The sequence below is a fragment of the Carettochelys insculpta genome, chromosome 27 (assembly GCF_033958435.1).
Source record: "Carettochelys insculpta isolate YL-2023 chromosome 27, ASM3395843v1, whole genome shotgun sequence".
Classification (NCBI taxonomy): Eukaryota; Metazoa; Chordata; order Testudines; family Carettochelyidae; genus Carettochelys; species Carettochelys insculpta.
The window spans coordinates 8,519,176-8,590,452 of record NC_134163.1 but is presented as its reverse complement, the minus strand read 5'-3'; the positions used below and the strand labels follow the sequence as shown (position 1 = coordinate 8,590,452).

Genomic DNA, 71,277 nt, shown 5'->3' with positions numbered 1-71,277 from the left:
GGAGGCCGTCCGTCTCGGGGACTTCTGCATCCAGCATGGCATTCACCTGGAGGTCCACCGCTGCCCAGGAAGTGGGGGGGGGTCGCTTAACTGAGGCTGCTTGCTTGCCACGAGTGGGGTCTCCACCCTCAAGTCACTGCCATGCTCCTGCGGAAATGGGTCACTCCCCACGTGCGCCTCTTCACCACAGCCCGGAACACGAATTTCCACAGCTTCTACTCCAGACTACATGCACGTGCAGGCTCCCCGGCAGACCCCCTGTCTCACCCTGTGGCCATGTGGCCTGTTTAAAGCATTTCCCCTCATTGCCAAGGTCCTTGTGAAGGTCAAGCAGGAGGCGATGACAGAGTCATCTTAATCACACCAGCGTGGCCCCACCGGCACAGGGACACCACTCTGGTGAGCCTTGCGGTGCTTCCTTCTTGGTGTTTGATGCTTCACCCAAACCTGCTCTCTCAGGAGCACCACTGCCTTCTCCAGACAGACCTTTCATTGCGCCACCTCCTGACACGGTTGCCCCACAGCTGACTGTGGAACAGTAGTTGCGCTCTGCAGCAGCTCAGCAGGTTCTTTTGGGCAGTCGCAAGCCGTCGACCAGGCAAACGTAAGTGGCCTAGCTTCTTGGTGTGGGCCCTTCCTCGCCCTCTCAGCCATCCTTGGTCATCGCCATTTGAAGCCAGCGCTTGCATCCATCAGAGTGCAGCCGACAGGGGTCGCCATTGTCCCTCAGCCAATGCATGACCAGTCCATAGTTTCACATGACAGAATGGTCTTGAGGTCCTGGGAGGTCTTGAGTAGCTGGTCCCACACATACAGCTTCCCATTCTTCAATGGGACCTTAATCAGGTCCTCTCCAGACTTACCGGCCTGCCCTTTGAGCCCATGGCCACAAGCGCCCTTCTGCACCTGTCTGGCGAGGGGGGTGGCCTTCCTGGGGGTAATTACGTCAGCTAGGCAGGTTGCTGAGCTGTGCGCCTTGATGTCAGAGCCCCCTTATACCATCATCTCTAAAGACAAAGTCCAGCTGTGACCACACCCACACATGGCTCCCCTCCCTGCCCAAGGCGGCCTCAGATTTCCACATGGATCAAGACATTTTCTTTTCCGTCAGCTCCCTGAAACCTCATGTGACTAATGAGAAGTGGCAGCTGCACGCGCTGGGTGTTTGCAGGGCCTTGGTGCTTTTACAAAGCCATTCCTATGTCGCCCCAGCTCTTTGTCATGGATGGAGAGTGGACGAAGGGGCTCCTACCAGATGCAGCATAGAGCTCCAACTGGCTAACCAATTTGGTCCTGCTCACAGATCTTCCCTGCTTCTCAGGGCCTATTTGATCACGGCACAAGCCTCCTCTGCAGCCTTCCTCGCCCATGGTCCTAGCCTGGAACTCCTCCTTAGTGCGCACTTTTGATACACATTATGCCCTGACACAAGGCCAAGAGGATGTGGCTTGCAGCGGCGTGCCTGTGAACTTCTGCTTCCAGAGAGAACTGCTCACAGTTGCCTGCTTTGCAGGGACAGGAGCCGGCACTTGAAGAAGAAAAGACAGTTACAAGTTTCTGTAACTGGTGGTCTCTGAGATGTGGTGCCCCAGGTCTTCTTTCCCCAGGAGGGTGGTGAGGCGCTGGAATGCGTTACTGAGAGAGGTGGTGGAATCTCCATCCCTGGAGGTTTTTAAGCCCCAGCTTGACAAAGTCCTGGCTGGGATGATTTAGTTGGGGTTGATCCTGCTTTGGGCAGGGGGTTGGACTAGATAACGCCTGAGGTTGCTCCCAGCCCTAGGAATCTAGCATTCCACGCCTCACCCTCCTCTCTCTCTCTTGGAGTTTTTCCAACAAGAAGGACCAGGCAGCCTGTGTGCGCTGCTCCACAGCCCCCTGAATCTGGTCCCCACAGGTATTGCTGAGGGAAAATCTTCTGGCTTCAGTGCTCACACCTCTGCAGAACGGACACGAGCAACACATCTTGCCGAGCACAAGGTCTGGAAGCAGCTCACTGGCTTCTTGCTGGAAAACATGAACATGAGAGAGACCTCAGAGCTCCCTGGATAAGCAGGTCATTTGTAACCACCAAGAGGGGGACTTGAACCTGGGACCGTGGGAGCTCAGTGCAGGATGCGCTACAGGTTGAGTGAAAAGCAGGCTGGCTCTTAGTTAAGGCAGTAAGTGGTGTGGGTACCACCACCTGGGACAGGGCCCGCTCCCACTAGGCGTGTGGGTGACGTGTTCACAGCCTCCTACTGAGAACTGCCCCTGTGCGCCTGCAGCACCGTCTGCTGGAAGCGTCTTCCCCAACACTGCTCCCCCACCAGCCCCGCTCGGGGCGGCTGAGACCGGAGAAGCTCTGATCTCGTCACCCAGAGCCTCTGCCCTGTGACAGGCAGGAGGAATCGACCGCCACAGCCCCACATGGCTCACCAGCCCAGTTCCAGCTCTCCCCCCTCAGCTTGCGCAGGGAGCGATGGACAGGGCTGGCTGGGTGCTAGCCAGGGACTCCGGCAGGCTCCATTCAAGGCCAGCGCTGCTACAGCCTGTGTTGTGACCTGGAGCAAGCAACAAAGGCCCTGAAGCTCCCCTGGGCCTGCTGGCCCACTTCACAGGGGGCCGTAAGGCGGCAGACGGTGCTGAGCCCCTGCGGGAGATGCCGGCTGGGGCCCCTGGCCAGGAAGCGGGGTGACGTCTTCTCCGTCTGCGGCAAGGTGCTTCCGACTGGAGCGACGGGCGGTAGAATGGTGGAGGTGGTTATCGAGGGGCGATTGTCGTTCCCCACGTTAGCATAGGCCCTAGTGCATGGCTGGAGGGGTGGTGCCGCGCTCCCAAATGCCACCCCCGCTCCCCCCACATGCAGGGCTGGCCCAGGCTCCCCCCCCCACCTCCAAACCACCTGGCATCACTGCGGGCCCAAGCCCTGGCTGCCCAGCACTGACTGCCCGAGCCCCAGCCTGGGACCTCTCGCCCCCCAGATGTGCTGTCAGCGGCGTTCCCTGCTGCTCGGCAAACTGGGCATTAGCTCAGTTTGCTTTTGGCTGGGACGGCCAGACGGGGGCTTCGGAACGGCGGCTGAAGTGGGACAGGGGGGCGCCCTGCAGGCTAGCAGCTTAGGCTGGGCCAGCGCTGAGCCTTACCCCAGGCAGCTGCACCGTGCCCGAGAGCGCCTCCTGCTGGGCAAGGGGGCTGATGGCGCTTAGCCAGCGTTGCCTCCACTGACGCCTGCTGGGATGAACTGGCTCTAGGGCAGTCCCGGCCCCGGCCCCCCAGGCCAGCTGTTTGCTTTTACTCCCACCCTGCTGTGCAGTGCCTCCTGCTGGTGGGAGGAGGAATAACCTGTTAGCTGCCAGGCACCCTGCGGCAGCAGCGGCTGGCCCTTGCGGGATGGGCGTGGGGGATGTGGAGGGGGTGGGGGCTGCCTCACCCCGGCCCCTTGATTATTTACTGGGTGCCACAATATGGCCCCTCTTGCTTATTGTCTTACAGGAGCTTTCCCGGCTCTGAGTGCACTAAGCCGCTTGCCGGTTCTCGCAAGCCGTGCGATTTGCTGCTGCTGCTGCCTGGCTAGGAACGCGGCGGCTGCCTGTAATCCTCCTTTGGCTCAGCTTACTGCCTGAGCGGCGGCTAATGCTCCCTGCGCAGCCCGTTAAGGAGCTGGGCCGGACCCGCTGCTTAGCCGGGGCCAGGCTGTCACCCACCGGGCCTGCGGCAGCAGCTGGCACTGTCTTAACAAGCACATGGGGCTCAGCTGCGGGCTAGCACCGGGGGCAGCAGCCCCTTCACGAGAGGGGCCCGGCTGGGCCTGCGAGAAGGCCCGCGGGCCAGAAAGCCGCGGCTGGACGGAGAGGCCTCGTCCCCATTTGGCTGATGCGTGTGACGGGGCAGCGACCTGGCCATGAGCAAAAAGGAACCTGCTGCCGTGGGCCAGCCCGGCCCCGAGGCCTGATTCTCATCCCGCTGCTCTGAGCCTTGGGGCCTGCGCCTCCCCCAGGCTGGGGCAGAGCCCAGCAGCCCTGGTGCCCCCCCCAAGACAACACACGTGGCTGGCTCAGCCGTGGCCAGAACACAGTCAGCCACAGTACGCGCTCAGGCTGCCGGCTCCCTTGGGCTCGCACGGTGCCTTGGGGAGCACCAGGCCAGCTGGGTTTGTCGGCCACCGAGTGGCAGGAAAGGCCACGTTAGCACTGGGGCGGCCGGCTGGGGCGCACACTGACTGCTCGGTGCTAAGCACCGCCCCCAAGGGTGAGCGCTGCCGGAGCGGGGCCGGTCCCTGGCACTGCCAGGGCTCACGCGAACCACTCCCCCCCCCTGGGATCCGTGTGCCCTGAAGTGCTGGGTTGGCCCATCACAGCCCATCCTGCAGGAAGTTCTGGAATTAGCTGGCCCACGGCCGGGTGAGAACCTTAGCACAGAGGTCAGTGCTAATGTGCCCTTCGGGTCCTGCCCCCTCTCCCTGCCCCCAAGTCCCGTGCTGCTCCTGGCAGGGGTCAGACCAGTCACTGCCCCACCCCCAGCCTGCTGGGTCTTGAGTTCAGCTCCCCACCCCCCCACAGCCCAGGCATGCCAGCTGCAGTGTAGTAGTGGGGTGCGTAGCCCTGGAGTGGGGGCGAGGGGGGGGCAGTGCGCAGGAGCCTGGCTCAGCTCTGCAGCGTAAACCTGGGAGGGGGAGGGGCGGTGTCACACCAGCCCTGGTTAGCTGCAGGACCCACATCCCAGCAGTTGCAGCTGATCAGGTTTGGTGGTTGGGGGGGGGGGGGGCTGCAGGGCAAGCATGGCTGGGGACAGGCATTAAACACTGCCAAATGCCCGTCCTGCAGGTGGGGAGCCCAGGTGCTGCAGGGCCGTTGGCGCTGCTGCCAGTCCAGCTGCTGGGGCTTTCGCACTGTGCCCATCAGCCCCCAGCACAGGACTCCTGGGGCTGGACCTGGCACAGCTGAGAGCCCTTCATCCCGGTCCACCCTTCGCCAGCCCCAAGGCTATTTCAGAGCAGCAATGCGGGGGTGGGGGGGGACAGGCCCCTGGCTAGCTAAACCAGGTTGCCTGCAGGCTGGCTGTTGGCCTGAGGCCCTCCCCAAAAGCCAGCACCGCTGTGGGCATAAAGGTCCCCCAAAGCATGTTCCCAACCAAGCAGTTTTGCCTGGCTGTTCAAGGTCAGCAGCCACCCTTCCCAGAGCTGGCTGCATTTAGCAGGCATGAGAAGGCTCTGGCCACTTGTTTGCACCCCTGACCGGAAGGTGAGGGCTGGCTGACGGCAGGCAGGGTGCAGGGGGTTTGCGGCAGTACAGACCCAGCCAGTCCTGGGAGGGCGGTTGGGGGGGGGGGGGCCTGCACAGCTGTGTCATGCTTACATAACACTCGATGCAAATAACCAGGCACGAGGGCCCTGTGCAACCCAGGGGATTGGGTAACACTTTGGCCTGCTTGCCAAGTCCCGGCCCTTTGCCCAGCTCAGCTGGTCCCCTCCCACTGGGTGAGGCCTTGCCTGGGGCGGGCCTGTTGCCACACCCAGCACTCTGCCAATCCCGCCTCCGTGGGCGCAGGTGCAGTGAGTTCCCAAGGCTGCCGGGGGCCCCTTGGGCCACCCTTAAGTCACTCTCGTAGTCTGTGTCACAATGCCCCCCCCCCCCCACCCAACTGGCGGCACACAGCGCTGGAGAGGACACCCCCCCCCCCCCCGCCCCCGCCCCCGCCCCCGCCCCCAGCCGAAAATGCAGCCTCGGTGGCTGTGGGGCTGTGCGGAGCCAATGCAGCACCCTGCTCACTGAGTGCCGCTGCCTGGCAGCAGACAAGTCGGGCCTGGCCAAGGGTGAGCACACTGCTATTTAGGAGTGTGTGTGTGTGTGTGTGTGTGTGTGCGTGTGTGGAGTGGGGGGGAATCTTTGCTGCAGTCGACCCACCCACCCCCCCGAAAGTCTTGGGCAGTGGGGTTCACTGAGCCTGTACAGCACCTTTTCATCCCACACACGAAGGGAGTGACCCTCCCCTAGCCCTCCTGGTCAGGGCGGTGGTGTCACTGGCTTCATTGTACAGCTGGGGAAACTGAGGCAGAGATCGGCCCAGCGACTTGGCCAAGGGCCGGCAGCAAGTCAGCAGCAGAGCTAGGCATACAACCTGGCTCCCTTTTGGCACAGCCCATGTGGGGCCATAGTGAGCACAGCCTCTGGCGGATCAATGTGGTGGTTGATTTTTCACTGCAGTCAATGGCAGGGGGTCATGGACTGGCTTGGCTGTGCAGGGACAGCACTCAGTGTGTGCCAGGCCTGAGCCCTGGCACCGCCAGGCCTGGCAGGTCAGAGCAGCCGGCAAGGCTGGACGTGGACACTGCTGGCCCTGGCTGTTTCTAGCCCCGGCTCCTCCGGGTTTGCTGCATTAGTTATGAAAATTGAAAAATTGCTTGCGCCCTGGCACCTCTTTCAGTACAAATTCTCCTGCTGTGCATTGGCTCCTGGCCTGGGCTGGGCATGATGCAGCGGGATGACCCAGCCGACGCACTGTGAGCCTGGGTAAGATGGACAAGAAGAGCCAGGCTGTGGGTTTGGTGCCTGCCCAGGAGTCGGGAACACCAGGTTCGAGGCTCTTTGCTACCGACTCCCTGAGTGACCCTGGGTGGGTCACTTAGCCCCACACCCATCAAGGTATGCAGGCACCATTGGAACCAAGGGGAGTTAGCTGCCTAAAGAGGTTGGAGGAGCTAGGCCAGAGGCTGTGCGCGCCTTGGTCCTGGCCCCTGGGGTAACAGCTCTGCCTGCCCCATGAGGGGAAGAGAGAAGCATTATAGCATGGTAGAAACTCAGCTACAGCAGGCCTGGGTGCGCTGCAGCGTGGAGAGACACCCCAGAAGTGGGGAGGCCCCTCGCTCTCACAGCCCCTGTGCTGCAGCAGCAGCCACATGAGCACGGAGGTCAGCGTCTCTGGCCCGACAAGCGGGGCTGGGATAAGGAATGGGACAGAAACACCCAGAGGAGCCCCTGCCCTGAGTGACTCCACCTAAAGGGGGCGGGGCGGGGGGTGGTGGGAATCCCACGCTGGGCTTAGCACGCAGCACTCCTGCAGCCAGTCCAGGGCCCCACAACAGGGTCAGGCAGCCTCCGCTGTCACCAGAGAGGCCACGCAGCCTTAGAGGCATGAGGCGCCGGAGCTTTCAAGGGAGCTCTGGCTCCCCAGGGGGAGCACAGGCGCTCTGCTCCACTACCACTGCCTGGGCTCCGTCACTGGCCCCAGCCTGGCTGCCTCAGTTTCCCCTGGGGACAATGCTACCGAGCTGCCTGCTGGAAGGTTTGGGGTTTTGAGTGGGAAGATGCTTTCTCGAACTGCCAGGCCTCAGGGAGCCCAGCAGGCTGGAGGCAGAAACCTTTAACCCCCCACAACACACACTGCAGCCAAAGAGCCTCCCGGCCACTCTCCTTTTCCAAGCCAGCATACGAGCCGGGGCAGCGACTGGAAAAATCAGTGATCCAAATGTTTCCGGCATGAATGTTACACACATTCAGAATGGGGAGAGACTGTCTAGGAATGAGTACAGCAGAAAGGGATCTAGGGGTTATAGTGGACCACAAGCTAAATATGAGTGAACAGTGTGATGCTGTTGCAAAAAAAGCAAACACGATTCTGGGATGCATTAACAGGTGTGTTGTGAACGAGACACGAGAAGTCATTCTCCCGCTCTGCTTCGCGCTGGTTAGGCCTCAGCTGGAGTATTTTGTCCAGTTCTGGGCACCGCAGTTCAGGAAAGATGTGGAGAAATGAGAAAGGGTCCAGAAAAGAGCGACAAGAATGATTAAAGGTCTAGAGAATGTGACCTGTGAAGAAAGGTTGAAAGAATTGGGCTTGTTTAGTTTGGAAAATAGAAGATTGAGGGGAGACATGATCGCAGTTTTTAGGTATTTAAAAGGGTGTCATAAGGAGGAGGGAGAAAACTTGTTCTTGGCCTCTGAGCATAGAACAAGAGGCAATGGACTTAAACTGCAGCAAGGGAGGTTTAGGTTGGACATTAGGAAAAAGTTCCTAACTGTCAGGGTGGTGAAACAGTGGAATAAATTGCCAAGGGAGGTTGTGGAATCTCCATCGCTGGAGATATTTAAGAACAGGTTAGATAGATGTCTATCAGGGATGGTTTAGACAGTACTTGGTCCTGCCATTGGGGCAGGGGGCTGGACTCGATGGCCTCTCGAGGTCCCTTCCAGTCCTAGTGTTCTATGAAGGCAGTTGCAGGCCCAGGGGTTTGTCCTTCAGGGCTGAGACAGGCCCCCCGCTGCCCCTGACCACAGTGGGGTGCTCGTGCCAGAGACCAAGGGTTGGCCTTGCCATGTGACTAGCTTACCAAGTGGTTTCAGCCTCGTTGGGACTGGAGCCCAGCTCCACAGTTGCTCATGCACCTGTAACCAGCCACAGAGACTCAAACCTGTGCCCTTGGGGGCTCAGTGCAGGAGCCTAGACAGGGTGAGCAGAAAACAAGCTGCCGCTCAGCTAAGGCTGCAGAGCAGACACATCCCCTCGCTGGGTAAGCGGTGTAGGTGCCACGCCATGGGCCAGTGCCCCCCACCCAGGTGTGGGGGCCACACACACAGGCCAGGCTGTTCCTTCAAGTGCTTGGGAGTAGCAGAAAGGGGGTTAGAGTCACAGCTGGCAGCAAGGCTTAAACGGGGCATTTGAGGTGGCAAGCGGCAAGGCTTTGATTTTACCAGCTGGAGAAGCTCCACCCAAGACCTGGGAACCTCCCTGGGAGGGGCCAGAAGGGGAAATTCCACCTCCGCCGTGGCCAAGGCTGGTGCACAAAGCAGCGATGTGCCTGGTCTGGCTGCCCGGGGAGAGCCCCTTTTGTGCCTCTGCCCCCTTGACTGCACCTGCAACTGCTGCGCTCCCCCCTCCCCCACGCCGGGTGGTGCCAAAGGATGGCCTGGGCCCAATTCTGCATCCCCTGGGCCAGGTGAGAGCCATCCCTGCTGGCTTGCTTGGGAAGGCCTGGGTGAGCCATAGGGCTGCAGAGCAAATTATTCAACCACCACATGGTGAGGTGGGGGAGGGCACGCAGGGCTGAGCCCCAAACTCATTTCCCACAGGAGGTAATGAGGGAATTGGTGATGCTCAGCATTAGCCGTGACTACTACCCCCCGTGCCCTGAAGCCAGGTCCCTCCTGCTGGGGAGCCGGTGGGGTGGGGTGGGGGGTTGACCGCTGTGTGCTAAGCCCCCTCTGGCCTCAGAATGACAAGACCAAAACCAGAGGCCACCCAATGAAATTAACGAGCGGGGGAGTTTCAAACCACCGAAAGGAAGCTTTGCTTCACAGTCGGCCTGGGGAACTCCTGGCCAGGGGAGGCTGCGAAGAGCAGAACTTTAACTGGGTTTAAAAAAAGAGCTAGATAAATTCCTGGGGGTTAGGTCTATCCGTGGCCGTTAGGCAGGGTGAGTAGGAATGATGCGCCGAGCCTCTGGGCGGCAGAGGCTGGAATGGATGACAGGAGAGGGACCAAACAAAGACTCCCTGTCCTGTTTGCTCCTTGGGGGCATCTGGCATTGGCCACAGGGTACTGGGCTAGATGGACCTTTAGTCTGATCCTGTCTGGCCGTTCTTACGCTCTTAGCCCCAGGGCAGGGAAGCTCAGGTGACCCGTGTGAAAATGAGGACTTTTTTTGGGGTGGGGGTGGGGGTGTGTGTGTGTGTGTAAAGGAGAGGCTGGTGGAGTTACAGCTCCAAGACAAAGCCCCTAAAGGCGGGAGAATCCCACTGTTCTCAGGCTGTCTAGTCCCCCTATGCAGAGCCCAGGAGCAGGGCCACGGTGAGGGGACTCCAGCATTACCTGCCCGCTCAACACAAATCCATCCCATCTCTTGCTGCTGTAGCCTGGTGCAGCCAGGAATGCCCTGGCCCCCATGTTAGTCTGACCCCTCCACGCCCTGTGCAGGGAAACGTTCCCTCTGCTAGAGGTTCCGCACTTAGGCCAGGGCCCAACAAGGGCAGAGACAAGGGACTTGAGCTAGGAAATCACGTGCCCTTATTCAGAGCAGGGGCCCAAGGCAGTAGCTACCCCCTGCGCTTGCTGGGAAAAGCAGACGAGGCCTTTTCGTGAGTGCAGTAGGAAAGCTGCTCAGCAAAGCCTTAGTGGTAAGATGTTCATTAGCCCCCGCTGCAGCCCTGGGGCCTGCCCCACGGCACATTTACATTTGACCCTGGGTTTGAGATGCGGCTTTCCAGCAGCCTCCGTTCAAAGGGCACGGTCAATGTTAAAAGATTAGTTTGTGTCATAAGCTTCCTATTTTTCAAGGCCGCTATAAGATTTTGGAGGCTTAGCTCCTGGGATTAAGACAGCCAAGTCATCTTTCTTAGCAAGGCTGCTAATGCCACTTAGTGGCTGGGATCTGCGATTTTCATTAAGGGCATCAGGAACAATTAGCAGCGGAAAATTAGGGCAGGGTCTTTCTTAAATAAAAATGGAAGCTTATTCAATCAGTCAAATGAATTGCCAATCAAAGCATTGCAACACCCTCCCCCCAGGCAAGATGGAGATTTTAAGCCCCCATGTGTGTAAGCAGCTTCAGGAGGGTGAGGGACCCACATGTGCACGCTCCCAGCAGGGAGTGGCCATGCCTAGGGGATTTATCACCCTGCTAAAGCAAAGGGAAGAAAGCACAGACTTTCACACGGACGCTTGGAAAGGCCTTTAATACAAGGCAGCATAAAGGGGTAGATCCCCATGTAAGCAATTTCATTCCCCCATGGCCCGGCAGAGACACAGGTGACTGCCTCTACCTGAAGCCAGCCCGGAAGGACAATGGAGACGCCCCACCCCAGTCAAGCATTGGCTTAGCTCCACAGGCTGCCCACACGCCTGGAGAGGGGAGCAGTGCAGACCAACTGCCACCTGTAGCGTGAATGCCCAAGCCTGTGAGCAGCTGAGGTTTGCTTCCACCCCCCAACACAGCACTTCACAGCCAGCTCCAAGTGAGCCAGAGCCGCCGGTGCTGGGGAGCTGGGCATGGAAGGCTCCAGGCATCCCTGTACCAAGGGCCTGGCCCCCTATAGCCCCAGGCATGTCCAGGGCCAGCAACTCCTAGCCCAGACAGAACAAGCCTTGGCGGGGAGAACTTGCAGAGCGTGCGCTGCAGAAGAGGCCTCACGGAGGGCGAGGGGCTTTCACATGTGTCCCTGGAGCCATACAGAGATGGCCCAGAGCCCTGTAGACGGCTGACAGTCTGAGCTCCTGTCTGTTTGCTGCTCTAACAGGAGTGGGGCGACAAGGAGGGCCAGGGCCCCTTCAGTCCTGCGACAGCCTCTTGTCCTTTGAGATGACACCAGCAAGGAACAACAGAGTCAGAGGGAGTCGGGCTGCTTGGGTCTGGAGTCACTCCCTCCCTTCAAAGAGGCCAGAGCACCACGTGCCAGGGCCCCACAGGCAGACCCTGTGCAGCCTTCCAGCAGCAGCTCCTCCAAGGCTGCGACCCAGGCCAGGCAGAGGACAGCTGGCCGAAGAGCTCCACCCTGGGACAATGCACAAGGTGCCTGGGAGGCTGGTGAGGTGGAGACTACAGGTAGGAGTGAGCCTGTGGGGGGCGATGGAAGGGGGCTGCATGCCACGGCCAGCTGAGCTGCTTCTCCGGCAGGCCTTTGGGGGTGCCTGGAGGAAGAGCAGTGTGGCGCTGGGAGGCCGGTGGGCAGAGCGGGAGAAGGGGGAAGCCAGGCTGGCACTGCGGAGTGGGTCCAGGGCCAGCGGGGCGAGCGTAGGGCGGGCAGCACAGGCAGTGGCGAGCTGGGCAGCAGCTGAGTCCGTAGAAGGCATAGGGGTGGTAATAGCTCAGGTTCACCGCCAGCCTGGAACAGACAAGGGGAGGCTGGTCAGACAACGCCACCGGCCCTTGGCTTAGGGCAGCTCACGGTTCACCTCAATGGAGGGAGGGTGTCACCAACGTCCACCCCTCACCTGCATAGGGCACCTGTGGTTTGGAGCCCAGGGGCTCAAAGGGAGACTCAGCTGAGTTCTTCACTGCAGCTTCCACCAGGGGGGCACAAGAGTTCACAGACACGTCCCTCGTGCGAGCCAGTCTGCCCCCCACCTGCCCAGTTTCGGTTCACCCGAGTGCCTCGCTGGTACGCGGGCAGACACCAGTCCTCTCCCAGCAGCTGGGCATTTGTCCAGAGGGAACCACGCCTTCACACAGAGCTGCCCAGTTGACCCCAGGAGTTCTAGCTCCCCCGAACCAGCCTGCTGCCCAGAGAAGAGCAGGAGCTCCAGAAACCAAGGTGGCTCCCTTCACGTCATTGCTGAGACCTTCTGTGGGTGGTCTCATGCACCTGGAGATGGTTGGTAAACATGAGTGTCCTGTAGCCCCTCGTGTGCTGGGCCAGGCCAAGGGGTGAACATCAGCAGCAGACACCTCACTTCCCCTTATCCCACCTCAGCCTCAGCCATCACCTGCCAAGGCTGAGAAGAGGTGACAGGTTCTGTCCTTTGGGGAGTAGAAGATGATTTCAGATCCAGGGTGGGGACAAGGGCTCCTGCCAGGCCAGGCTCCAGTGAAAGGACAAGTGCAGCATTTTGAGGCCAGCCAGGTCAGATTCAGGTCAGCATGAAGGGATAATGGTCTTAGCCTGGAAGGGGGAGAACCTCCTGCTGGCTCAGGGGAGAGGTTAACAGAGTCCATTCGAGAGGAGGTTACTCTACAGCTGGCTTAGGGATAACCGAGGATTTGAGCACCTGGTGCCACTAACCTGGACCCCCCGCTTGGAGCCACCTCTCACCTGCGGATGCGCCTGCGGGCTCGGCGCCGGTGGTAGTCACCCTTGGAGAAGTCTGCTAGGTTGGCCGGGTGGATGGCCCAGAAGTGCCCTTTGCCGTTGTCGCTGCGCCCAGCCTTGACGAAGCATTCGTTCAGGGACAAGTTATGTCGGACGCTGTTGCGCCAGCTCTTCTCCTGCAAAGCCAACGAGTGAGGAGATGGAGGGGGGTGTTGAGATCGGGAGTGGGGCAGAAACGCAGGCAAGCAAACTTCCATGGCCAACGCCAACGGTGCACCACAGTGGCAGCCCGTTCCCTAGATCCCAGACCTCCACTGGCTCCCTCCACCCTCCTGTCATGGGCCCCAAGCTTTACAGGTGGGTAAACTAAGCTAGTGGAGCCCTGCAAAGGCCTTAAAAAATAAAGCCACTGACCCTGGGCTTCAGCCTTCCACTTTCAGCACAGTGCTGAGGGATGAAGGAAACTCTTCCCTCTCCAGCTATTCCACCCACTTTCGAAGTATCCAGTCTGCTCTGGTTTTGCCGGCAGACGTCCTGGTGGCGCAAGCGCCCGAGGAGCACAACTGTATTGGAGCCGTCTTTGCTCCCAACTGTTCTTTCAACACTGGAGTTGAGGACGCGTGGCATGGCCAGAGTTTTAACGGCTGAGAGCCAGCCCCTTTCCCCTCTGGCACCTGCTGCAGCTCACGGCCTCGCAGCTCTCATGTTGCTTTTGCTAAATCCCTGCCCTGCTCCCGCCCTCAGAGATTCGGCCAGGGACGAGCGGCCCTCCGGCTGTCAGGTGAACAAGCAGATTTTTTTCTAACATGTAGAAATTAAAAACAAACAAACCAAAAAACCAGAACAATGGGGGGCAGGGAAGGTTGATGCACAATATTTTCTGCTTCCTTTGCAGGCTGCTTAAGGGAGTCCTGCAGCAAGTCAGTGGCAGGGTGAGATAGCCCAAACCATGGTTCCTTGTGCCCTACTCCGCCCCCTAAGTAATACCGTCTCAGGAACCTGCAGCTTCTCCCCGCTGCACAGAATCCCTGCCACGGACTCTGGCCATTAGTTTCAGAGCCCTCCCTGCATTCACTTGGATGCTCCAGGGATGGGGACACTGGCCTAGTACAGTGACTGCAGATGGTTTTCAAAGGCAGGTCTGACTGGCAAAGCCCCAAGCCAATGGCACTCAAGGCTCTGAAGTCTCCATGCACCTGTACCTCTAAATGCTGCTTTCTCCTGCCAGGCTGAAGCAGGGTCCTTGCATCCCACCTTGCCTGCTCAGCAGCCCACGCAGTAGAAGTTCAGCATTTTCCATCTGACTGTTGCCTGACCTTCCCTGTCCCTTAAACCCAGGGCAGCTGCAAAGCAAGAGGGAGCGTTGCTCTTACTCTCCCTCTCTCACGCGTAGCAGATCGCAAAAAGCAAATCTGGAAATCAGGAAGAGGTGACCAACTAGCAGCTAAGAGGATACAGCACCCTTGAAAGCTGAACCAGCTTTGGGTGTGGGGGGCAAATGAGAACATGCAGCTCTTCCTCCCAGAGGAGGTTTTTCCTGCCACCCATTGTCTCTGGAGCGCTAACTTCAGAGGCCGGGCGAGCTCGTTTCTATTCCTCACTGGAGAGAGAGAGAGAGAGAGAGAGAGAGAGAGAGAGAAGTTTGTACTGGACAATGGAATCCACCACCCCCCTGGCTCCCCAAAGGCCCAGTGAAAAAGCCCAAAGCCAAGCCTTGAGATTCAGCCTCAACTGCACAAGGGCCAGTGCCGAGAAAATCAGAGAAGGCTGGTGAGTGTTACGAACCCCCGAAGGAGCATCTGGGGCTAGAGAGGTCTGGAGAGCCTGAAGTCCAAGGTGTGAATGACCTGGGGACTGCTGCGCCCGCTCAAGCCCCCACAGCAGCCCAGCCACCCTACCGCCCCCAGCCCAGGGGAGCTTACCTTGTTTTTGAAGTAAGGGTAGTTATCCATGATCCACTGGTAGATATCCGAGAGCAGCAGCTTCTTTTCTGGGGAGGCGAGGATGGCGGTGGAAATGAGGGCAATGTAAGACTGATTGGGCTTATCCAATGGAACCAGACAGCCAGGGTCTGGCAGGTTCCCCCGGACCTCCTCCTCCGCTGATTTCCTTTCAGTGGAACCAGGGCTGGCTTGTGGCCCGCAGACTGGAGGCTCCCCACCTCTGCTGGCTGGCTTTCCCTTAGCGAAGAGCAGGTAATCAATTGTGAAGGAGGCTCCGGGTTGGCGCCTGCTCCCAGCTCCTGCCTCCTCCATAGTCTGGGTGATTCTGGGGTTTTCACCTGAGCTCATTCCTCTCTTCCCCCTGCACGAGGAGCAGCTTCCAGCGGGGCCAAGGGAATCCTGCAGGAGCCGAGGGGAATGACCCTCCGGAGTGCTGCCTGATAATTAGTGCAGATTACAGGGTTTGCTAATTGTGTTTTCACAAACGGGCTGCCTTTGCAAAGCAGTCTGTTTATCTGGCAAAGCCCCGGGTTTAGCAGGCTTTGGCCCGTAAGCCTAATAAATAAAATGATTAATCCGCTCGAGGTGGAGGAATTCAGAGCCAAGCTCTCCAGCGAGGCCAGGGTTCACTAAGGGAAGAGCGGCTCAAGCAATGAAACAGCAGCAGGCTGGAGAAGATTTGAGGAGGGTGGATTGTCTCAGAGACCTTTTTGAAAAACCTGAAAACCTTTGGCATGCTCATTCGCTGGCTGGTACGGTGGAGGTTCTGAGAACCCGTAAGCCCAAGAACCTAAAGTTGGGGTTCTCCCTTGAGTGCAAAGGTGTTAAAGGAGAGCTGATGTGGGAGTGAGGGGACAGTTGAGGCGCACCACTGCTGAGCATGGCCAGAAAGAAGCTGACCAAGGAAGTCAATAAGAGAAGCCAAAGTCCCAGCACAGACAATGTGCTTGAGCATCTTGGGGTCCATGCGGAGGCCAAAGGATCTGAGCACCATGCCTGTTTTGCCCCTAGGAAGAGCACAAGACCCAGCACTCCTTGTGGGGAGGAGAACTGACATGTCTCAGACTGGTCAGAGGAAAATGGATTGCAAATCACCATGAGATGCTGGCTGGCTTTGAAAGGGAAGGAACTTTCGCATCCTCCACCAGCAACCTAAGAACCAGGCACCAGCTGGGCAAACCAGCAAGGTGTAGTCAAGTAACAATGCACTCGCCTTGCCCTCCACGCAAGCAGCTGTTCAGGTCAGACTTCAGAGGCACACGCAGGAATTCAGTGCCCAGCGGGCCTGGCAAATCAATGGGAATTGGGCGCTCGGCTGCCCTTCCAGCTTTAATCTTTGACCCTGCACACAGGAAGATGAGTTGAATTGCTCACTCTAAGCCAGGCACATTATAACCGCTGTTCATTCATAAAAATCTTACAATAGCCACAAAAACGCCAAACACGAAACCACACTGATGCTACACTAGGAGCCCTGCCCGCTCCACGTGTCTGTGCCTCCAGGCTGACTTATGCCTCTCGTGCAGTTGACTGAGATGTAGAGCTTTGATCTCAGTCCTTCTCTGACTTACGTGGTCTCGTTTTCTTCTAAGTCGGTCACGCAAAAGGACAATTTCTACCTACCCGCAAGCTCCCCACTTCCCTGTTGGGTGGCACAGCCCACACGTTTGAGAATGGAACTGGAAAAACCCTCCTTCCACCTCTGCTCCTGTCACAAGCAAGAAGGGGCCAGGGCCTCACAGCAGCAGGGAATTTTTACCCAGCTTTTCAAAGCTCCCCTCCCCCCCAGTTGAACAAAATTTAAAATCCCAAAATATTTTAGCACAGGTTCAGCGAACCAGCTGGCAAGGTTCCCCCTGGGCCCGCCCACTCAGTTTTGTGCGTGAGAAGTTTCTTCACCTTCCTCCCCTGGGTGAGCCAACGTAGAACGTCTTACGGCCTGGTTCACGCTTAGACAGAAGGTGCTACAGGACTCTCTCATTTACACCCTTTGCATGGCCAGAACAATAGCTGGGGACCTTGTGCAAACACACTCCAGGCCTTTATAGTTAGAGGGATTTGCAGACATCCCTAAGGGCACATGACACTGCAGCTGGGAGGTGTAATTCCCAGCTCAGACAGACAGACACTTTCTAGCTCTCCTCCAGCTAGTGTGCTGTAAGGGTGGGTAGCAGTGCAGACAAGCTCCCCAAGCACGTACCTAGGCTTTCGAGTGGGTAAGCCACGCGGTTGTATCCACACTACTCTGTTTAGCCTGGTAGCTTCAGCAAAGCTAGTGCCTGTGTTTTCTCCCGTGCTGGGCAGCGCCCTTTTAGCTGCACCGTAAATGTAGCAGCCGGGGGGTGTCTATGCTGCAACTCAATGCCTGCAGCTGGTTTGCGCTCAGGCTGCAGGGCGGTAAAATTTCAGTGACAGCATTTGGGTTGGAGTCTGAGCTCTGTGACCCTGCAAGGAGGGAAGCGCCCAAAGCTCAGACTCCAGCTCGCACAGCTCCACCACAGTTTTACAGCCCTGCAGCTCAAGCTTGCGTCAGCTGACAAGGGCCACGTTTAATGGCAGCGTAGATGTACCCATAGTGATTTATGCGCTCACAAGCCCCTCAAAACCAGTGGGACATGTGCACATAAGCCATTTAGGCGCTATTGAAGGTTCCCCTTGCCCGAATCTCTTGATTTTTAGGCCCCAGACAATCCACCGTGACCCAGTATCCCTGGGCTCCTGTGGTGAGCTGGAAGGGCACAGGAATGTTAACTCTTTGCAACTCATCAGGCTTCTTTGTACTAATTTGCATTTTCACACATGCCTGAGGATGAGGCCGCTGGTGCCAAGCGCTCCAAGCTAAAGGCTGCATGCGTTCACATGCTACGGCAAAAGTGCGGCGAACTCACAACCTGACTGCTGCGGCGGGGGGGCGGGGGGGGTAGGCTCCCTTATTGACAGCAGGTAGGACAGCTTGTGTTAGTCGCAGTGAACCAGCTCTGCAGAGGCTGCGGTCTCAGTGCCTGCAGAGGGAAGGGACAGTGTTCCAAGAGTTTTGCCAATTTCCACTCCATCCCATTATTGGAACAGCAACCACATTTCAAAGCCAGGATTCAAGAGCTGCAGTGGGGTTTTAAGCAGTGCTGCATCTTCCCAGAAGGCCAATCCTTAGCATATTTGAAAACAGTTCTTAACCTTCACTGCAGCCCACACCCTTTTGATTCTCAGAATATGTCCTCACATGCCTTACCAAAAATGGAGATTGGGGGCCGTATAGACTTTTAAATGCACATTAAATATATGGAAAATAATTATGCTATTACTTACCACAAATGATAGTACAGTAGGCATACAAAAATATGCAAGTACTGCCCAGGGATGTTGCAGAGTTTTGTTCTGGAAGTAAACCGTAACTGAGGTGCTAACAGTTAGCGGCAAACTGAATTCATACATAGTTTGATGAAACAAAAGTAGTTGCACGTACAGGCCTGTGCTTAATTTGTGTTTCTGATGATTTACCTTCTAAAAAATTCTGGCACGTCTCGCAACCCCAGAAAGGGCATTGCGCACCCCCCGCCCCCCGGGGGAGGGGGGGAAAGAGATGTGCGCCCGAGGTTAAGAACCACTGTTTTAAGACCTCTGCCCTGTTTTCTCATGCTGGTTCTCCTGTTAGGCTCAGTGTGGCCTGGGCCAATGTGCTCCACAGAATCATATATTAAAAAATTAAGTAGCAAACTCTCCCAGGACAGAAGAGTTTAACATTACTATAACTAGAGGTCCCAAAGCCCTGAGCCTTGTACTTACACAACAGCTCCCTGTGCCAAAGAGTTTACAATCTAGGCAGACAAGTCAAATGAGGGATGGTACGAGCAAAGAAGCAGAGAAGGGGGTAACTTGACCAAGGGCACAGTAGTTCAGTGGCAGAGCCAGGAAAAGAAGCCAACTCTTCAAGTCCTAGCCCAGTGGATCATGCTGGGGAAGGTTTTGGAAATTCCAACCTTTCTTTTCCCACAGGGCTTCCTTTTAGATCCTGTTTAATTCTTTCCGTTCTGTTTACTTACGAGATTTTCGTTTCTGTGACTGTCCAAGGACAGGCTGCTGTTTCTTGCACAGTTGCATTTTCATCCAGGCTAAGACGCCATTCCTGCTTTGATGTTGGTCTAAGCTCCATACATTTGCGTTAAACGCGCCCAGGGATGTTTCTGGCATTGTGCAAATCCTATTTTGCTTCGGCGTCCTATTTTAAATGGCAGTTTTAGCAGGGAACGGAGTCAGGGCTCCATGGGAATGCCAAGGGAGCACACGACCTTCCACTACAGAAAAAACACTCAGAAAGAGGAACAAGGACGGGTCTGAGATTTAGTCAAGAAAAGGATCCACACAAGCACAGAGGAGCCTTTCCCACACAGCAGCCCCATTAACGACACCACCGGGAATGCAAAATGTAGGACGAGGAAGCCATTTTATGCCCACCAAGTCAGGGCTTCTGGTGGGGGGGACGTGGGGGAGGGTCACTGCTGAGCACCGAGCCGCAGCACTCCCTTGTGCACGTGCCGGGCCATGGCATTCAGACACATACATATACCTCATTGACAGTCAGGAGATGCACATGCTCCTTGGGAAGGCTGAGAATAAAGCTGTGTCTTAATAACTAGGCTACAGTGCTCTTCTGGACCATGCAGAAAGTCATCCAGCATCTGATTGTAAAACATCCGCTAAGCTCGTCCACTCCAGGGCCTCTGAACTGTTGAGTTTTTCCCTCCAGGCATTCTGGGAAAAACTAGGCAGCCATCCCCGTCTCTCGACAGAGCGGCTGGTGAAAAGTGCCCACAGGGTGTCAAGTCCACCAGAAGAGGTGTGGAACGGTTTGTATTGTGGCGGCACTGAGAGCCATTGAACCAAACTACACGATGGAAACGACTTCAAGCCAGCGGGTGCGGCAGCCCCACCAGCACCTACGTCCATCAGCACATTCTAGGGTGTCCTGCCTGACACAGAGAACTAGGAGGGAGAAGCCGGCCAATTGGTTCGAGAGTCTCCCCTCCCTCCCCCCGCCGAGCCGAAAAGCAGGCTGCAACCAATCTGACACCCGTGCGCCAGATTAGGGAGCTGCAGGTTACATGTAGTGAACTACTACAGCTATGAACGTTAACCCTGTGTTGCCAAGCACTGTACTTGGAGCCAACCAGGTGAGAAAAGAGAAACTCCAAATTCCAGCCTAGGGACTGCAATGGTGTGTTTTCCCCATTCAGCTCACCTGGCTCTGCCATCTTCCCTGTTAGGGCCATCCAGCCTGGCTAGAGAATTGCATCCCCCCCACCCCCGTGATTCTGGCACGACACACAAGGAGTAGTCGTGCCAGACCGTCTCATTTAGACAGATGGCACGAACACCAGATTCTCCCTGGCCTTGCACATCTCACTCGAGGGGAGCACTACTGAGTTGCCAAGGCAACAGTCACACCCACTTCACCCAGGTGCAATTGACCAGAAGACCTCAGGCTCCCCTAATCTCAATTCTACACAATGGTGAAGCCACCATCCCCGATGCCTGATCGACCTTTAAAAATTAGACTGACCTAGGTCAGTGTTGGGAGAAAAGTCTCGCTCTGTGTGAGAAAGTAAGGTCGACCTCACCCATGGTGTTAGAGCAGTTAGAATTCTTTCATTGACATTTCTCCTTTTAAAGAGGTGGGTTAATAATAAACGCCTGTTTTACCCCTCAGCCCACCACTGATGTAGGAAGCATTGATATTCTGGGCACTATAACAGCAGAGGTGCAGTGTAGACAAGCTCTCAGAAGAAGCAGAGCCCAAAATGCACAAGGGGAAAGGACCAAGCTGGGCATTAAATGTAAATCTTTCTTTTTATTTAACAAACACTATAATTCTGAACTTTGAAGAATGTGTACTGAGGGAAAGAAAAATAATTCTTTTGTTTTTTCCTCTTCTTTACAAAAAAGAAAAAAAACAGGATATAAGAGAAAAAAACCATATGTACAGGAAGAGCTGGCCAACTCAAACAGAAAACAGTAACAGAAGCATGATGTTTCCAAACAGTGGCTTGGCCTGGAAAATTTAAAAACAATTAAATTAGAATACAAATATTAGAAAAAACCGGACAAGCTACCGGGCAGCCAGAGATGCAAGCCGCAAAACTTTATAGAGTAAAACAATTTGAGCTCTACCCGGGGCTGTCTTTTATTTGTTTAAACCTGAAAACATATTGCTTTCTTGCAAAAAGAAGAAAAGTCTTCCATACAACTACAGATTTCTCTGTGGGAGGGGAACTAAAATGGCAGAGGAGTGGATGAAATTCCAGGTTTGCCTCTTTTGCTCCCATCCCTCATCCCCCTCAGATGCTCTGGAGAGGTGCCCTGGGTTGGTGCTGCTGAGGAAAGACGAGAGAGGCTTCTTGGGAATCTACCCTCCTCCCACGTGCCCCTGCCCGTTAGCTTTGTAAGTGTCCATGTGTCACCTGCTTGCAAGTTTTGTTGGATGGGAAGAAGAGATTTACAGGAAGGACCTTTTCTCTCATCTTGCAATGCACGGGTGTGCTTGCTCACCTCTCACTCTTCTGCCCCCTGGTCACAGAACACAGAGCCTAATAACCCACCATTGGAGGGCACCGGATTTCTGAGGTACAGCATGCCTCATGGCAGAAAGCTCTAGTTGTGTGGTATGAGAGTCTCAGGGCAGCGTGGAGAGGGATGGCTCCAAAAGCCAGGGTCTAGCTTGCCAACCTTTCCGCCCAATCGCATCTATGGGACAAAACTCTGCTCTAGACCTACACTTCGGAGAGGTCCTTAAAAAGGTATTTTAAAAAGGTTCTAGGTGGAACTTGATGGCTTTTCAGTTGATGGGTTATTTTAAACGCATCACTTTTTCCTCAAATGCATCAGAAGTGCTTCTGAAAGCACCAGAACTTTGGTTCTGTGATTGAACAGAGCTGCCTCCCTTCCTCCAGAGCCCTGCTTTAAGGGGAACAGGGAAATAGGGGCCATGCTCCCCATGTGTCTGTACTGGGCTTGAGCGCTAGAGGACAGTGTGAGCAGAAGCGGGGTGAGTTGGAAATGATAGAATGTCCTTTTCCAGCAGCTAGAATGCCTACACAAGGCCTGGCTGGAAGCCACGTGCCTGGCCTTGGCTTGCAGTATCCCTGCTCAGCTGGTGTGGAGTCGAGCACATTGCTAAAAGCAGTCTGAGTTCTACCTTTCCCTTGTATATGCTCAATGGGCCAAGTCAACATACCAAACTTCCTTCTAAAGTTTATTCTCATCCACCGACGAGAAAGTCAGCAAGGTCCCAAGCAATGCAGACTTCAGAGGCTTTTAACTAGGAACAGGCAGAGCTGAGTATGCAATTTCGTTACAAAAAAGAAATCTCTACAAGAAAAGTAAAAGATTACCATTTGGAAATGCAAAAGCAACAACATTTTGCCATTAAGCGCTTAGCAGTAGCTTTGGATCTGAAACCAAAGTCTTGACAGAAGTGGAAAAGTCCAGAGGCCATGAATACGTCGTCGCTGTGCTCCAGTCGCCGTGCTCCCTCCAAACACTATGACATTAACGCTGTCAGCGGTACCAGTGATGGGCTTTGCACTGTTTCATGACTGAAATAAACCTGAATTGGAGTTACCGAGGTAGTTGGCTAAAAACTGAGATTTCCCCACCTGGCATTTTCTTGAAGGCCATACATCCCCTCCACCCTACCTCACGCCTACACAATGCCACGTGTCCAGTTGATGGGCGTCAGCTGTCCTGCAGGCCCCGGCACCAATTGCCAAGACAAAGCCTTCTTTAAAAACCAGGGAACGCACAGCCCTTTTCGTCTTCAAAAACACCAAGTTATTGCACTTCAAAATACAACAGATTTGTGGTTCAAGCCCTCCCCACCCTCCCCATGGCTTCTGCTCAACTAAAATGATTCACTAAGCACAATTTCTACATTATCTTCAGATGAGATTAAAAGGATTCAAAATGTGTCTCTTTACATGAGGTGCAGAGCTGCTAGAGCTCCTAACTAGAACAGTGCGATTCCAAGCTTAAGTCTTTCTTTCCTCCCCACCCACCCTTAAAAAACCCTCTAACCTTGCTGGGTTATATAAACCTCCCTCCCACCCAAGCCCTTCTCACCCGCGACTGTAACCCACCCAGCCACATGTCCAGCAAAACTTGAGAGAATCAGGAATGGTTATTGAACAAGACAATAAAAACGCACACAGCTTTGGAGATGCACTGGAGTTTGCAGTCCTGAAGGTTTGCAGGGGAACTCCAGAGATTCACACTGTAACGCTGAATGGCAGCGGAGATCAGATAGCTCTGGATCCTGGCTGCCTGGCTTAAGACACTTTCCTTACTTCAGATTCCGGTTCAGTTTGAGCTGGCAGAGCTCGGGGTCAGGCCGTTTAGTGGGGCAGTTTTCCAACCAAGAAGCAGCTCAATGGTTTTATTTTTCATTTTAATGGTTAACTTGGAATAGGAAAGTCAAAAGGAGACCAGGGAGGAAGGGAAGTGAGGTGAAGGAGGAATTTCCCCCCCCCTCCGGTTTAGTAAGCACCAGAGTATTCAAGTCTGTCCATTTGGAGATTCAGAGCTATGGCTGCAGTCAGCAGGCAGAAACTAAACCTTTCTCATAAGAGCAGCGTCGTTTCGGTTGGGGTCCATCATCGTCATCGTCGTCGTCTTCGTCGTCGTCCTCCTCTTCCTCAGACGATGAACTGTCCAGTGTTAAATCCACAACATCAGCAGTGGCTTTGCCGTTCTCTCCGTTACTATTGGGGGTGGGCAACAGCCCATTCACATCTGCAGAACCTGGGAAAGAAAGGTGGGGAGAACATTTAAAAAGCTTTAAGGGCTGTTTACAGGTTGGGAACTTCCTAGCTAGCACTCCTTGGCAGAGCTTTAATTAACACCAACACAGGAAATCCCAAAGGGACATAGACTCTTTGAAATCTGTAGTGTAGTTGGAGAAAGAGATAGCGTTCCTTATGGAGCGGGAGGCCGTATACAAAAATGTCTGCCTCAAAGGCCAATTAGACAAGCAAATATTTCGTGAGATGCCCTGAAAGGTCCCTGTAGAAGCAAGATGTTTACTTACCTGTATAGTCACTCTTCAAAATGGGGGTGTAGCTGTGTAATCCACTCAGGTGTGTACATACCCAGAAACTTTGCTTAGCGGTATTCATTGGTGTTGGGCTCATACCTTTGGTCTCCAAAGCCTCTCCCTGGGGCTATTTAAGAGCAGCTTTACCCTGACTGCCTCAGTTCTGTCACACAAGAATCCAAGATTGGAGACACTGACGCAGTGAGGACAGAGGGTGGATCGGGGAATACATGTTTGCATCCACCTCTCCAAGAAGAGTTCCAAAAATAACCTTTTTTTTCTTTGAGTGTCGACAGGTATATATCCTGCTCAGGTGACTCTCCAAGCCCTACCTCTTACTGGCACTGCTTGAATCTACTACAGAACTGCCTTCCCTAAGTTTCATATCTGAACTAGAACCCGCTGTAACAGTAGGCTGTTTGGTAAACGTACATACGGAAGTCCATGCAGCAGCACTGCAAGTGTCCCATATTGAAAAATTGCTGGGACGTGCAAGAGATGTCATTTGGGGTATTTCGTAAGCTGCTACAATGCTGAAAGTTATCCCGCAAAGAGCAAGCTGATAGCAGCTCAAATGGAGGACCCAGGAGAGGAGCCCATAGAGCATTAAAGGCTCTTTCCTTCACAGCAGCAAACAGAGGGAAATACCTTTCAGGGGTCACTGCGATAAGTGAGAAAACTGGCTTCTGGATTGGTGAACGGAATGCTGAAATCACCACCAAGTGAACCCTCAACAAGCCATGAGGCAACGTGAAGGATTTCAGATGACACAAGTAATTCAAAAGCATCCCAAGCATGAACTAACGTCAGTTGAATTCCCCTGACACTGACAAAGAGGGAAAAAAATCGCCCCTCACTTTCACTTGAATAAACTGGTGACCTTAAGAGATGGTTTTCTACAATTAAATAGGACCCTCCAAACGGCTTCTGATTATTTCCTTTTTTCATCCACATTGTAATGCGTGGACTGCTCAGAATGCTGTGCAACTCGACCAGGGCACAGAAGCAGTAGGTTGGGCAGGAGACGAAAGGATCTCAGAGGCTGCCGACCAGATAGATGGAGAAGATGAGAGATCCAACACTGTCAAGTCAAGCAGCACAATAAAGTATAAGTTTGGCATGGTCCACCGTCAGTCTGTGGATCACCTGAAGGGTGATCCCCAATACAAATGGAAGGCATTGGTTAAAGATCCTGGACAAAGTCCTGCTTAAGAACAAAACTGACGGCACTTTTGTTGACTGAAGGTTGCCCCACTTTGAGGATGGGCCCTTACCATGCTGCTTTTCAGAGATCGCTTGTGGTTCTTGGAGAAAGTCCTGCTGAGGCCAGTTGGGTTGGTGAGGCCAGTAAGCATGACATCGTCTGATGCAAAAGTACCAGAACTCGACTTCTTCCTAGCAAAAGTGGGTTGGACTGGGCTCCACTCTGCTTGTTTGCATGAACCGCTGTGGTGGTACTGCTCCCCAATCCACAACAAGCAGTGGAAGTAACTTCTGGCTCTGACCATAAACCTTTAATGTTCCTAGACGCACTATTGTGGAGGCATCATCAACTGAAGCCCTCGTCACAGAAGACGAGTAAAGGGAACCAGATAGTTATTCTGCTGAGCACACCAGTGCAGAGACCCCAGTCTCTCTGGTGGCAGTCAGACCAGCCAGTCCAATGACTGGTAAATTTGGTTGATTAGCCAACATCTACCGTGACTGAAGAGGAAAAAGATTCACTCTTGCAAGCTGGATGATGTACGTGGATGTGACCATATGATCTAGCACAGGGCTGGGCAAAATGCAGCTTTTGCAGGCCAGATCAAGCCTGTAAAGCCACTGGATCTGGCCTGCAGATGCACCAGATAAGCCCAGGCAGGTTCCTTCCTCCTCCTTAATGCTTGCTGCTCAGAAAAGCAGCTTCAGGGCCCTGTTTATTTTTCAGCACCTGTGAGCCCTGGGGAAGAGGGAGAGGCTTCATGTGCTATCCCTGCCCCCAGCACAATCCCATTGGCTGGTTTCTAGCCAATGGAAGCTGCCTATTTTGAAGCACAGACAGCACAGAAAGCACCCTTCCCCGCCCCCAGCCCAAGTCTTGCAGCTCTTCACAGAGCACAAGGTTTCTGCCACGGCCAAGCAGGCAGGGAGCCAGCCTAAGAAACCAGCTGCCTGGGAGCTGCCCAGGAAGTCTCCTGGGTGCAGCCTGCCTCTGGCAACCCCAGCCCCTCCCTGCCTACCACCCCCTGCCTCCCTTCTTGCGTCCATATCCCAACACCCTCTGTCCCTCCTCCTGCCCCCATACCCCTCCCAGAACCTGCACCCCAATCCCTTGCCCAGGTCACAGCCTTTGCACCCCCCCCCCTTCTTGCACTCCAGTCCCTGCCCCAGATCACAACCACATCCTGCCCCCATACCCCTCCCAGAACCTGCACCTCAATCCCTTACCCCAGATGGTCCTCTTCTGCACCCAACCTCCATCCCAGACCCCACATCTCTGCCATTAATGTTATGGAAGAGCATAGCCCTCGACCACTTGCGTCCCCCACCTCTGCCTCTCCCCCCCGCCCCACCAACGGCAAAATGGATTGCCCACCCTAGTCTAGTACCTAAAGCATACATGGACCATGGTCAAAGGCTGAGATTGGAGGCCCAGAGACACATGGGTGTCAAACTGATTGAAACAACAGATGCAGAAGAAAGGCTCTTAAGTTCATAGAGTCTAGTAGAGCCCCATAAAGATCAAATGCTGAATTTTCTGTGTTCAGAATCAACCCCAAGTGATCAAAGAGGCACAGAGTGAAGCGGAGATGACTGAGGACTTTTCTTTGGATTGGTCCCTCACTAATCAATTGTCTGGGTACAGGAAGACATGAATTCCTCTCTTCTGGAGATAAGCCATTACAACCATCATGCTTATGACAGGCCAGAGTGGAACACTGACTGAAGACTAGGAAGCTTCCTGTGGTCTGGGAAAACCACCACATGGAAGCAGACATCCTAAACATCAAGAACAAACCAGATGTCATGATCTAAATATGGGGAGAACAGTTGCCATGGTAACCAAGTTGAATCTTATGCATTTGATGTAAGTGGTAAGACTGTAGAGACTGAAGATAGGTCTCACCTCTGCCCTGGACACGTGGTCAGGAAGTACAAAGTAGAATCCTTTTTCCTGATGAAGAGAAACCACCTTTTCTACAGCTCCCAGAGGGCAGATTATGTCCAACAGCCTGTCCCCGAACTCAGACGATGTAGCTGAGACGTTCACAGCCAGCACCCGAAATGCAAATCAAAGATGCTGCCTGTTGAAAGATGAAGGATGACGGGCTAGTTCATTTAATTAGAACCAGAAGGTCTCCTGTGACTGACGTCCTTTTCTGAAGAGGTCTTGCTGCCGGAATATTGCTGAGTAAGAGCTGAAAGCATCACTGAAGACAATAATGCTGGGATGTTGCTGCCCCTGCCTCCAATGAGGTCTTTGTGGCCTCCGTATAAAGCTCACAACAGGAAAGGAGCAGGGAAGTCCTCCAGAGAACGCAATGCACATTGGTTTCTTCAAACAAAAGCTGACCTTCAAAAGACAAGTCCTCTACGCTCTTTTGGACCTCAGGAGCGATGCAGAGTTCCATAGTCTCAAGACCCTTCTTGTGGTTACAGAGGCGGCCATAAATCTGGATGAAGCATTTGCCCCATCCGATGCTAAATGCAAGAAGGTCTTAGCCACTCAACGGCTTTATGCAAGAAATGCCTTAAAACTCTTCCCTGGAAGATTCTGATAACTAATCACAGATTCAGGAGGCGCTAATATTACTTTATTTATAGGAAGAGCCTCTCTAAGAGCAGAGGATCGAAGGCTATCCAGTAACGAATGGTTCTCCTGCTCAAACAGCCAACGATGATGCCATTCATCTCAGGAGATCTTGATAGGACTCCAAAAGCTCACGCATCAAAAACGAAGAGTCCAGCCCTGTAGCATCCCCTGATTACAAGGAAGGGGGAAGTAGCGGTAATACACGACTAGCAGTTCAGGATGCACCAACTAGAAGGTCAACGACTGCATCCGAGTTGCCGTTATAAAGTGGAAGAACTCCAAGTGAAGACGTGTTCTTATCGTAGACTTAGCAGAAAAATCGGGTCCTTGCCAAATAAGGAACCGACCAAGGAGTCCAAGGAAACCACTATACACTGGGGTAAGATGGGGTGGCCAGGCGTAGCTAGGCCAGGTGCCTTTATCCCGATACTGCAGGAGTGGTACTGAATCCCATACTGATGGCAATCCTTCAGAAGTCTCACTAACCACAGAGAAGTACTGTGAAAGTGAAAGATGGAAAGGTCTCTGACCCAAACCCTGAAAGACCGTTCCAGCAGTCTGACTAACAGAGAAGCCATTCCAGATAAAGCAAGGAGATGTCCTACACCATTTGCAATCTCACCACACTGGTCTCATCACTGCCACCGACTGTACAAGAGATTGCACTTTCAGTGCTGATAAAGGCATTGCAGATCAGTATCTAAATGGGCACCGATACAAAAAATAAAGTCAGTCCAGAACCCACAGCGTTAGAGTGCACCATAGCTGTTGTTGCTCCCAAAGGTAGCAGCAGGAAGCTAAACGGCAACCCTGACCACTGGATATGAGGTCGTGCAGATGACAGTGCCAACAACAATCTGTAACTGGTGATGCCAAGGACACCGAGCACTAAGCCACCCCTGTAAAATAGTTCTGATCAAGAAGTGAGTCAGGAACAGAAAGGCACAGCAAATCTACTGTTGCCCAGTACGTGGGCAATATGGAAACCATCAATGTTGACACCAGTGTTAGTACTTGACTCAATGGATGACTCACAAGTAGTACCAGATTGGACTGTCCAGTTTTTAAGTGATTTCATGTTGGTATTGCAGGAAGAGTGGACATTCCACCCCACTCCCACCTACAAAACACAACGCTGATTTACATTCCTCTAAAAAGCAGGGTAGGAATCTTCCTGAGCTCTGGAGTGGCCCCACTCCATTTTGTGAAGCCTGTCTCAGATTATCAAAAGAAGGAAAACAATCGCTGTTCCACCTGGGCAAGGAATCGAGTATGACCATGGAGTCCTTGTACCAACTCAGGCGCTCAGAGGGATGTGATGATCTGTGCCCGAGCAGGGCTCATGTCCTGTGCTGTCAGATACGATTTTAAATACGAGACTAACCATGTGCATTCTCTTCTTGAACTTACAGATGGAGCATCTTTCTGTACCATGCCCTTCCTCAAGGCCCAACACACACAGTGGGTGCACGGGGAGGTGTCACTGGTAGGGACAGCTCCCCCACTTGGTAGACACTGACTAGAACTCGGGGAAGGTGTCACAGCTGAATTAAAACTAACTACATGCACCAAACCCTAAGGTAGAACTGAACTATTTCCTGGTTTTTACCCAATAAATACTGATGAGAACAGGAGGCGAGACACCACACTGAAAGCTCCAACTCAAGCTGGGGCAGGTGAGAAGGAACTGAGGAGGGGTCAAGATGTTGTCTCCCTTATACAGCCATGGGAGAGACCCAAGGGCAACATAGGGCTTTAGTGCTATCCCAACAGGCACTGCCAAGCAAAGTTCTTTGGCTTCAGTGCATTGGGCAAGCACACACATGAAAGGCACATCTGCAACTGCCCAAAGAAGCAGCGTTTGCTTTGGAAATATTTGCACACCAGTCTGGGACCACTTCAGTCAGAGATAAAGAAGTGGGTCTGTCCCGCGAAAGCGCATCACCTAATAAATCATTTTGTTAGTCTTTAAAGTGCTACTTGACAGCTTTTTTGTTTCAGTCAGAGATGTTACAGCACAACGCCGACTGATCTGTTGGTTTCACACACACCAGTAATGGAACGCCAGGCTATCCACTGTCTGTGGATGGAGGCAGAATATTTCAGGGCTATCCTGGAAGGGAATATCTAAAAGATGTTGGGCTCCCCGTGACTTTGAAGGTCTAAGCCAGCTTTCCTAAACAAGTGGTTTAGGCTCAGACAACTAAACCATTAGGAACCAAAACTCAATTCAAAAGGCGTGAGGACCCCACCCAGAACGATCCCCCGTTACAGCGTAATTACTGCATTTCTGACACTGCTTTTGTAGAAAGACAGGGAATCCATTAGCTCTTATAGCCCTATTCTCAGAGCTCCTAAGTGTTCTACAACTCTCCAACAATGTCCCAATTTTGTATCAACATGTAATTTGTGTAAGTTCTCTACAGTTCATCTTTCAGATCATTTAAAATCATTAGCTCCACCTACACACCCACCTAGTACCAATATTGGACACTGAGGGCTGCAGCTTCTTTCTTTCTCAGCTTTGATTGGACACCAGGATCCATCCACCAAGAATTCTATTTCATCTGCATCCTCGCACTCGGTCAATATTTTTGAGAGGAGCCTGAAGAGGAAAGAAGATATCATCTATTAGCTCTGAGGCCCTCAGCAGAGCACCTTTGACGACAGAATGCTAAGATGATCTTCACCTTAACTGGCCCTAAAGTTCAGAGTTGAGATTTGGCAATAGTTGATAATCTGCTACACCCAAGTCCTATTTTTCCATATAACAGGTACTGGTAGAGCAAACATCCCCAGTCATCCCGATGCGTCTTAAATCACTAATCAGATTGAGTCCGTTTTTGGTCTCTGTCAATGCTGCCCATGGGGTGGGAGAAGAAAACTTATTTATGCCAGGTGAGGGGTTTTATGATGTGGACTTTCCATTAGGAAGTGGGCTGAGATAGCAGTTGTTATGAGATAGTGAAAACAGACCTAGAGCAGATGTGAACATGATGCACAAGACTGAACTCAACTCCTCACCCTGTCCTGCTGCCCATCAGATCACAAAGGCTGAAATTTTAATTACAGTAAAACGCATTCCCACCCCCGCTGCAAATGTCTGTTGGCTGACTTCCCAATTCTCTTGTGCTGCTGCCCAGACAATATTCTTATAATGCCACATTTATAGCTCACTGGGCAACTCATGCTCACACACACATTCAATTTATTACATGATGAAAGGTCAGAGTATTTCACTAGATTAAGACTGTCAGGTAGGTAGTGTGCCCTCTCACTCTTTACCTGTCTAGACGCTGCACTTCCCCAGCTAGTGCTGACATCTCTGGGTACATAAGAACATAAAAATGGCCATACTGGGTCAGACCAAAGGTCCATCCAAGCCCAGTACCCCGTCTGCCGACAGTGGCCAATGCCAGGTGCCCCAGAGAAGGAGAACAGAAGACAATGATCAAGTGATTTATCTCCTGCCATCCATCTCCTGCCCTTGTACTGAAGGCCAGGGCACCATACTTTACCCCTGGCTAATAGCCATTTATGGACCTAACCTGCAAAAATTTATCGAGCTCTTTTTTAAGCCCGAATAGAGTCCTGGCCTTCACAGCCTCCTCCGGCAAGGAGTTCCACAGGTTGACTGTGCGCTGTGTGAAGAAAAATTTCCTTTTATTAGTTTTGAACCTACTACCCATCAATTTCATTTGGTGTCCCCTAGTTCTTGTATTATGGGAAAAGGTAAATAATTTTTCTATATTCACTTTCTCCACACCATTCATGATTTTATATACCTCTATCATATCGCCCCTCAATCGCCTCTTTCCCAGACTGAAAAGTCCCGGTCTCTCTAGCCTCTCCCCATATGGGACCTGTTCCAAACCCCTAATCATCTTAGTCGTCCTTTTCTGAATCTTTTCTAATGCCAATATATCTTTTTTGATGTGAGGAGACCACATCTGCATGCAGTACTCAAGATGTTGGGGTAGCAGAGTTTTATATAGGGGAAGTATGATATCTTTTGTCTTTATTATCTATCCCTTTTTTTAAATAATTCCTAACATCCTATTTGCTTTACTAACTGCCACTGCACACTGCGTGGATATCTTCCGAGAACTACCCACTATAACTCCAAGATCCCTTTCCTGATCTGTTGTAGCTAAATTTGACCCCATCATGTTGTACGTGTAATTTGGGTTATTTTTTCCAACGTGCATTACCTTACACTTACCCACATTAAATTTCATTTGCCATTTTGCTGCCCAATCACTCAGTTTGCTGAGATCTTTTTGTAGTTCTTCACAATCCCTTTTGGTTTTGACTGTCCTGAACAACTTGGTGTCATCTGCAAACTTTGCCACCTCACTGCTTACCTCATTTTCTAGATCATTGATGAACAAGTTGAACAGGATCGGTCCCAGGACTGACCCCTGGGGAACACCACTAGTTACCCCCCTCCATTGTGAAAATTTACCATTTATTCCAACTCTTTGTTTTCTGTCTTTTAACCAATTCCCAATCCATGAAAGGATCTTTCCTCCTATCCCATGACCGCCTAATTTACATAAAAGCCTTTGGTGTGGGACCGTGTCAAAGGCTTTCTGGAAATCTAGGTATATTATGTCCACTGGGTGCCCCTTGTCCGCATATTTATTAACCCCTTCAAAGAATTCTAATAGATTTGTTAGACACGACTTCCCTCTGCAGAAACCATGCTGACTTTTGCCCAACAATTTGTGCTCTTCTACATGCCTTGCAATTTTATTCTTTACTATTGTTTCTACTGATTTGCCTGGTACTGATGTTAGACTTATCGGTCTGTAATTGCCAGGGTCTCCTCTAGAGCCTTTTTTAAATATTGGCGTTATATTGGCCGTCTTCCAGTCATTGGGTACCGAAGCGGATTTAAAGGATAGGTTACAAACCACTGTTAACTCCGCAATTTCACATTTGAGTTCTTTCAGAACTCTTGGGTGAATACCGTCTGGTCCTGGAGACTTGTTACTATTCAGCTTATCAATTAACTCCAAAACCTCCTCTAATGTCACTTCAATCTGGGAGAGTTCCTCAGATTTGTCACCTAAAAAGGCTGGCTCAGATTTAGGAACCTCTGTAACATCCTCAGCCTTGAAGACTGAAGCAAAGAAATCATTTAATCGCTCCGCAATGGCACTGCCTTCCTTGATCGCTCCTTTTATATCTTTATTGTCCAAGGGCCCCACTGCTTTTTTAGCGGGCTTCCTGCTTCTAATGTATTTAAAAGACATTTTACTATCATTTTTTGAATTTTTGGCTAGCTGTTCCTCAAAATCTTTTTTGGCTTTTCTTACTACATTATGACACTTAATTTGGGAGTGTTTGTGTTCCTTTCTATTTTCCTCACTAGGATTTGACTTCCACTTTTTAAAATCCGCCCTTTTTAAAAGCTGCCCTGGGTAAAATATAAATGCATGTAATGGCTTCCCACACTGTTGAAAATACACAAATTATGGCATGAATCCAGATGCCCCCCTTAGCCACCTGTAATCACGACAAGACTGGCCTAACCAGATCAAAACTACTGTTCTGGCTCATCATGCCTTAGAGGGAGGGCCTCTTCTTTACTAGTGTTTAAGTGTTCCTCATCACTGGCCTCACATGAGTGAGGATTTAATAGTAGTTTGAACAGACCATCTAGAATTCCTATTCTACCAAGCATCGCTCACACCTAAGTGGTGGAGTTTCCCCTTTATTAGTAGGAGTGAAACAAATACGATTTGCAAAAGGCCATTCATGATGTTTCCTTGAAACGCAATATCATTCTGAGGACCTCTGTCTTGCCTGAGTAGGATCTGCTATTTGATCTGGAGTATGGACAGTTCTATTCTCCTAGACTAGCTCAAAAACTACTAGAAGTAGAAATACAGGTCAAACGTCTCTAGTCCAGCAACATCTGTGGTCTGGCGTGATTTTAGTTAGTGGCATGCCCACTTACCAGTGTGGCCAAATTTCCTGCAGTCCCATAGCTTGTTTACAAACACCCATCCTGGCTCTGTGTTCTGATCTGTTACTTCACTCTAATTTACCTCTAAATGTTTTCTAAGAGCCCAGTAAGCAGAGTGTTGCTAATTCTGCTAGACATTATTGACCTCCTGTGGTTTGGCAAATCTCTGATTCAACAAGGGTCCGGTCCCAAGGGAGCAGTACTAGAATGGTTCAACTTGTACTAGAAATTTCTATTTCATCCTTTTTTCCAAAGTCTAGTTCTCTCCAGCCAGGCTATAAAACTCAAAGATTTGAATATTTCTGTTGTGTTGGTAGGCCTGACAGAATATATTGAATAATTTTGACAGATATTGTCTGAGCACCCTTTTCTGTTTGTTTAAAATTAGGACAGGTCAAATTATGTAATGCCAATAGACATTAAGATTAAAAAAAGTTAATGTTTTGTAACTGTTAAAATGCAAATTGTCAACATGTCAAAAATATACAAAGTTAAGGTTCCTAGATCAAACTAAAATTCTCAAACAGCATTTTTCTTACTGTGCCTCTCTCTGAATTTCAGTTGATATTTACCAATAAAAATGTAATTCTTCCAAACTTATGTATTTGGCAGAGGGCAGAATGAACAGTTAATCTACAAGAAACAGATAAGATCAGTAACTATGAATTTCTTGTTGCTCTGTGTACCATCTAGATGTCTAACTCTATTGGAATATATAACCCAGGTTGAATTTTAGGACTGGAAGGAACCTCAAGAGGTCATCTAGTCCAGTCCCTTGTACTCATGGCAGGATCAGGCACCAGCCTGACCATCCTTGACAGGTGTCTAACATGTTCTTAAAAATTTCCAGTGATTGACATTCTGCACCCTCCAGAGGCAGTTTATTCCAGTGCGTCATGACACTGACAAAGAAGTTTTTCCTAATGTCCATCCCAAATTGCTCTTGCAGCAATTTAAGCCTTTTGCTTCTTGTCCTATCTCCAGGAGTTAAGGAGAACAAATCTTTGTAACAACCTTTTATGCACGTGACAGCCACATGTACTCACTCATCTGCCCGTTGCAGAATTCATCTACGCTCTTGTGAGTGGCTCCATTAGTATATTTGAGGGAATCCTTATTAGTGGCTTTGTGATATCAGCAGGTGAAGTTTGTTTCACAGAAATCAGGAGCTCTGCATCTTGCTCAATCAGTGTCCCTTGCTGCAATCACCATTTATATACTTGTCAGCAATCTCTGCGCTGAAGCTTATCAAACAGTCTGGCTGTGCAATCCTTCCCTGATTCCTGCTGCCTTGTTCCCACAGTAAACAATTGCTCTCACCACTTTCCCTTTACTTTGCTCTTGGCAGAAGAGCCAGCCAATTTACTGAGCTCTCCCTTGAGGAGAGCAGCATTAATCCCTCTGTTCCTGAAGCTATCTGGGTCTTACTCATTTTGGGCCGCATCTGACGCCAAGACTAGCTACTCCCATGGTTCTTGTAGACTAGTCTTGTGCAGGTTCTGCACGTTGAGACAGGATCTCAACGATAAGTGGCAGATAGCCCTCAAATAAGAATAGCCCTCAAATAAGAATATCCTCTTGTTAAGACTCAATTCCATCTCTCCTTACTTCTTATGATCTTCCAATATCACTACATCAAACCTCGTTCTATGATGCACCACGGAAGTGTATCACCTCCAAGATGCTGGTCTACCATCTAAGCAGCTGATGTTCTTAAATGCCTTCAGTGCTAAAGGTTAAGGAATTTGCGTTCACTCAGCCAGCTGCCCATGTAGGAAAAGACTGAAGTTTCTTTCTTCCAGGCCACTGTGTTTGAGAATGTCTATGCTAGTCCAAAGAGAAAGCTTGGTATTGGTATGTGATTACTGTGCTGGTATAACATGCCCCTTCATAGGCTAGTTCTCTTTCGTCATGTTTTGACGGGCATAGTGAACCCTAGGTGTTACTATCTGAAGGGCTTTCAGGATCACCACACTAACGTACGGAATCCACTAGAACCACCTGGGCATCCGCATCCTCCTCTCTTGATAAAATAAAGATGAAATGAAGAAACAGTTTCTAAGGACCTTCCCAAAAATCTATGGCTTCAGACACTTGCCCTGGCTTGGTGGTGACAAAAGAGGAGACCCTGGCAGGTCTCTCTCCTCCCAACACAGGCCTTAATGCTCTTTTTGGCTTGGTTCTCTGGTCTGCCTCCTTCCTATGCTGTTTTAACAAAGTGACCCGACCTCATCCAGCTGGATCAGAGCCCAGAAGGGCCATCTATAAATCTTTGATTTGGGCACAGTACACAGCAGCATCCTTCTGAAAGTGTGACCCTTAATCACTTTTTCTCCAAATGCTCCTCTCAGAGAGCAGCACAAAGAACTAGTATGATTCTCCAGCCAAGATGATTTAATTGGTTTGCTGAACCTACCAGAATAAGGTTATTCACAGCAGATACTACTAGGAACCAGGAACCAACAAGCTCTGCTTGTTCACGGAGGAACATTACAAAAGCACCTTTGCTGCACTGTCTCCAGCTACTGGCAGGGAGGCACTATACGTAGTTCTTTTTGTAAAAAAAGAGAGAAGACAGTTCCCATCTTCCTCCCTTAGTCATTCCCATGGCTGGAGTTGTGGAGGTGCCAGTACTCAGTATCAGCACCGGCTATAACCTTGTGTCTGGATTAGTGCTAAATGATGCAGCTTTGATGAACCCATTCCAAAAAAATTAAGCATAAAAATGAAATGATTTCACAAGCCTGTTATTGAAAACAATGGTGAAGAAGCCAAGATCATTCCGAATTAAGCTTACAAACCCCTCAAAAACTTATGGAAGTTTGGGCATCTTATTTATGAATATCCACAATACCATAAATATGCCCCTTCAGAATTTTCAACCCCCTATCTTGTTCCTTTTGTAGACGCTCGTAATATAAAAACCACCAGCAAAGCTTTATCTAAGGACTTTAAGAAATCTGTAGCCTATGGGTAGGTACTGTTAGCACATTTTGCATGTGGAGTAGCCAAAGGGGAGGGGGGGAAAAAAACCAAAACCCCAGAGCACTGGTTTATAACTCCATTCATACCTCCAGCTTAGATGTGCTAGCTCTGCATCTAATGACACCTGGATTAATGGTTGGCACTTAGAATCATCTGACCCAAACTTATGATGTGCTGAGAACTGCTTGTGAGGTACTGAGCACCTTCAGCATCTTGCAGGATCAGGCCCTTAACGAAGGAGTGGGAGAAGAATGCATGCCGAAGGCAGCCTGTCTTGTCAGGAAGTTTGTAAAGTAGTTTTATTCTAGGGAGTGTAAATGACAATTAACAATCACTGCATGGGAAAAGTACAGCATCCTAGCTTTTGCAGTCATCAAGATGAGAAAAGAATAAGGTTGTAGGAGTATCAGAAGCGAGCTTCATGAAAAACTACAGAATCAAGCAGCAAAGACTAAAGACCCAGTCTCACGCAAACCCACCACCAACAGCAACTGGGAGATTATTACATTACATGTCAATTGGCACAACTAAGTTTTAAATTTAAAAAACAGTCTTGAAATGGAGGTGGATCAGCTATAAGGTCTTAAAAATCAGAGCATAAGCCCAACATGGAAGAGAATGGGAAGTAGTAACTGGAAGGGTAAACAAGAAAAGAGGGTGTGAACTCACCCATCAATTATTAGCTGGTCATAGGGCGCTGGTTTGTCACACACAGGGCACATCCACGTAGGCTTCTTCTCATTCATCTGTAGGTAGAAGACTGCATCGAAACACTGCAGGTGTGCACAGGTCTCAGCCCGGCATGGGACCGACAGACGCATCTTCACCAACTATGGGACCAAAACAGCAGAAAGACTAATGACCAATCCCACCATTGTATCACTAGATGCATCCTCTCCTCAAACTGGATACTGGCATCATAGGCAAATACACAAGAAATTGTTTCACCAAAAATATCTAAAAGATGAGTACCTTGTAAAGCTGGTTTGGATAAATGAATAGAAGAACTAATGTTAACAGCCTGGATTTCTGTGCAGCAACTTACCGGGCAGATGAGAGAGACTCGAACCCCTGTAGTAGCAATTTCACTGTCTGGATCCAAACGCAATTTCTCTTTTACTGTAGTCAGGAAGACAAGATGGGACAAAAGTAAAGCAGATCCTTTTAAACTCAAACATATAGTAGAGAAACCTAGCTTCTGCAATGGTCATGTGGGAAAAAACACTGCCGATAGCTGGGAAGATGCTGTAAGGATGCTACAGTATGCAAGCTATTAAGTCAACCATGGAAGGCAGGGACAAACTGGGAAGGAGGTGGTGGTAGGCTGCTACATGAGGGTAAGATACTGGAAAAATACTAGGCATTCGGGTCAGAGCCACACCTGCTTGAAAAAAAATCATAGTAAAATATAGAGTCACTCACTACAGTAATGGGGAAAGTGTAAGACTGTGAGGCAGTAGGACTCTTACTCCAACTGACCCTTCCTAGTCTCATTTGAGCTGAGCAGATTAGCACTACGCAGACCCTAGAAGGATGCAACTCTGTAGTTGACCAATGAGCTAGGCTGCATGCATACCAGCCAGCTTACCTCCAGCAGCCTTTACGACTTCTGGGAAACGAACAGCTGCAAAGGCTGTAGGGGCAAACGAAGCAAGAAAGCAAGCAAGGCAGTACATGTGGCCAAAATGCCATTTTTCCAAGGAGGCAAAAGGTATACGTGGAAGAAATTAACATGTTGGGAAGGAGGTTGGGAGTGCAATCTCCACTGAACATTGGTGTAAAAATTTGGTGGGACAGCAGACAAGGAAGGATGGTGCTCTAGCTGGCAGATGAAACGGAGAAAGAAGCTATGTGACTGCAGAGACCACAGGAAGACTACCATTTTTATATCTTTTGAACCAAAGAGGTGCTGAATGAACATAAAATGTTGTCCCTGAATAAATCAGTCTATAAACATTACAAAAGCTGACACAATCACTGACATTCACACAGGTTTATTGCATTTCCAGAACCTCTCTCTTTGGGTAAATTCACATTACCGTGGTTATTTCATATTATAATAAAAATACCATGCAACACAGAATCTTTCTGCAATTTTGAAACAAGCAGCTCAACATTGCTTTACAGCTAAACAATAAGGGCCTGTGAAGGTTGTATAGTATTGTTTAGCCATGCTGGGCAAACCAAGCACAGCGCTAAAACAGGGATCAGCAACCCCCAGCACGGGTGCCAAGAGTGGCATGTGAGTTGATTTTCAACTGCATGCGAGGCAGGAGCTCGGCCCTGCCTCTCTTCCCCCATGCAGCTGGGAGCTTGCTCAAAGCCTGCAGATTAAAAAAAGACCAGCTAATGCTGCCAACCACCACCTAAACGGTAAAGCTCTGCACGTTAATTTATTAATGAAGCTATTGTAAATAGGACTATTAGTAACTTTAAAAATATCACCAGCACTCTGACCATACATAGACATCAAAAGGTCAAATGCTGGCACTCCATGTCAGAAAGGCTGTTGACCCCAGGTCTAAGAGATTCAATTCTGCAAACAGAAGTTTCTACTATTTTCCATACAGTCCAACAGATCATGGGAAATGAGATCAACTATATTCTATTAACTAACAGCAAGATTATTTTAAATGGGTGACTAAACTTTGGCTCTCAACTCCATAGTCAGGCATTTGAGTATCTGGACTTCACAAAGTGCTCTTATAGAATTCAAAAGAAACAGAGGAAGAAAAATCAGGCTTGGGAAGCAAATGATGTTGAAGGGCAGTATTAGTGGTTAATGAAATACAGAAATGATGAGAATCTGAAAATATTTGTAGAGCTGGAGTAACAGGATTTACCAAAAACAACAAGAAGTCCCGTGGCACCTTATAGACTAACTGATATTTTGGAGCATAAGCATCTGACAAAGTGGGTCTTTGATATTTTGGAGCATAAGCGTTCGTGGGTAAAGACCCGCTTTGTCAGATGCTTATGCTCCAAAATATCAGTTTGTCTCTAAGGTGCCACGAGACTTTTTGTTGTTTTTGAAGACAGACTAACTCGGCTACCTCTCTAATACTTGTCAGGATTTACCAAGAGACTTGGAGCTGACAGATTCAGATACCCACAAAAAAAGAGTCAGTGTAAAGTCAAAGTGAAGCTGGTGATCATTAACTCGTAACGTGATGAGGGAAACAAAATCAAACCAAAGAGGACTCCAGGGTTAAAATTTAAAAGTGAAGCAGCCAAATAAAGCCAAAGTTTTATTAATGTGTCTCACCACCAAGTTTGAGATGACAACACAAAAATCAAACTTGTCAACAGCGAAGGGAGGAAAGCCCATTTGTAAAATATTTGCACGACGCTTCCAGGCTTTAAGCACTAACTTTGAGAGGAAGCACACTTCTACTCTGATCAACTACAGTCCAGTTTGAAGAAGTCAAAGTACTAGGCTGGAAGAGGAATGATGGAATCTGGATTTATTTACAGCACTAATGAATAGTGGAAACAGGTGGGGAGTTCAATACTTCTACTTCAAATGCGCTAAGCATATCAACCTTGCAATAACCAGGGACTGCCAAACACATAGCTGGTTGTCATTTTAATTCCTCTGATGTTTAAATTGCCATAAGCAAACATGCAACAGTTTTTTTGCAGATGCCCATCAATCACATGGGATAACTCGTTATTTCGGCAAAACTGTGTCAAAGCCACTGTTAGAATGTTGAGTTGGCCCTGAATAAATCAGCATGTTTCAATGCACCAGACTTGGGCAGGGATGGGAGCAAGGTACAATGCAACATTGACACCCACAGAGAACCTCAAAGATTGTTGCACAAATGGATGCTAGAGTGTTTGACTCAACTGTTGTAACATAAGTTTTATCAAAGCCCTTGAAGGGAGCTAGTATCATTGGTTCCATTTTATAGACAAATAACTGAGTCACGGAGCAGAAAGCGACATGCCCAAAGTCACCCAGCAGACCAGAGACTAAACCAGGAATAGAACCACTTCCCCAATGTCCAGATTCCAAATCCACTGCTCTATCAACTAGGCCTCTCAGTGCCTCCCAGTACTTTTTTTCCTAGAATAAAAGGTGCTGGAACTCAAGTCTGATGTTTCCTCATAGGGGTAAGGGTGCTCAGTTTTAATGCCCCAGTCCCTGCTCTGCTGCAGGACCAGCAGTGAAAATTTTCCTGGTGTTCTAACAGAAAAACGGTGCTGGAACTCTGTTCCGGTGGGTTCCACCAGAAAAAAAAAAGAAGAGCCCTGGTGCCTCCTCTAGGAATGCTGAATTCTCTTTTCAATGTAAATCAGTCCTCTAAAGCTAGCGAACAGGATAGGAGGACCTGATACATCTGAACGTGCGTTTTCCTCCTCAGATCAGTAAGTGCAGTCTGTGGTTAGCATAGATACTATAGCAAGATTTTTTAATTGTCCTCTTACACAGAATTAAGTTCTAAGCCCACGTTACAATACAGTTTGAGAACTGTGAATGACTAGAAGTAAGTTTCGTGGACTATCAAGAGCCTGGCCTTTGAAAGAGAATTTCCCTGGATTTCCAATCAGGCTCTGTGTTTAACCAGTGCTATGACTGATTTGAATGGGCTTGACCAAGGATCACCTCTTTCATGAAGCTCTATCATTGCATTTGAAAGCAGTGCTGTGAATTGCGTTCTCTGCCCTAAGAACTGAACACCACGGGGAGTGGCTCCAGGGCATTTTCACATAAGAGTCCTTTACTCCAGAAATTTCCTCTGGAGAGCCTGCAGATGCTCTGGCATCATTCGTAATTATTTAGCTGAAGGCAGGAAACCACTCATCAGAATAACACTGACCCTCAGCAGTACTTGCCATAAAATGACCTGGGAATGAATTCTAAATTCAACTGAACAAGGTCATAATTTATCTTTAGAGCTGCAAAAAATAATTATGGCAAAAACGTTACATCTCTGCACAAATCTGAGATAATCTGAGTATGTGCCTAAGAAACGTCTTAGCAAAGTCACTCCAATTTGACAAATGTTTCTACAGAATTGCAGAAAAGATTCTATAGAATTTGACAGTTGTTTCCAGCAGCCTGACTTCTCAGCCTTTCCAGTCTTCATCAGAACTTTAACAATGACATGGACTTACCGAGTGCCTTGCAGAGCTCTGGATGTTTGACTCCAATGGTTTTCAACCTCTGCAGCAATTCTGCTGAGGTCATTTGCCGCACTAAGTACAAGCCCACTGAATAACTCTATAGAGAAAGGAAAGGGACAGGTGAGGAGAAGGGACGTTCTCCATACACAAGCTCACTTATTTTCCAATGCATTCATTTACCTTTCCATAATTCCCCCATGTAACTGTAATACGATTGGTCGCTGCAGACAGGTACATGAGATGTGTGAGGTTAATGGGACGACAGGGCCTTTTAGGCTCCACTCCAGGCTTGTTGGACGGATAGTAGCCCTAAACAAAGACATTTTTCTCTTTAGTTTACCAGAGACACTGCTGTGGATTTTTGACTTTGCAGCTACCACAACGTCAGCCTTGCGAAATTCTACTCATGCACAGAGTAACTTTTCTGGACTAGACTGTCCAATCACAGTAAAGAGGAGGGAAGTTGATACTGTACTTTTGCAAGAATACTGTTAATAAACTTCACAAACCAAATCCATTACACAATGAGCTTTAAAGTCAAAAACAATTCTGGAGCACGACTGTTCCCCTTCTGTATTTGCCAGACAATTTCCAGAATAAAACAATCATTTCAACTGCACAAGTTCTCCCTATGCTATAAAGTGACACTTCATGGTTGGATTGACTTACCGGCACTGAGCAGTAACTATGATTCACTTTTACTGCGATATTTGGAGGGTACTGATCCTCCTGAGGGGAACTAGTGTCCGTGTAGCAGATTCTGGAAAGACAGTTACCTTTAAATGTCTACATCCCATACATGATTGAAAAGATCTAAGCTAATAAACATTCTGACTTCAATGGCAGCCAGCACCAGCCAAACTAAACTATGCTCTGGCATCCAATCCAACTCAGCCCATTATGCCCAGGACTCTCCATTGAGACTTAGTATTCTGCTGTGATGCCAAATTTGATGTAACCAGCAGTTTCTATTAAAGCAGTAACTCGAATCATCTGTAAAGAACAGTCAAAGCAGCAGAAAGTTATGCTGCAGATACTTGCGCTATCCTTGGGAACAAGGGACTTGCTTACATTGATCGGTGATTTTAGCAGCTACTGAACACAGGGCATTGAAATGGTTACCATGCTGTGCTAGCGATCTCCCTCTCCTAGTTTGCTGCCTCATGGGTTTAATTAATGTCATAGTATTCAGACTTACCTTAGTACAACCTGAACGGATTTCACACCGGCTTGCAACTCCCTAGTAAAAACAAAAACATTTTCATTTAAGAAAAAACTCAAAATGTGTTTTATCCAAATAACCACCTCGGGGAAAAATATCAGTTGTAATAGATTTTAAGTAACTTGTCAGGGCTTGTGCCATTTACTTTAAGTATTTCATTTGTTCTGGAGAATAGGAACTGTCTAGTCACTTTTATTTTCCAGCACTCATGCACTAGTGCAATGTTGTAGAGTTTGGATTTCCAAAATCGCAAAGAAACATTTAAAAAAAAAAACACCCGTCATCAGCAAAACACGAAGCAAACACATTAGTTTAGGGTTAAGGTTACTGGGCCGATGAGATTTGTAAAACATTCCCAATCTCTAACCCCAGCTATGCTTAGGCTGAATGTCCCTACAACTCCCTCTTCATTTAAATTGGCAAACTAAAATGCCTTCAAATCAAGGATCCTGAGCATTATGCTACCAACAGGAATATTCCTGATAATACTATTAGCTTTGGTTTTATGTTTTATCAAACAGGACATTAGCTTGTTTAGAAAAGCAGCACAGCAGAATATAAGGATCGTCTTAGAAGGTTTTAAAAATAGGCACAAGATATACTCTACCTTCTGCCCCGAATCAACTCAGGATTTAGCTTTGATTTGACAGTGGAAGTGTCTCAAAGCCCATGGCTACTGTCAAGACTATTTCAAGTTTCTAAGAGGTTGAGTTCAGTTTGTAGCTGAGAGGCAAGGGGGTTACTCTAGCAGTTTTAAAGAGTCCATTGGAGGACCACCATGTTTAGATACTTCTCACAGGTGGCAGAGAAATTACCCTGAAATGAGCACTGTTCAGGTGCATAATAGCACCCCTAAAAGGAGGGTATGCTACGTTCTAATCCGATGATAAAAGCTGTGAGAAACCCCTCAGATCCATTATTCCTGGCTTTTCCCCTTTTCAACATACAAGATACAGAATAAGTAGTCTGTTGTATCATCCTAATAAGCTTGCTTAAGTCTTGGCATATTGTTGCCTGCTGGTCTTTACTGGCATTTCCTTGAAGTACTTTCTTTTACCTAGATCACTGTACTACTTGAGTGCCGCTTAAACATAAATATTCAAGGAGGAAATTCTCCCCAATTTTGTGGGGTTATTACAAGTAGTGTTTACTGTGGAAGAGTGGAATCAGTTTTATATTTCCACTCAGAAGCCCAAAAGGTTTGTCATTCATCTCTCGTGGGTACAAGTTTCAGAGTTGCAGGCCACTCCCATATTGGTGTCTCTCACTCTTGGGGATGAAAGTTATGTCACAGAAGAGGAACACATCTGTCATGGGATGAAGTCCTAGTGACCGAGTGCAAGATAGCTGCTCAGGGAGCTATTAGAAGGATCCTCATGTTATGTCATTAAAGCTACAGATTTGACCTGAAATGCCAAAGATTCTACAAACAAATTTACAACTAGGATTAAAAGAGAAGTTTCAAGACATCAATAATCACAAGCTGTTTGCCATGCCTAAATTTCCTATTCTAGCTGGGATTTATCACGAGCCACAATAAAAGCTTACAGAGACCAAGACAGATGGACAGTGCCAAAAAACAATTAAGGGCCTCATTGGGCAAAAGTCTAATGTTGGTGTCTGCAAACAAGGAGTGTTACCAGGCACTGAGCAGAGACCCAATTTGGAGGGAAGACTGGCTGGGAAGTCATGCATTTAACAGTGGTTTAAGAACACACAGCATAGAGTACCTGGAATTTCTGATCAGCTCCACTTGTCTTGGTGTCAATGCAAAAATGCATGGACTCTCCTGAAGCTTCTCACTATTCTGTGGGACTGAAGAGAAGGAGAAGAAAAACAGGAGACTTTACACTCCAACGTACATCAAAATGATACTGAAATGAATCGCGTTGGAGCCCTCATTTTACTTTCTGATTAGCAATACACCCAGATTGTTTAGCACCATATATGTTTCTTTAAATTGGCATCGGAGGAGTTGTCTGCTGGGCTTGGAGAATGTACCTCTAAAGCCAAAGAGATGCAGGAAAACTGCGAACAGGGCATCTTGTTATTGCAGGATAAGGAAGGGAGAGATGTGACAAACTGAAGGTCTACACTGGACCTTAAAGTCAATCTAGAAAAAGATATGCAATTCCAGCTACAGCAACTGCATAGCTGGAATTGACATATCTATGACTGACTTCTCTGGCTGTCTTCACTGAGGGAGGTAGACAGGAACAACTCTCTGGTCAACCTCCCTTACGCCTTGTGAGAATGAGGAATAGAGGGACATGCAGAATCAAACCCAGGAACCTGACCGGGTTGATCTCCCAGCAAGTATAGATTTACCCAAAACATCTTTCCACCATTGATCAGTACACACTGCTCACTCCTTGCCTGCCTGTTTTGTTGCAGGACAGCTAACATGCTGTGACATTTGTGCTAGCCATTTTCCTTCAACTTCCCAATGAGGCAACAGTTCACCACTTGAAAATAAGAGCACATTATGAGTCCTATCACAGCACAAAAACTAGAATTCCAGGGAAAACGCAAAGACATGTCAATGCATAATATGGAAGGAGACGGTTAGACCAGCTGTGGAAAAGGAAAAAAGCACTCTAACATCAACACCAAGTGATAAGATAGCCTCAGAACGCTGGCCCCAAAGGGCAGAGAAAAGCAGTGTCAAATACCTTAAATTGCACCATTAACTTAAGGGAATGTAATGATCTGTCAACAGATAAGGAAATGTTAACTACAACGCAGGGTGGACAAAAAATGGATTAAAAAAGTCAATTTAATTTAAATTTTAAAATCCACATTAAATACATTTTTCTTTTTATAATAAAACAGGCTTGTTTAAATTTAAATTAGAAATTATGACAGCTATATTAAGGCCTAACTTTACTTGAAGGCCAGGGTGGGCAATAATGTCTGATGGGGACACACAGATTTAGGAAAGTGGTCAAGGGTTGAATTTTCTATAGTGTGGGTGAGGGGTGTGGGATAGAGGCTGGGTGCAGAAGGGATCTTGAGGTAGAGGACTGGGGTGCAGGAGCATGTGGGGTCTGAAAGGAAGTATGAGTGAAGGAGGGTGTTGTGACCTGGGGCATGGGCTTGGGAGGAGGTATAGGTGCAGGAGAGGATTTTGGCCTGGGGGAGAGGAGTTGGAGGGGGTGCAGGGTCTGGGAGGGAGTTGTGGCCCTGGGTGGGGAGAGGTACGGAGGGTCTGGTTGCTGATCTGGGGCAGGGAATTGAGGTGGGGGAGGGGCTGGCGTACCAGAGGTAGGCTGTGGCCGGGAGTTACTTACCTAGGTAGCTCCCTGCCAGCAGCAGCCCCAGATCAGTCAAGCTTGCTCCATGTGTCTTTGCTCCAGATGCCAAGGGGAAGGAAAGACTTTGTGCGCTGCTCCTGGCCCCCAGTAAAAATTGCTGAGCTCCTATTGGCCAGAGACCATAAACTGGCCAATGAGAGCTGGTAAGGTTTTTGCTGGAGGGTGGGGGCAGCGTACAAAGACTTCCTCTCCCCTTGGAGTCCGGAGCAGAAAGCTACATGGAGCTGGAAGGTGCCTAAAGCAGGATGGGGAAGTTCCAGGTTGCTTTAATCAGCTTCCTGCTGTGTGCTCGAGGGTTCCAAGAGCCTGGTCTGCAGGCTGGGTTCAGCCCACAGCCATATCTTGCCCTTTCCTGCTTTATGGTATTAAAATAATTCATACTGAAGTACATTCAAACACCATGTGTTTGCTGTTGAAGTTTTAAAGGAAGTCACACCACTAGACTGACGGAAGTCAGAGTTTAAAGGCCAGAAGGGTTATCTAGGCTGAACTCCTGTGTAATATTCACCGGGGAGGGATGGGGGGGAGTGGGGAGGATTGGGGGCGGTGGGTCAGAGGGGATAGTCCATCTTATCCCCAATTGCTGACAAGTTTAGAGGTGGCAAATCTCATTGGCTAAGCACTCATTACCTAAGTGTTAACAAGCAGTAGCCTCTTCTGCAGGTACGGAGAGAATACTTTCTTCAGTTCAGTTTTCTAGATTAGATCACTTCAAAACTAGTTCATTCAAACTTGAAAAACTAACTCAGAGCTTAAAAAACCAAGAAAGCTCTTTTGACCTACGAATAAAAACTAAGCGAGCAGATCTTGTAGTTCTGAAATCTTGAACATGGTGACCAGAGGCCAATTCACCATCTGCAAATATTTTAATCAGTTTTAAATTCAAAATATGTTTTGATAATTTTTCTCTTATGCATCCAACACATTTAAGGTAGTTTTATTTAACTAACCAAAACTACAGTAAAATGCTGCCTTGGAGAATTTTTAGTTCAATTCCAGTTTCCATGCAAGTGGAGCTCCTCACAAATCTCAAAAATTAATCTAAAATGTTTTATTCATCATTTTCTCACGTAATAAGTCAAAATTACAAACTGGAATCATGTCCTCTCAGAGGTCCAGAGAGACCCATGCCACCTCCAGCTTGAGGCCCCTAGCCATCACAAAAATAAAAATGACACGTGAGAACAAAATAAGGCACAAAAAAGACAATTTGAATATTTAACAAATGCTTTTCCAGCCTTTTTCTGTGCAAATGCACTAGATGAGGCATGAGCATAAAAACAAGTTGCAAAACTTTTCGTATGGCAAGAAGTTAACAAGTGTCTAAATCTGAGCCCTCCCTCCCCCTTGAGCTTGAAGCTAAGAATAAATGTCCCTCCTTTTCCCTGACTAGCCCTGATCTGAATAGATGTATATCAAAGTCATACAATTGCTTAAGTGTGCACAGGGCAGCCTCCCTAATTAGCAAAAAGTGTCCAAATTATACCAGTGAGAATCAACCTCTTCAGAAAGTAACAATTAAATCAAGGATTGAAATTAAGGTTTTTAGCTTAGCCATTTAAACCAATGATTAAAAAAAAATCCACCCTGCAAGAATCCTCTTTTCCAAAGCAGCCACCTTTTCCAAGAGCAATGCCTGTGCCCTGATTGAGTGTGCAAATCTCAGCATCAAAGCTGTGACCCAAGCAGTTTCGCCACTTACCCCTCATCACTGTAGGATTCAATTTTCAGCTCAGGTTGTGGTGATCAATTCATCTCCCAGCAGCATAATATCTATCACACCATCTACCCCAAAATACATAAAAAGCCTACACTTCTGCAACATACCAAATGGATGTTGGCAGGTGTCACACATAAGGTCACTTCCAGATTACCTCCTTCCCATCTCACTCAAATGTAATTGAGCTCTAAGTCCTGCCAGAGGTTGGGAAGAAAACAAGTATGACTGTGAGGCAGCACAGTGGTACTTTCCTCCTCATACCAACAAACAGAGACTGAAGCATCTGCAGCCTTAGACAGTGAGACTGCACAACCAGAATCACACCCATCAATGCAAGACTCACTCTCCTTCAGTAGGCTTCAGAGGTAACTGTGTTAGTCTGAGCAAAAACAACGAGGAGTCTGGTGGCCCCTTGAAGGCTAACAACTTTATCATGGCATAAGCTTTTGTGAGTTGTTTCATCTTTCACTACATGCACGAAGTGAGTTGCAACTCTCAAAAGCTTATGGCATAATAAAACTGTTAGTCTTCAAGGTGCTTCTGGACTCCTTGCTTTCCTTTTGCAGCTAGAGGCCTTAAAAGAGGAAGGGAAGCAGAATGAAGAAACCTGAGTCTCCTTCACCCCCTTCTTTGAAGGAACTGAGCAACTCATCTCTCCTGGAAGACAGTTAGGGTCCTCTCACCCATAGCCAGTGAATATCTGCACCGAGAGGACCAGAAGAGGCTGTCAGAGACTGATGTAAGTGAAGAACTCTGCAATATTCCGAATCCATATGCAGCTAGAAAAAAAAAGCATACTGCATCAGACCAGTGGTCCATCTATTTCAGTATCCTTACACCAACAGTGACCAGTACCAGATACTTAAAGGGTGTACGTGCTGTTCAGTAAGTTATAGGATAATCCGTCCTCAAGGAGAATTTCTGCTTGGTCTTGACTAGAGGTTGGTTTGTGACCTAAAGTATGAGACAGTAGCCCCTTTCAAAAACTCTTGCTGTAACTCAAAGATGAATTCCTCACAGTTGTGACTTAGCAAAATGACTAAATACCTCCTGGGCCAACAGCAAAAAGTCACATAAAGCTATTCAATGCTTAGAGTTGGGCACTCAATCAAAAGTGAATTGCAGCCAAAAGCCTTTTCTGAAAATGAGCTATCCCAAATGCCTGAATTACAGCTTTTCTGATGTGCGCGCCTTCTGGGGTGAATTTCTGTTAAAATCCCAGGGTAGCTGATAAAGAAGTCAATTAATTATGAACTTTGAGCTATATCAGCAATTCTCAAACTTTGAGACAAGACGGACAACTGCTAACACACAAGTACTTGACATAACCCTTTAGGATTTTAGTTCAATTTAATTAAAATAGGTTCTTATTCTCAGAAGACAACCACAAACAAGTTTGAACAGCTGAGCATGATGGCTTAAAGCTTTTTGATGTCAGGATATTTAGTGTTAGGACTTCCTCACTCTAAGCTGTATTGTTGTATCAGTGCATCATATTTAACAGACTGGGAGCCCACTACCTACGTCACTATCTCCCTTTTGCGATACATGTTCATAGTTGTAGTCAGAGGAGGCAACGTTAAATTCTCCCCTTGGATATATATCAGAGAACGGACTGCTGACATGGGATTCTCTGTGAAAGGGTCCTCCCATCCCACAGTCCAAAGCATTGACAACTTTTGGGTATAGCGCAAAAGACCCATTCATTCCACAGGCCTTTGATGACACACATTGGCTAATGTAAAGGGATGCTAGTGCACTTCATATTGGGACTTGTGTTATAGCCCACTGCATGTTTCTGAATTTTAAAAAATGGACAGGCTGCCTAGGGAATATGGATGTGCACTTCTTATTCTAATTCACAGTGAATCAATAAATCCTCCAATTTGTTCACCTTTGAGAACTAGTCCAGACACAGAGGATAGTCCAGAGAGAGAACTGAACCAATGCCTTGAAATATGCCCTTGGGAGGATTTCTCAGAGGATGTCCAGTGCAGGGACGTGTGTTTCGCAATCAAGAAAACTCAGTTGCCTCAGCCACCCCAGGTACATCTACACTGCAATTAGACATCTACGGCTGTGCGAGGTAACGGGGACACTGGCTCGTTTAACTGCAGTGCAGCGGTTCAGGCTCTGGCTGGAGTCAGAGCTTGGAGTCCTAAAACTGGGACTCCAGCCTGAACGCAAACATCGACAATGCAATTAAATAGCTCATAAGACCAACCATGCAAGCCTGAGCCGCAGGTTTTTAAATACAGTGTAGCATATCCCAAGACAGACTACACATATACAGCAACTGAGCTTGATCTTCAAGAAGGGAAGTAGATACTGCCAATTTCATTACTCAGATAAAAAGCAGAATACAAATTACCTAGCAGATACCATCAAAAGGTCTGAAGCAAGTGGAGATACAGTTTACTGTATCAGTCGCTGGAACGCTCTAATTATATAGCCCTCTGGCTCTCTCAATACCAGCAGATCCTCCTCATGCACTGCCTCCAAGTGAAGATTGCAGTACTCTGAACGCTAACCAACATACAGGGGTGTGTGCCTGCTTTCTCCTCAGAAGAGCCAGCCAAAGTTCTCTCACATTTCACTATTACCAGAACATGTTCATCTTCGATGGAAACTAAGACGTTTACTGAAAACCACAGCATGGCTAGGGAAGTCTACAAAATGCATCCTGTCAGCAAATAAGTTTTTTCCACCTTGCCGACACACAAAAGCTATACCCGTTCAAGTAAACCAGCAACCTCGAGGTGAACAGCCTTAAACTATTTTTAATATGGCTATACAAGGAAGTGGAGATGATTTAATTAAATCCATTCCTAAACTGAATTGCTGTAACACGTGTTCATGTAGCTACCAAGTATGGAACGATGCCTACTTCACAAAATACAACCTCCTTGCCCTAACACCTGAAGCTGTATCTTTGTTTACGAGCACCGGAATGGGACACTCTCCAGCAGGGGAAGTATGTCTGCCTAGAGATCAAGTTAGAGCAGACCCCACAAGCCCTGGCCTAACGGCTGGATCCAGCCCACCCTTGTGGACGGAGCAGCCCCTCTCAAAACAGTGAGATGCTCCCTGGGGCTTCCCGCGCTGCAAGAGAGGAGGGAGGAGAACATCACATGCTGCCCTCACCCCCATTTCTCAGCTCCCATTGGCTAGTATCTAGTCAATAGGAACTCGCAGATTTTGCTGGAGGTCGGGTCAGCACGCAGACTCCCCGGAAGCACAGAGAGCCACTGGGAGTGGTCTAGGATGGCTAGCAAGCCTGGAAGCTTGCCCAAGAGTGCTGCTGGCCAGGAGCGGCTCAGGTAAGTGCCTCTGTTGCTGCTGCCCCCGCCACTGCCCTCAGCACAGCATCCTCTCCCGCACCCATACCCTCCTCCTGGATGTAGCACCCCTATTCCCCGCCTCAGGTCAAAACCACCTTCCTTCACCCAAATTTCCTCTCAGACCCCCCCACTCTCTCCTGCATGCCAGTGCCCTACCCTGTGCTACTTTCCGTACTTCACACCATGCACCCTTCTATAGAAAACTATGGCCCTTGACCACTGACCGAAATCTTGGAGTGCCCCCCCCCCCACCAAAAATTATTGCCCACCGCTGAGTGAGAGAAAAGGTGGGTGAGGTAGTATCTTCTAACTTATCTTTGTGACAGACAAGGGGTTAGTTTTGAGCTTACACACTGCTCTTTCTTCTGGTCAGAAGAGGTCCGAGTAAGCTCAAAAGCTCATCCCTCACCAACAGAAGTTGGTCCAATAAAAGACACTACCTCAGTGGGATGTTACTGGATTGTGATATATCTTTACAGATCATTGTTGCAACCTGTGTTATATGTTGGCAATAAATCATGTACAAAGTGCCGCAAGTGAGATATTTATGTGAAGCCTATGATTTGCTGGTTATAGTTATGTGTGTGCATGTATTGTTTTTGTACATGAAGATACCAACATTAGCTGTGCGTCTGTATTTCAAATGTTAGCTCCTGGAGTCACACCACAGAGTAGTTAGCCAGCATGCCTGGAAAAGACTAGTGAGACCATCCATCAAGAACTATTCAACGAACAAGGAAGCATGGGAGCCACCCAACTACACTGAATAGACTTGCCTGAAAGCCTTCAATCTGGAATGCGGGCCATGGCATCTGCCTATGAAGGCCCGAGTCATGCACGGACTGGTGACTTGCTCATGACAAACTCCTTTCTGTAGCTCTATTTTCCCCACAAACAGCAACAGAGTTTCTCCCTGTGGCCTAGGATACATAAAGGGTCTTGGGAGATTCCTCCAACCCAGGTTCTCATCTCTGGAGGATCTTGGCTATGAACTGAACTTTACAAAAGGACTGATGACCCCTGCCAAGAGCAGATCTATTTCAGAGACTTGATTTAAGATGCCAAATTGTTCCACTTCTGCTACAAGGCTGCACCAAGAACACTGCAATTGGTGTATGCACTAGATTCCTTTAACAATTTCAACTCATCCTTCTTTTGTATAAACAAACCATTAGATTCTAAAGGACTGGCTAACAGTGCTCTTCATGGGTAAGATCTGTGTTATAAATGGATCTGGAAATGTGGCTGGTCCTTTGGGATTAAGAACCTGCTTTGATTTGCTGAGATTGGTTTTCATGTCCTCATATCTGGGAGTGGTACTGGTGACGGCACAGGGGCAGTGAAGTGTTTAAGGAAATTGCTTGCATCACTTCTTGCTAGTCAGTGTGGTGAATAGATGTGCCCTGTGTGACTGGTTTGGTGTGCCGTATAGTGGGGGACCCCCCAGTCCTGGGCCTGTACGTAATCCCATCTCTAAGCAATGACACTGAACTGACACACACAGCAGTGCCCCAGAAAACCACTTGTATTACACTCACCCACATTGTCTCTCTAACATCCTGCAACCCATACAGCTACAACCCCACTACGTACAACGGTAGAGATGCAGTTAAATATAGCCCACCTTTTGATCTCAATTTGATATTTCAAGGAGGCAAGAGATCCTGTTTCTCAACACCATTAGCTTCCGATTAACAAAGATCCTTCTATTTAAAAGTCAGGGGAAAAAAAATGACAGTTCCCTTGTTTGCCTCATCATAGTATATATACTTAAAGGTCTTTTGTAGCAGGACATTTACCCAGGTCCCATTATGATGTCCATATCAAATGGTCCATGATTCAAGATCTACCTCAGGCATCGCTATGGCCACCAGTAGCATCTGACTTTTCTATAGAAAAACTCTCAGGACTGGTCTACAGACAAGATGCATTTCTTTAACAAAAAGGTGTAAAATTGACAAGTAGTAAACCAAAGCCATTGATAAGCCTTTATTCTCCCAAGAGATCCCTCTTTTTTTTTTTCTCTCTGTTTCATCAAGCAGAGGTCTATAGTCTCAGGATGTTAACCATTCCCTGCCTGCTAACTCTGGAGGCAGCTAATTATGCCAGGCTGGAACAGCCCCAGCAAGCCCAGCAGTGGGACCTAAGTTAAAATGGTAAACTATTTCAGCGCTATCATTTAACTGGTTACCTGTTTTAATGTCCCTACCAGACACATTTAACTTTGATTTGGTATTCCTAATACTTTGAGTTAAAATGTTCAACATGCCAGCTTCCACAACACAAACTATTAGTGTGCACTTACAAGCACATTTCACTAGCACTCTAATGAATAAAATTACACCGAAAAAAGAAAATTTGTCAGTCATGCCCTGGGAACCAGAGATTCTCCAGGAGGTGCTAGCTTCCATAGGAAGTAGGATGCCAGTTTAGGCAAACGAAAGACATAGCACTTTTATGTACTGTCAAACTTCAATGTCCTCTGCTAATCAGGCTAAATGTATGTCTCATCTCCAGATGCTTCCACTCCTTTCTATTGGAACTATGAGTAAGAGGAGATGGGATTGTGGCTAAAAAAACATTTCATTTGTGTTTCCAATGAACTAGCATACAAAGCATTCAAGACTAAAGTAACCAATTTCTAAGGCTCTCCAAGTTATTGCAGTCTTAATGACTGTACTGCCTTCAGACACAGTCAAATCATGTACATCTGAAACCTGGATAGTATAGTCAATACAATTTTCATTTTGTACTGGTGAGTAGTCTAGAAGCTAAAAATACGGAAAATAAGAGTAAATAGCAAACATCCACAAGGAAAAACAAACATATGGAATAAGTTAACAGCGAAGGCAACTCAAACAGAGGATATAAATAACCTCAAGGGATACTCAGCGTAGTTTGTGAAGGCGGAAGGGAGTGAAGGGGTATGACGAAAAAAGCAGGAAGGTGGGATTAAGAAATTATGAAAGTGCAGGCACACAGGAACAGGAAACAGCAATCTGGACCTAAAATTTATGTTCTCCTGAATTAAAGGAGGACAGTAGCAGAGAGGTAGCCTTGTTAGTCAGTACTCCAATAAAACAAAACAGTTAAAGTATCATCTGATTTGTGTTCTGACTGGTTTCTTACAGCCACACAACACGGTTATAGAAAGTGCCTTTTATGTCCACATGAGATAAGTGAATCCACACTTCTGCATACCAAGGCTATTCAGTGGTGGCTGTTTCCAACATCCCTTCACATTTCCAGTCTATGTTCAGACTGCTCAGGTCGTCTAGTTGCAGTAGTATAAGAGATCACTACTTTAGCAACACTGCTTTCATCTTTGTGCACATTAGGATCAAGCCTTTCCAGCAATGGGAAACCCTCAAGTCTTGTGTGTATTTTTCTCATAAAGTCCATTCTGTAATAAAGCTTGAGGCTACCAAACTTACAATGTAGGCCACTGAAGAAGTGTGTGGCTCGGGGGTAGGCAATAATTTGATGGGTGGAGGGGCACTATACGAATTTGGAGAGTCATCAAAGGCCATGCTCTTCCATATTATTAATGGAGACAGCACAGGGTCTGGGATGGATGTTGGGTGCAGAAGGGAGCATGGGGTAAGAACCTGGGGTGCATGCAGGAAAAGGTCCAGCATCTAGGAGGGAGTTTGGGTGAAGAAGGCAGATAGGACTAGGGCAGGGATGCAGGGGTTTGGGCTGTGACCTTGGGCAGAAGAAAGTTGTGACCTGGGGCAGGGGACTGGGGTGCAGGAGGAAGGAGGGCAGTGGTTTGGATTTTGACCTAGGGCAGGGCATGGAGGTACAGGGTCTGGCAGGAGGTATGGGTAAAGGAGGAGGGAGGATCTAGAGTGCCAGAGGCAGGCTCTGCTGGGAGACTTACCTGGATGACTCCCAGTCAGCAACCCTGCAGGAACCTGTTGCAGGCTCTCTGCCTACTGCGGTCCCAGACTGCTCAAAATTGCACCAAGGCAACGGGGTGGCTTCATAAGCTGCCAGGCCCCAACCCCACGGCAAAGGTCTGAGCTCATATTGGCTGGAAACCAGCCAATGGGAGCTGAGATATTTTGTAAGGAGTGGAAGCAGTGCATGAAGGCTCCCCTTCCTCTCCCTACCTCTCCCAGGTGTCTGGAGCAGAGGGCTATATGCAGCTGCAAGCTACTTAAAGCAGTGTCTGGCTGCTCTGTGCCTGAAGCAGCTCACAAACTGGATCCAGTAGCTTGGCAGGCTGGATCTTGGTGAAATTCAACAGGTTACAAAGCAAAAGGAGCCACAACCATAGCAAAGACACACTTTGCCTATGCCACACACTTTACAACCACTTATGGCTATACCTGTCACAACCTAGAACCATAAACACTAATCCAGACTGATGAACATGGCTCCGAGGTGGAGTGAGTTGCTTCTTTCATCTTCAAAGTTCCTCTAGCATCTCTTCAAAATAAGACAAAGGTGCATAAAGAAACTTATGGCAGATTTCTAAAATTAAGATGACGTGTGTGATTTACAAACAGTAATTCACCTTTGTGCAAGGCTAAGGTGTCTACACTTAAGTTGAAAGCAAAGCCCCAGAAGCACTTCCAGTACTCTATGCAAACAACCTCTAGGAGGGGAGTAGCTAACAGCCGTAGAGCTCAGTTCTGTAGAATCCCTGTAACTTTCTGCACTCAAGGGTGTGCATGTTTTCTCAAACCCCTCCCCCCCCCCCCCCCCCCCGAGACAGAAAGTTATGGTGCCAGTGTAGACTTAGCCTAAATTTGCCATGATAAAGTATAGAACTAACTGGCACCGCACTGAAAGGGCACTGATCCAGTTTAGAATAGCTGTTAACTCTCATGGAGAAAACAGCTGCTCCCCTAATATGCTGCTACATTAACAAGAGCAGATTATGATTCAGCACACAAGGATGCAAGATGTTAAGGCAGCATTTGTATTCTTCAGTGAAAAAGCTACAGCAAAACAAGACAGGCTTTCAAGTCACTTATCAAAGAGACTGAAGCTCGTGCTTCAAGAAAGGTTAAAAAAACCCACACATGACAAACATTATGGCAAAAAGAGAGACGCTGACTAGAAGAAAATCTACTAGTTTTCTCTCTCTAATTTGACCTCACTGCTCATCTAAAGAGTGCTGCCATGAAACCTGGATGTTTTTCACGGTTGTTTTCCAGACTGAGTCGTGGCTATTAATCTCACATCTGCATAGTTCAACAACTCACCTAGCTCTGTTGGCTTCAGCAGTTCATCCAAGGTGGTGTAGAAGGGAAGCTTCACCAGCCGAACTTCAGGTTTTACAACTTTGGGTGGTAACCTTCCCAGTCCATTAAGGTATTTCCCATAGAGTGCAGGATAGTCAATGTTAGGCGTGGAGAGAGAAGTCCTAGCAACAGTGCTCCCTCGGTCATAAGAAGAGTGTATGGAGAGTGCCTCTGGAGGTCGGTGCTGCTGTGGTTGCCCTGATTCAGAGCTCTTCTTAGCATAGCGAGTCTCATAGAGCTCTTTAATTTTCTTGAAAACTTCAGGGCTACAATCAAACTGGACCAGCTGCAATGCTCTAGTGACCAGTTCATGTTTAAGTCCACTCTTACTCCGGCCAACAAAACCCAGTAACATCTGAAGATCTGAGACTCTGAAACTCATCACCATGTTCTAGGAAATAAAGGTAAGAAATTAAAGTAAATGACTTTTTAAAAAGTTATAAATAAATCAAGTGACAATCCTCTCCAAAATCTGTACCCCGGAACTCAAGAGAAAACTTCCCTTGCAAGAGCGACACCTAGCCTTCTATTTTGCTGAGCTGCTGTTCAACTGGTAAACGTGCCATACATTTCACACTTGTTTGTGCAACAGCAATACACAGTAGATCTACAGAACACCAGCCACCATACACAGACCCAAAAGCAGTGACAAACTAGTCAATGAATTACCACCAAATATTTGTGATAAATGAAGTAATCTCATGATAACAACTGGAAATAATGGCAATCACAAGGAGTGTATCTGTGGTTAACTACTTTAGTCTACATCTCACTTCCTTCTATCAGTTCTCCTGTGAAAAGGACCAGTGTCTGCTTCTAGTACTGCTCTGGGGGAGCCCTGTGAACCTACCAATTTCAATGCTGACCCTAAAGTTCTGAACACCAAAAAACTGACCAGTCTTGTCAACTTCACTCTTCTTCTGCCTGGGGGCTCAGAGAGAATTGAAGCTGTCTGTAGAATCAAGGACAACAAAGGATTGATCTACACTTGGAAGACTTTTTTCATAAGGATAAGAAAAAGAAATAAGTATTAATTAAATTAATGCTCATGTTCTACAGAACTTGATCATTGATGCCTTTCTCACTGCTGAAAATTAAAAAGTAAAACAAAACCCTTCACATTCTTTACCCTGGATGTACATGCATTTTTCAAGCCCTGAAAATATGTTTCAACATTAGCACTTATTCTAGCAGCTTGCTCACTGGTTTTTCAAAAGAACAGGAAAAATCTTCCAGAAAAGAAAACCTCTGTATCCAGCTATAGGGGAAAGAATCAGACACTCACTACATCTTTCCCGTATTTATTTTTTTGATTATATAAAAAAATATGTACAGGAATCAGATTATTAATTTACAAAAGAAGCTGAAAATACCATTCAACAAAAAAACTTGACAAACCAACTTTTAAAGGAAAACAGCAACTGAATTAAATACAGAAATGTTCATTAGCTATACCTGAGGAGCACGAAATTCAGTACAGGCCCCAGCCACATAGCAATGGCACCCTATGTACATCAGTATAACCTGTAATGTACACAACACCTATAGCAGGGGTGGGCAACAAAAGAGCAGCAGCCCACCAGGGCTAGTTACTGGTGGGCTGCCACCACTATATTTACCTGCACCTACACAGGTATCGGGTCATGAGACCTCTCATTAGTTGATGATTGCCACTTGCAGAACAATGGGAGGAATGGGAAGCAACATGGACTGGTCACCAATTCCCACTATTCCCATTGACCACAAACAGCAATCTACAGCCAATAAAAACTGATTGCCTGATACCTGGTGTTAAATAAAGAGGTGGGGGACTGCCAGCAACTAACCATGTGGGCTGGATCCAGCCCATGGGCTAGTATTTGCCCACTGTTGTCCTATAGCAACAAAAGGGATTTTTTGGTTGTTGCAGCAACACGATGTTCCTAACCACTAGCAGCTAGTTTGATGGAAGCAGTCTACCTTTGACATACATGTATCCTCACTGGCAGTTAGATGGGCATAAGTATGGCAGGCACTGCCACTCAAATGCCACACTATGTCAACCTTAAGGTTAAGAATTAACTTCTTACGTTTTATTCTTCTCCCTTTCCTGGGAAATACCCTTTGACTTCCTGTTTCACTGAAGAAGCTGTAGAACTACATCACAAGTACACCTGGGTTCAGTGACACATTTTGTAGCTTGATGTGTCCTGGTCTCTTCAATGAGAGAAAGAAAGGGCAGGGGGACAGAGCTTTGACAAACCCAGGAAAGATGTTCAGTAGTTAAGAAAGTAATCTAGGAGTCAGGAGACCCAAATTCAAGTCCCTGCTTTGCCACATGCTTCTGGTGTGACCCTGGGCAAGTCAGTCTCTCTATGCATCACTACCCGTTTATAAAATGGGTGTAACAGAACTTTTCCATACCCCAAAGGGGCATTGTGAGGATAAATACATGACTGATAATGGGGTGGCTGGATACTACAGCAAAGGGGACTACATAAGTACCTTAAGCAAGAGACCTTGTGAGCAGCCAGCCCCTCAGTAACACAGGGCTGGTTTCCACCCCTCAGGGACACCCAGCAGGCAGAGCAGGGACTTGAACCAGGGGCCCTCAGAGCCTTAGCAAAGGCCCTCACCCCCTACTCCACACAGGGCACTAGTGTGCCTTAAGCATAGTGCCTTAAGCAAGAGAGTTATTCCTGTGCTCATTAATTTCCTGTCCTCTTCGTATCCTAGGCATATAAATCAGTGCTTAACTCACGTGCTTTTTGCAGTTTATACTAACCTAGATTTCATGTCTACAGACATTATTAGATTTGAACAACAAAAAGCAAAACAGAATATTTTAACACAGAAATATAAGTCTAGAATCTCAGACCTATAACCCAGAGTGGTATGAATATGCAGTTATAATACAATATATAGAGATATACATCTCATAGACCTGGAAGGGACCTTGGCAGGTCATCAAGACCAGTCCCCTACCCTCTTGGCAAGACCAAGCACCATCCCTTTTCTGATCTATTTGCCCCAGATTACTAAATGGGCCCCCTCAAGGACTGAGTTCACAATGCTGGGTTTAGTAGGCCAATGCTCAAGTCACAGAGCTATCCCTCCTCCCAAAATCTACTTGCCCCAGACCCCTAATTGACCTCTTCAGGGACTGAACTCACAACCCTGGACTTACAGGGTCAACACTTAAACCACCAAGCTGCCTAGTGATTATGCTTATTTGTCCCACACCCTTAAGTGGCTTCCTCAAGGACTGAGCTCAGAACTCTGGTTTTAGCATGCCAGCGCTCACACCACTGAGCTATCCCTTCCCCCAATTCTCATTAGCTAATGATATTATTTTAAAAGGAATATAGATGTAAGCTGTGGTCAGCCACTAGATAAGAAACTATTTCTTCAAGGAGCATGGAAAATAATAAATCCTCACTACAGCCAGACAGCAGAGCAGCGGTGGGCTTCTGCTCTCAATCAATGAGGAAGGCATAACAGGAAGAAGGGGAATCAGCCACCATTATGGCTAAATTTAAAAACAGCTCTCTACATTTTCTTCTGCCCTATGTGAGCCAGTTCTCAGTATGCACTAAGTTTGCCCTGTCATTCCAATACTTACTGCCTAATCCTGCCAGATGCTGAGTGCCTTCAACCATCACTGAAATCACTCAGAGGTGTTCAGCCTATAACAGGAATGGGAACCTTACCCTGGGAGTCCAGAGCACAGAGAACCTAGTTCTGCTTCACAGACAGAACACCTGTGATTCCGCTTACTGGCAGGCAGGAACTGAAGAACCCCACTCAGGCAGAAAGCAGTATCACTTAGCAGAGCTGGACTCAATAAAAAGGCTTGGAAGCTGTGCTGCATCATCCTGTCCCCAGTGAGGCTCATCATGCACAAAATATTTTGTAAGTAGAATGCAACTGAAAGTATTTTTTAAAAAGTCACATCACAAAGCAGCCTCCAAATATGTAGGATAGCATAGAATCCACAAGTCTATGCAGATTTATAGCAGCATCAAGGTTTTCTCCAAAACTTTTAAAGTACTGGATCCCATTCATTATCTACCTCTGTATTTACTTCCCTGAAAGCCTCACCATACCTTCACAATTCAGATAAATAAGCCATTTATGCCTTTTTTTTTTGGTGGTGGCGGGGAGTTGCAAACAACACAACCCACAGGAGACATTTGGACAGTTCACTCACCCTGACTCCAAAACCATTTCCTAAAATGTCAGCGGAGAAAACCTGCATGTCATCACTTCACACTCACACCCCCAACTGCACTTACAAACTCTTCACTCTGAAGCTCAGGGAGCTGAACTGGAACAGGAAAGGGGGCGTCATGAGGGAGTCACAGAGGAAGGGAAAAACGAGAGAGTAGATGCGAGAGAAAAGCAGGAGGCACCAGAGGTAATGACTACATGGGGGAGGCAATAGCAGCAGAAGATTAAGCAGGGGATAGGTAGGGAGGGAAGCCAAGGTGTGTGGGGAGCAACATGCCAGTTTTCATGATTATATCAGAACCATTATAACGATGGCGGATTAATCTGAAATGGGAGCATACGCTGAGAATTTTAGGACTGAGTGTTGGGGTGGGAGCCCCCTAAAACAGCAGTTAGGAGGGAACATGAAGCATCAACAGCACAGGTTGAAAGCAGGGCGAGGGGTGGGCATCTTAGGGGCCAACGGGGCAGCAGGAAAGACCCTGAAGGAATCTCAGGAATCACCTGGGGGCGAGAAGGCATAGAGGGAAGTGGCCCCTGGAGTTGGCAACCACAGGAGATCACTGATGCCGGCGGGACTGGGGAGGGGGTGGCGTGCTGACTCCAGAGGGAGTTACGGGGCGGGTTTGGGGAGGAAGGCACCGACGCCGGGAGCTGCGGTGGGGTCTCACGCAGGACGGTCCCGATGCCAGGAAGGGGTTATGGGGAAGAGAGGCCGGGCAGCGCTGACGCGAGGAGATGGGTCCCCTCGCGAGCTGGGGGACAGGACTCCGCCGGCGCCTGGGGAGTCCCCGGTAACGGGGAGGCGAGTGAGGGCTCAGGGCGGCAGAGGCGGGGCCGGCAGGGCTGGTGGACGAGGCCCAGGCGGGGGAGCGGCGAGCAGGCCGGCCCGGCGGGGGAGGTAGGAGCCGGGGGCGGCTCCCGCAGGGAAGGTCCCAGGGGGCCGCTCAGCCCCGGAGTGCGGGGGGCGCCGCCCCGGCCCGTGCCGCCGCCGCCCCCGACCCCGCGGCCCCCCCACCGCGGCCCCGCCCCGCGCGCCCCCCGCCGAGGGGAGGCCGCTCACTCACTTTCGCCTCCACCAGCTCCGCCGCCATCTTGGCTTCCAGCGTCCACCGGCGCGCCGGGAGCCGCCGCCGAATCACGTGACTCCCCCCCCCCCCCTCACCCCAAAAGGCAGGGGAGGGGTGAGGGAGGGCCGGGGAACCAATCCCATCACGCTCCGCCCCCACCCCGCCGTCCGCCAGCCGGCGCACGCGCACTGCCACCCACTCCCGCCCCGCCGGTGACCCCTTTCCAGCCGCCTCCGCGCCCTTAAAGAGACAGCGCCCGGGGCTGGGGGCGGTGCAGCGCCAGGCATAGCGGGGAGGGGAGGGTCGCGATCCCGATCCCGATCCCGGCTCGTCCCGCGGCGGTGGGCACCGAGCGAGAACAGGACTTCCCGGTGTAACTCTCCCTCCGGCTGGGTCATGGGGTGTAATTAATGAATAACGAGCTCGATAACGAGCGGCCTAACAATGGCCATTAATGGGGCTCCCCGACGGAGCAGGAGCCGGCTGAACGGCGGTGCCCCGGCTGGGACGTGACTCTCAGCTCACCCGCCCTTGGCTGCACGGGGCATTGGCTCATTCATCCCCGGGCACGGTCGTTTATGCACCGTGTTGTGTCCAGGGCTTGCGCGGGGGCGACGCAGATGCCTTGTCCCTCGGCCAGCCCTGGAGGGATGCAGGCGCTCCGAGCCGGCCAACCAAAGCGCAACCTGGGGGGGTCTGTGCCTCCCCGGCACGGGTGCCAAGAGTGGCACGCGAGCCAATTTTCATGGCCACGCGAGGCAGGAGATCAGCCCCGCCCCTCCGCCCCCATGCAGCAGGGAGCTTGCTCAAAGCCAGGCTGCCTGTGGATTAACAAAAGACCAGCTAATGCTGCCAACCACCACTCTGCGTATTAATTTATTAAGTTGGACTGTTAGTGACAGGTGTAAACCCTGGCCATGATGGAAACCGCTTCAAGCCAGGGAGTGCTGCTGAACCCTTAGCATCACCAGTTCCAGGATCGTTCTTCATTCGACCTAGTGGTGTCTACATTAGCCATGAGGTCGACCTAGCTACAGCACTGGGGAGTGTGGCTTTTTCACACCCCTGAGCTCTATAGCTACACCAACCGATGTTCTTGGTAACAAGCAGTCCTGTGGCACCTTAGAGACTAGCAAATGTATGGGTTTACGAGCTTTCGTGGGTAAGACCCACTTTTTCAGCTGAATGGAACTCTTCTATCCACCTAGCTACCACTTCGCAGAGAAGTGGATTCATTACGGCAGTGGAAGTTCTCCGGTTGGACCAGATCTATTATAGACATACCCTGAGATACTCATGGAATCACTTGCTTCCAGGAGCTGGGGCTTTTCAGAAAGTCACCACATGACACTAGTGTTCCTTTGCTCAAGATTTTAAGTGCCTAAAGTTAGACTGCTAGGTCCATATTTAGGCACCTCAGTAAGTGACCAAATTTTCAAAAGGGCTGAGCTCCAAATGAAGTCTTCTGAAAATCAGATTACTGACCTAGGTCCTGATTCTGCAAAAACTAAGGCATATGTTAACCATGCCCATAAGCACGTCCTTAACGATTTTGGCTGTATAGGCCTAAATCTAAAGCTCTAGAAAATGTGACCTATTATGGAAGATTTAAAGATTTGGGTTTGTTTCATCTGGAAAAGAGAAGATTGAGAGGAGACATGATAGTTTTCAAGTATCTAAAAGGTTGTTACAGGGAGGAGCGGGAAATATTAGTCTCCTTAACCTCTGAGGATAAGATAAAAGCAAGAAGCTTAAATTGCAACAAGGAAGGTTTAAGTTGGAGGGAAAGGGAGAACTTTAAACATTGGAATAAGTTGACAGGGAAGTTGTGGAGTCTCCATCATTGGAGATTTTTACAGGCAGGTTGGCCAAACGCCTGTCCAGAATGATCTATTCTAGATGGTGTTTGTTCATGCCCCGAGTGCTTGAGACTGGACTTTATGACCTCGAGAGGTCCCATCCGGTTACATGATTCCATTGCACTCTCTTTTTTTAAATCTTAGCCCTTAATGACAATGGGGGAGATTTTCACAGCCACAGATGGCATGTAGACAACAGGAGTTGGGTGGTTAATCCCCAGGCAAAATGTTCAACAGCACCCAAGTCTGGTGCATGTGGGAACCTAGATCTTACTGACTGGCAATAATAACCCTGACACCTAGCTCTTATTCAGCCTCTCTTATCTGAAGTGCTTTGCAAAGGAGGTCAATATCAGTTGTTCCCATTTCACAGGTGTAGAAGTTGAGCCATAGAGAGGGGATGTGATCTGACAAAAGTCACCCAATGGACTAATAGTAGAGTGAGGAATAGAAGTCAGGTCTCCTGAGTCTCACTTTAATGCACCAGCCATGGGCAACACTGTCAGGCTTTTCAAGGCTACACTACATGCAGAGAGGTGTCGAGTGATTTATTTTAATACACCTAGCTGCTGAACTCCTGCTTGTGGGGAGCCCCATATTGTCAATAGATAAATAATCCCTAACTTGTACATAGCACTTTTCATTAGTAGGCCCCTAGAGTCTCTGGGATTCTGCACCCCATCCTATCTCCTTGGTCCAGCTTGTGCTTCAGTTCAGGTGCTCTGGTAGCAGCATAACATGGGCTCTTTGGCTGCTACCACCCTTGAGAGCACTGACTATATCTCCTTCTCTGGGGAGGGTGAAGGAGCTTTTCGTGTGACAGGGTCAGGCCAGAAGGCAAGCTCAGACGGGGAGAGAGGCAACACCTGGCAAATGAATAGAAGGCTACTTCGGAGCAGCAGACCTGGGAAAGCTGGCGAGGAGGGGCTGCTATCAATCAGTTAGGGCCAACTGAGCTCACCTGAGGCTGCCACAGGGATGTTTACAAGGCCCCCCCTCCCAGGAAGAGGAAATTGGAGTGGGGGAGAACAGGGATGATGAGAGTGAGCTGAGAAAGAACATGAGTGCTGCTAGAGAGAGCAGGGGAGGTAAAACTTACCCACAAGGAGTGTTTGGACTTTCCTTCCTGTCCCAAGCTTGATCCCAGATTCCTTCTTTCGTGTGAGGCCTGAGCTATGTGCAGGACTGTGAGTGGAACAAGTGGTTGGGACCCAGGAGTGAGGCTGACCCTGTCATGATAGGTAAGAAAGGGGACCTTCTAGCACCCTGGTGGGGTGTACACACCCTGCTTAGCAAAGAGGAGGTTAACTCTTCACTTGTCCTTCTCTCTGAAGGACCACTGCTGTGCAGAGCCACTCCCCTAGGAAAATCCCTCATGCCCTGATTGTAGGGGGATCCACCTCTTGGGGGCAGGGCTAGTCCCAGATGTAGTGAATCATGACCTTTCTGGACTCTATGAGATGGATGTGTCTGGAGACTTTAGGCTTGACCTATGCTAGGGGTATATCTACATCACAAATTATAGTACAACTGTGAGGCAGGTAGCTTTAATTTAGCCACAGCAACTACCCCTTGTGATGAAGACATGGTGGCAGGGACCCTGGGGTGGGCTAGCACAATCCATGTGCATATCCAGTATCCCTATCGAGCTGTACAGGGGTGGCTGGAGCCCTTCCTGAACCTGATGCCTTGTTGCTATTTTTATTATGCATCCGTTGAATTAAAGTTGGTGTAGTTATACCCCCCTAGGCTGCAATCCCCACTTAACTTGCAGGGTAGACATGCCGGAAGGAATCGCTTCTCCCCTGTCTGAGTGTGAGCCGGGCAAAGCCACTTCATTGAGAGATGTGGGCAAGAAGAAGCCCTTTTGTGGAGGTGACCCCTTAGTTGTCCGAGCATTTCCCTGGCTTTATAAAGCTTGAGGCTTTTAGGGTGAAGAGGTTGCTCAAAACACAAGCACACAGACACATCAGTGGTGGCCTTATACTACGAAAACACAAAAGACTTGAAACCTATCATTAACTTTTCACCGTTAACCTTCCCATTTACATCCCACAGATTTTTCCAAACAGCTCAGCCCCCATTTGCACACCAAAACAAGTGGCCAATTTTTTTTTTCCAAGTGCAGGTTGGGTGCTGAGTGCTTGAGAAGCCCCCAAAGCCTCTCGTGGATGGGAAACCAATGACCCAATGCTCAGTGTCACTCTGCTCTAGTCCTGGTCATTTTCCGCCTCATGCCTTAGCAGCTGGACTTAGGGCAGCTCTACACAGAAAACGCTGCAGCAATGCAGCTATAGTGGGTAAGTAAAGATGCTCCTACACCAGCAGGTGCACATCTCCTGATGGCTTTGTTAGCCCACCTCCCTCAGCCATGGTAGTAGTAGTATTGGTGGGAGAAGCTCCCCTGTTGATACAGGGGAGTCTACAGAGTAGGGGGCTTAGGCTGTTTATAACTGTGCTCTCAGGTATGTTTTTCTCGCCCTCCCCCCCTCGCACTGATACAGGTCTCACCTGGTCTCAGTAAATGAACATGGTCAGTTCCAGAGTGAGCTCTTCCCCCAGCCCCAGCATTCTACTCATGAAGCAGCAAATCCTGAGTAACTGGGCTCACCAAGGGGAGCACAGAAAACACCCCCTTACCAGCAGCCCAGTTGTCATAGCTGCCTCTGAATCTCTGGCCTGCAATAATCAATGCAGGTGTTGTGTCACTCAGAGGTGGGAGGGTCTGTTTACCTGAACAGTCATTCACTTTCCTGCCCTGCACGGCTGCTGTTTAACCCCTATCACCAACTGCAGGAGCCCCTGTGGAGCTGACCTCGGAGGCATGAGGGGCTATGTACTTTGGCTCCAGGTAGCTTGGCTCTATGCGCTGTGGGAATGTGCTTCAAAGGAGAGCACCAAAGGGACAGGATTTGCCTATGAAAGCCACATTCTTCGGTCCCTGTGCAAACAAAACTGCCAATGACCTGAAAACTAGCGACCTGTGTGTGCACCTAGGATCTTGGATGGGGCTGTGCTCAGCTGACCAGTGCCATTAGCCCTTATCGCCACAGCCACCCTGCTGGTTTTAGCACAGCTTGAGCTTAGCTCGCTTGGATAGGCTTGAAATGGTCCAGCAGCAGAGCAGCAGCACCGCTGAAGGACTTCACGATAGACATCCTAGTTGGTCTGGGACAAGGGAGGGGAGAAGCTTTACCTAGCAGAATCTCCATCCCTAGAGGTTTTTAAGTCCCCACTTGACAAAGTCCTGGCAGGGATGATTTAGTTGGGGTTGATCCTCCTTTGGGCAGGGGGCTGGACTAGATGACCTCCTGAGGTCCCTTCCAGCCCTAGGATTCTGTGATCCCACCAACATAGGTGAGTCACCATCCTCAGAGGCAGTGGCTAGGCGCTTAACTATGCCACTTGGATGTAGATTCTTCATGCCCCTGAGCAATGTAGCTGGGTCAACATAATCTTTTGGCATAGACCAGACCTACATCTGCCTGGAATTACACCTCCCAGCTGCAGTGTAGACAGATGGAGAGAGAATAAACTCCCAAACATGCAAAGGGAGTGCATGTAACCACTGCTGCTGGGGAAGAGAAATTTTCAAGAGACTTTTGCACATTGATCACAGCTACAAATATTCACTGTGGATGATTTCCCAGACAGGCCAGCGTGTTAATCAGGCCAATGGTGCTCAATTTAAATTCTGGCAAAATCCAGGGTTTGTGCTAAAAATGCAAACGGTTGCCATAGCAACCACAACAGCTGAGAGCTCCTCATGTCACGGGGGAGAGCACACCCCCAGACAGACTTTGTGGGGCAAAACAATCCCTGGTATAACACCACCAATGCCACTGGAATTACACTAGGCGTGAATTTGGCCCCCCTGTCACCCATATGTGTTGCCAACCGCTGTCTGTAAGCTGAGGGCGTAGGTGTGGGGAATTTAGCAGGAGATTGCTGACTGGCATGGAAGTTATAAAACAGTGACTTTGCTGCACACAAACTTTGTTATTGTAAGTTACTGACGTTCAAGAAAAATAGGAATACATGTGAATATTGTAGCTGGAGTCTATGTACCTTAAGCCAAATTTCTTTGTCCCCACTGGTGGAGGTTAATGAAAGAAACTCTCCTGTTGGCTTCCCTTATATCTCATGTTCCTGTGGAATACTGGGGTTGCCTGCTACGTCCACCCTGGGAGAGTGTCAATCTCCCAGTAAGCATAGACAGGCCTGAGCTTGTGCAAGAATTCTGCCATCAGCCTCACCATGTCTACCTCAGGTCATCTTAATTTTTCACACCCTGAAGGCTGTACGTATGTCAACCTAACTTTTAAGACCAGACCTTAGAGGTCATAAGGGCATATTTTTATATAAGCCATACTATGGCTTTTAGATATATTTTCAAAAGACAGAAGACTAAACATCCAGATCCATTGCAGAAGGATCAAATCCTGAAAAATGCAACTTTGGAAAGGTTCTGGAATAGGAGTGAGTTTCTCACCTGGAGGGTATGAATCCCCAGGCCATTGAGCAGTGTTGCTGTTGATTTTGTAGAGGGCCCTGGGATGTGTCTTGTGATACTTGAGTGCAAAAAGTCCTCCACGGAGCCTGAGCCAAACCAGTGGCCAATCCCACTGTAGGATCCTGATTTCTAACTGGCTTCACTGGTCCAGCCTCCTTCTAGTTGCCCTGGGGGAATTCAGCAATTGTTGCATTTGAAGCCATAGTAAACTTGCAGATTTCCCACAGGACTAAGACTCTACCCCGTGCTCAGCTTCTCCTTCCTCTAGCAGCAACCTGATCTTTGAGCTCTCATGCCAGTTCACCACTGGTGCAAGAGCCTTGCCCTCTGCAGCTCCTGCCACCTGTTCCTCTGCCACTGGTGAATGCACTTTAAGGGGAACTTGCCTTTCTAAGCTTGCTGCAGTTTGTCTCAGTCCATCTCTGCCTCCCATCCCATACACTATGAACCTGGGGAGTTAGAGGCACTGAACATGCCCCAAAGGCTATTGTCATGGCCACTGTGCCTGAAGGGGCTTTCCCATTCAAGATAGCAGTCACAGTCGTTATCGGGGCTCTCCTCTGCAGAAGGAACAGGGCCAGGACCCCACCTTGTATCCTTTAGGGCCCAGTGTAAGCTGTATTAGTTAGCACGTCCTCTAATCCATGATAGTAAGGAAAAGATAGGTCAGCGCTGGAGAAGAAGCCAGAACACTCTGGTCAAAAGAGCTGGGTAAAACCACAGTGACATGGGAATATTAGATGCTAAGTTTCATTTTCATCGATGCTTAGAAACCCCAGTGCTGAGTTTTGAAAGCATCTAACTAGGCAGATCTGGCCCACCCATTCCTCTACCTGCAATGAACTGAGCGTTCTGCCAAGCTGTGAGGAGTTGTATGACATGTAAGCCAAGGAGCTATTTTAAAAGCCTCCCTCATTGCTTTGCGCATGCAGAAATCTCCCCACCTCCAAAGATCTTGGCAAAGGTGAAGCCTGCAAGAATGGATGAGCACAACAGAGTGATATACACAGCATCCAAGTGCAGATTTGAATGGAGGCTCTGAAAACCTCTCTAGCACACGATTAATGCAGTGCTGCAGAATTGCCAGCAAACACATAAACACCTCTGGGAACACTGAGCTTGCAGCAGAACCTCCCTTCCTGTAGGTGTAGCTGCTGCCTCTTCTCTTGCAGCCAGTACATGCGCAGCACAGGATCCCTGCAGAGGTTTTTATTTCATTTCATTTCCCTTCCCCCACCTTCAATATTTAATGCAGGCCTTGGAGGCCTCCCCATCTGCCCACCCCCACTTGGTATCTTGGTTATAAGCACAGGAATAATGGAGATAATGTAACAATAATGATACAAAATATAGAGCCCCCGCCCCCCCCCCCAAAAAAAAAAAAAATCAAGGGAGGAAATGTCAGAAAGAAACACACAGTGCAGAGTTATCTCAGCTTCTGTTTAATGGTAAGCAACTGGCAGCAGCTGCATTTGAAAGCTCCAGCAGTGGCACCGTAAGAGGCAATGGTTTGAAGGAAAATAATGTTTCAAGATTCAGTTAGTGCAATAAAAGCAACCTCCAGCAACTGGAGATGCTATATTTTTCCATGAATGCCTTTAGATGCATATTTAGGGTGATAAATTAGAGGCTGTTCCTTTGATTTATGAGGAAAGAATGGAACAAGCTGGGGCCCAATCCTCAAAACCTTTGCACATACAGCTGTTTTCTTAGGCTTCAGCAGGACAACTGATGTAAGACTACTTGTGTGTGTTGGGAATTGCAAGCTCAGACCTTGGTTTACAGCTGAACAAATAAGTACTGTTGATACTGGGCCATTTCCACCTTGCTGAATAGACCTTGTCAGCTCTGACCCTCCCTCTTACTGGGACCCCACTTTTTAAATACCCCTCTGAAACCAACCCCCCCGACTCATGCATCTGATGAAGCAGGTCTTTACCCACGAAGGCTTATGCTCCAAAATATCTGTTCATCTCTAAGGTGCCACAAGACTTCTTGTTCTTGGAGCTGAACAAATGTTAACACAGTGAGCCAAAGTTTAGTGCTCAAGAAAGTGTTTAAAAAAATACCCCACCTGTTCTATCAGGGTCTTGCTTTTAACAAGGGTATAGCGCCTGCAATAAGCAGAGACCCAGTGACTTGAATCAGGGCTCCACCTGGAGTCCACCCATATACAGCTCATTTCAGGATCAGGGCTAAAGCAAGAAATAACATAGTTGGCAGTGGATGGCTGTAATTAATCACTTCTGGCTGCACTGCAATCTGCAAAATAATTCTGATGTCCTGATTTTCATCTGGTTTATGCTGGAGTTACTCAGGAGTCATTCTACCAAAGTCAATGGTACAGCTGTAAAACTGATGGAACTGAGTAGAGAATCCAGTTTGGTTTAGGGAAAGGGAGGTATTATCAATGAAAGGAAGAAAACTGCCTGAAGATTTCAAAAGCAGATATTATAATCCCCTGTTATTTTAGGTAGTGCATACATTTTAGTCATGTAGGAATCAAGACAGACAGCTCTACAACTTAATCATAAATTGTATTCACAAAAATATATCTGTAATTCTCTTAGAACCTAATTCTCTTTCAAGTTTAAAAAAATTACAGGATTCACATTGCCTTTTACAAGAGTCTGACCCATGGTTATAATTTAGTATACAGAAGTCCAGCTTCTTTTACATCAGTAATTTTTCTTCAACCTACTACAGTCTCATCTAATCATCGTGGTGAAGTGAGTCATGCAGAGATAACTTCTTTGATTGTGGATTTTGTTTTCGTTATGTGCTTAGAGAATTATATTCATTTGCTTAATACCATTAAATCTTGAGGTGCCAAACAAATACCAACATCAAAGACGAGCCTGTAGTTTTAATACAGGTTTCATGCAAAATGCAGTTTCATTCCCTAGTTAGGGGTTTTACTAATACATTTTACATGTCTCCTATGAAATATGACCCCATTCCTGGAAAAGTATTTGAGTGGAAGATTTCAGTAGAATTCCTTTTGAGGGATCATGACCCATAACCAGAGGGTCAGCTGCAGGTGATGTGTTCCACCCTGAACCTTAGCCCTAGTTCCTAAATACATGACACTGATCAGCACTTTCCATACCACTGCACTAGAAATGATCATTCAAGAGCTGAGGAGCAT

At 48.7% G+C, this 71,277-nt stretch overlaps 1 protein-coding gene across 2 annotated transcripts; it reads right to left on the bottom strand.

Annotated features, from left to right (window-relative positions):
- Positions 1 to 22,778: 22,778 nt before the first annotated feature.
- PIAS4 (protein inhibitor of activated STAT 4) lies at positions 22,779 to 61,804 on the bottom strand. Of its 2 annotated transcripts, none has more exons than XM_074978077.1 (11): positions 61,755 to 61,804; positions 56,440 to 56,869; positions 44,579 to 44,663; positions 42,825 to 42,866; positions 42,296 to 42,386; positions 41,807 to 41,935; positions 41,618 to 41,723; positions 37,542 to 37,615; positions 37,166 to 37,326; positions 30,012 to 30,142; positions 22,779 to 23,449 (listed from the first exon to the last, which is right to left on the bottom strand). In XM_074978077.1, exons 1-11 carry the CDS (start codon positions 61,779 to 61,781, stop codon positions 23,244 to 23,246), a joined length of 1,482 nt encoding a protein of 493 aa, XP_074834178.1. In that variant the 5' UTR covers positions 61,782 to 61,804; the 3' UTR covers positions 22,779 to 23,243. The 2 variants fall into 2 exon arrangements, with proteins under 2 accessions (XP_074834178.1, XP_074834179.1); XM_074978078.1 differs by lacking the exon at positions 22,779 to 23,449 and adding an exon at positions 36,583 to 36,800 and having other exon boundaries at positions 30,049 to 30,142.
- Positions 61,805 to 71,277: the final 9,473 nt, after the last annotated feature.

What these genes read in the sequence shown, in the direction of transcription:
- PIAS4 (XM_074978077.1), bottom strand. Translation starts at nt 61,781, where the DNA reads ATGGCGGCGGAGCTGGTGGAGGCGAAA. An exon ending in CGGAGCTGGTGGAGGCGAAA is followed by an intron (nt 56,870 to 61,754) that starts GTGAGTGAGCGG and finishes TTTATTTCCTAG; the next exon opens with AACATGGTGATGAGTTTCAG. An exon ending in GTGTCCAATATTGGTACTAG is followed by an intron (nt 23,450 to 30,011) that starts GTGGGTGTGTAG and finishes TTTCTTTCCCAG; the next exon opens with GTTCTGCAGATGTGAATGGG.